Genomic DNA, 72,089 nt, shown 5'->3' with positions numbered 1-72,089 from the left:
GTGTCTCCGCGTGCAGGTAAAGCACCGACGCTACAGTCCACAAGTTTCCCCGTATACATCTTTTTCAGGTCTCACGGAGGGCAGAGGACAGCACCCCAGAAATTATTGGAAACGTGTGTGCCTCCCTTTCTTTGATGCGAGGGGGCGCACTCCTTCGTCGGGCCTTCATGCGCAGTGGAATGCAGACTCGCCAGCAGACCGTGCCTGCCGTGAAGCTCTGTGCTTCAAGTGAATTCTGGTGACAATGAAAGCCCTGCTGGGGTGGGTGCTTTTTAGATGAAGGCCAGAAGCTAAACGCCAGTCACGCATCTGTACTATCGGGAACCGGCCCACTCGTCGCAGCCAACTCGTCCTAGGAAAACTGGTCATAGGGAAACTGGTCAAAGAGGGCATCTCGTTCTAGGTGATTCCGTACTAGGAAAAGTGGTAGCACTGACCTTCTCGTGCTAGGAAAAGTCGTCTCGCGGTTCCATTTTTGGCTGATGTCCAGGAAATGGGGAGAGGAAGTTAGAGGTTTCTAATCTTATAATAACTCCCAGGTTGACCTCTTCAGAGTTTGGGGGGGTCCTCTGCTTTTGTTAGTAGGCAGGTGGTGGTTGAAATGGTTTTTCTATTTTAACACATGTTCCTCTGTCCCCTTATTTCCCTTCTTGTAGCCAAAGAAAATTCACACTTTTTACTGGGTAAGGGCTTTCTTTTCAGGTTTATTTTTTTCTTGTCCTTCCAAAAAATATTCGTCACACTTTCTGTGGAGGGGGGGTGTCGCCTTTTTCTTTCTTTTTGCGTTATCTTTTGTAGCTTTTTGCCTGCTTGTGTATATATCTATAAATAGGGTAAAATGTTGTCCTCTTGTTTGTTTGCAGGTAGTGCTTGAAATAGGCTGTTCTGTTTCAGCACAACTTCGGGTTTCTGCTTTTGCTTTGCTTCTCCATCTAAAGAATATTCGTCACACTTTTTTGTGTGAGTGTGTGTGTGTGTGTGGGGGCGGGGGGGGTGCGGTCAACTTTTAAGTCGAGCCTTGACTTTCGCTCCCATATATAGGTGATATGAAGACTAACAAAACGAAAGTTACCCAGCTTGACAGTCATCGTTTGTCAACCGGAATTAAAACGAAAGATCAAAACACTAAAAAGCGAAAACACAGAACGAAATCGTCAATACCAATACAGCGCGGTCACTTAATTACCAAAAATATAAAAAAACGTATTAGAAAAAACAGAACGGGCAAACTAAATCTAATATAAAAGACTCACGTAATTAGCTGCACACACAAAAAAAAATAAGATACGCTGTCTGGCTGGCGCGTTCCTCGAAGGCGACAAAGGAAACAGTGGTGATAGAAGGAGGAGTGTAAGAATGTTTACGCCTAAGATGAGAATTATACAAGCCTCTGTACTCTTTCATTTGAACATGATAGACGAAAAACGTTGTGACGAGTTGGCCGAGTGTCCAGTTGCCCTAGGTTACGAGTTTCCCTAGTGCGAGATGGCCTATGACGACTTGCCCTATGTTACGAGTTCACCTATGACGAGTTGGCTGCGACGAGTTCACTTTTGACGAGTTCTCCTAGACCTATCACTACCCCCCCCCCCCCCCCCCGGAAGGATCAAACTTGCTCACCACACCCTCCAGTGGCAGCGCGGTAACTCTCCACGCCGCGCACATTAACGGATAATCCCCCACGCATTTTTGAATGCCATAATTCTCCTTGTCTTCCCCCATTATACTGAAAATGGGGGAGAGTTTGAATAGGCAGCGGCAGTTTAGTGGCAGTCGTCTTCCAGTTTTCGACGTCCACTAAAGACACTGGAGAAGAGGCACGAGTGGCACCCCCCCCCCCCCCCCCCCTACCGAGGCGGCTGGTACCCGGGGCCCTAGCGACGCTACTGCCGTGGGCTAAGCTTACTCGAGGGCGCCTTTTCTTTTGGAGCTGGACCCGCGGGTGCTTCGTTTTGTGTAAGCACCAATGTGCTAGGACAGACATTGAGTCGCGAATGTTTTTAATAATGGCACGTCCGAAAGTTATGCGTCTTTGTTCACAGGCGACGTACCAGGCATATCAGGCAGCACAGCGCCGGCCGAAAAAAGTTCGGGGGGGCAGGGGGGGCTCAAGCCCGGTCAGCTCCCCTCCCCCTGGCTACGCCACTGGCCTCGGTCTTCCCAGAGGGTCGTCGTGCTTAGGCATTGTCGCTGAAGCTGGCTGTCTGCCCTTGGACGTTATTAGGCTCCAAGAAACCGCGCTGCGACATCGGATGCACGCCAAAACCCACACAACAACGCGCATGAAATGGCAACGCAAGCTTTGGTCGAACATTGAAGACATTGCATCTTTCCATTCCCTCCCAGGCACCAAATCCAATGCCGTCTTATTTCCCACCCTCGACCCTTTCGCCATTGCAAATTAGATGCACCTTCCCGGGAATTGGCTGTAAAAAGAATATTCCTCAAAGTGGCTTGTTACAGTTGACACCCGGCCACATTATCCGGCGCAAACCAAATTTTTACAGACGGATGTACGCTTGATCGTAGTTCCTCTGGTATCTTTATCTCGTTCGCTGTACAGATGTTCTCCCATCGCCTTGAGCGGGCAACGTCATCAATATCAGCCGAGCTTCACGCCATCAAGGAAGCCATCCGGTATACATTCTCCGCCAACCACCGGGGTAGTGGACCATCTTCACCGATTCCAAGGCAGCCCTCCAAAGTCTAGTGCACGACTGCTTCAGCATTCACGAACACGCCTCTCGTGATATAACTCACTTGCACCACCTAGGCAAAGACATTGGGCACCAAGTGACATTTCAGTGGCTTCCAGGCTACTGTGGTGTTCCAGGGAACGAGAAGGCAGATGAAGCAGCTCGCAGGGGCCTTCAAATGCATAATATGAGGAATGTATTCTTCACCAAGCACGATGTCTCAGCTATGACGAAGGCACTTGTTTTAATGGAGCCGAACCGTCTAGTCTCTTCCAGAGCACCATTATGCCTTCTTGCACTATGTAGACCACGAGCTCAGGATCAAGCTGCCAGAGCGACTTCCGCGCCGACTAGAAACTTTATACCACCGATTACGCCTCAATGCAGCGCTCACGAAAACATACCTTTTTCGACTCGGTGCAACCTTGAATTCGTACTGTGATAACTGCGGATCGCCGGAAACCGTGGAACACCTATAGAGCACCCCGCTTACATAGTCGCAAGGTGCCGCTTGGAGCAGGAGATCGAGCACCTATGCCCAGGACCAATCAGCTTAAAAGTACTCCTCGGTCTATGGCCCTCCCCTTCAGCTCAACGCAAAGCACTAGTTGCGTTATTTGAATACCTGGACGATATCGGTGTCACTGAACTGATTTGACATACTACGGAGACCGTGATGTTCATCGAACTGTTAGCACTAACTCCACGATGTCTGCTTTTTTTTTCTGCTCGTTCTTTCACCCTGCTATAGGGCCTTTTGTAACTTCCCTACCAATTCCCCCTCCGAGTAGCATGTCAGTGTAGAGATTCTGGCAAACCTCTCGGCTTTCTTCTTTATTAAAGAGCTTTCTCTCTCTCTATCTCTCTCTCTCTCTCTCTCTCTCTCTCTCTCTCTCTCTCTCTCTCTCTCTCTCTCTCTCCAGACCACTTCTTTTTCACTTTCTATTTCAATAATTCACTTACCAATTACCAATAGGGAACCTGCGCTGGGTAGGAGGCGCTCCGAACATCGTACACTGAGCGCCGCCTAGGGGAGCGGCGCAGAAACTTTTAGTAGTACGGAAGCAGACGATGCGCCCGTGTCCGTGCGTGTATCGGCCTGCGCGCAGGTTGCGCATGTGCTGCTTTAACATATTTTGTGTCGTGTTTGCCAGGGGAGAATGCCGCCGGTCGTTTCGCGGTATGGATCTGCGAATTATTACCATGACCCTTAGACTTTCTACGGGGACGGGGACACAGTAGCACTGTGCCATATTATGCTGCTTTATTGCCACTTGTCAACGTATTTATTAGTTGCTTTCATAGCTTAAGGGATGGCGCTTGTGTAGAACCGCTCAGTTTGTCCTCGATCAACGCTCCGTGCTGTTGCGCACAGTCGTGGTGCACTGTGCACCGCACCAGTTTTAGGGACAACTCTGGTGCGTGTTTATCAAGGACGCTACAAGTTTCATAGGAATCTGATCAGGTGAGTTGCCTTAAGGTTCTGCATTGCACAGCAAGTGCCCGCCCAAGAGAAAATGGTAGCTGGTCCCAGCCGGGACCAGCTAGTTTCAGCTGGGAATTTAACCATAAACCAGCTGGTACCAGCTATTTTCTGTTGGGCGGCGTGCACTGTCTATGAAACAATGTCGAAGTCTTGAGTACATGTCTGTAACACACTTTCCAAATTTCATTAGGTCTGTCTTCAATGATGTAAAGTCATCACTTCGAGGTGGTGTTAGGGATGCATACTCGTTTCACAATACGGTTTTGGTTTCCCGATTCAAATTTACACAATTTTATAGTTTGCTTTAGTTTGTTTATAGGAGCTTCCTGGGGACATTTAGCATTCTTTTCCCTTTTCTCTTTGAGCCAGTTGCTATTTCATGTGTTACCTTTTGGCTGTGATGGCACCAGATTTTCAACTGAGCTAACCACAAATGCTTTCACATCGATATCTGTATATCAGGGCATTTGCTGTCTCTTTTTTACTTTGGGTGTGCAGTTCTTTTCACTGTACGCTTGACAGCATGACATTGCAAAAGATAAGCAGCCAGTGCAAAGTTATTGTAAGAACATCATCACAGGATGCTGTATACAGCACCAACCCTTTATAAGTGGTGGTTACTGGCGCAAAACATTTGCACTGCAAGAGAGAAAAGGAAGCCCAGTCAAAGCTCTTTGCAGGTCTTGTATATTGTAAAGGTGGCTTTTTTTCTGCTCGAGGACGAAGAGCATGTCTCGTGCATTGACACATTTCGGCCCCAGCCTCAACACTGTGGATATGTACACACTTCGGGCTTCCGGCTTCTTTCGTGGCCTCATGGCCAGCACCATAACGATGTTGACATTGTGCTGCCTCACCTCTTCCTTTTCGGCCCGCTGCAAGTTGGGAGAGTCTTTTTGCAGGTCGTTCTGTTGCATCTTGGTATTTTGTGCGAAACGAAAGTAAAAAAAAAAAAAACTCGTATTAGGCCGTGTTAGGGTAGGTTAGGTTTAGGTTAGTTTTAGGTTGGGTGTAGGTTATTCTTTGTTGGAGCAGCCTTTTAAGCGCTGGCGCAATAGGGAACCTGCGCTGGGTAGGAGGCGCTCCGAACATCGTACACTGAGCGCCGCCTAGGGGAGCGGCGCAGAAACTTTTAGTAGTACGGAAGCAGACGATGCGCCCGTGTCCGTGCGTGTATCGGCCTGCGCGCAGGTTGCGCATGTGCTGCTTTAACATATTTTGTGTCGTGTTTGCCAGGGGAGAATGCCGCCGGTCGTTTCGCGGTATGGATCTGCGAATTGTTACCAAGACTTTCTACAAGAACGTTTGACGGATGAAGGGCGGAAGCTGTGTACAGCACGCTACGTGTACGACGTGGAGCTCCGCTGGGCTTGCGCAGCTCCGAGTTCGTGTTGCCCACTTCTGCATGTAGACAGAAAGAAGCTCCTCCAAATGCAAAAAAAAAAAAAATTACGCCCATCTTCCCGCGAGGGAACCCTGGTGTGATGCGACGCATGGGGGTTTAATTGGTGTTTCCGTTGGGTTGATTCTCTAAATCGGGTAAAACGTGTTGTGAACGCGTATGCTGCATTTTCATCACATGCGAGTGCTCTCATACGCGGGAAGATGGGCGTAAAAGCAAGGTCACGTCAGTGTTAGAGCGAGCGCTTGACTGAACCGCCGCGGCGCGATACCCGCTTTATATTCACAGCGATTGAAGGAGAGGAGACAACGGAGGAGAGTCGCGCATGCGCGCACTTGCGCGCCGGAGCAGTTGTTAACGCAGTGAAGCGCGCCCAAACAAGCGCGCCAGCTGTGGTATGCTAATGAGCCGGAGTGAGAGTGTTGCACACAGCTGTGGGAGAAAAGAACGGAGGAGGGCTGCGGACGGACGGCGCGACGACGCAGGAGGGACAAGCCCGAGAGCAAGAGATGCGTCGCATCTAAAAAAAAAAAAAAACCCAAACGCAACGGACTTGCGGGCGGCGAGTTTTAGAGGGGCTTCCCCCAACAACCCCCAACCAGCCTGCGTTGCTCGGGTCGGCTCGGGTATTGGGAACTTCATGCTTAGCATTGTGGCGGATATTTGATCGCCGCTATCTGTACAATTGCGAATGACAAACCCTAACACAACTTTTTACCACACTATCATCCCCTTTCCCGCATGCGGAGTTTTATTTTCGCAATAACTGCGTTTTGAGGCGATCGGTGACTAAGGCAGCTGCCGAGGCCTGTTTTGATTCTTCCGCGCAGGTAGCGCCATCGTTCGGCCACTCACCACACTTTGTAGTCACGACGGGGCGATCCGGAAAAAAAAGAGGAGGGGGTTTCGCACAGCAGTGGTACACTAAAAAGGGCGTGCAGATTACTAACACAACGACTCCGTTTAGCGCACTAAGGGATGATCTCTCGAAACGCTCCACCGACGATCAAGCATCACAAGGCTTTACACAGTGGTATGCCGATGAGGAAAACAATGGAACGTATGCCGGACGGTGCATGTTTTTGACGGGTAACCACATGCAGCTACGGTGACAAGCGACGTAAAAAATGTATGTAACTCAATGTGTACAACAAACAGATAGCGTGGGCGAAAGTGACAAGCGAAATAAAGTTAATACACTGCCGCCAATGCTCTCCGTCGTCATCGCTCGTCACTGCCGCTCGCTTGTGGGCCGCTGCTGACCGGCAAAAAACGAGCGACAGCGACGGCCCGTCACCTGCTGCTGTCGTCGACCCCGGGGGCCCGTGTATAATTTTTAGGGGCGAAGCTCCTAAAGCCATGGGTCTGTCCATCCCTTGTGTCTCGTGGTACGTGACCGCCGCATGCTTTCGGAGATGTCGCAAAGTGGGCCGCGTTGCACGCGCAAGAACCGGCTGCAACCGGCAGCGCAAACTCGGCACCGGGAGCGCGAGCTTGTCTGTGTTCGCCAACGGAGGCGCGAGCGCACGTGCACTGCGAGGGGGAGATCACGCAAGAGATCACGCCACGAACGCAGGCAGTCGTTCTCGGAGATCGAACGAGACGCAAGGACCTTTGCTCGTTTCCTCTCGTCTTGTTCGGGCACAAGTTCGCCCTAAATAAAAGTTCTTTCTTTACCGTTGTGTCCCATCCTACGTGACAAATTGTGGTGGAGGTGCGGGGTAGTCCTCGATGGCGCGGGGTATTTCACCAGGTCTGGGCCTGGGAGCATTGACTCCGAAAATAAAAGTTGATTTGTACAATGTACGCACACAGTCTTACGTCTTTCTTAATGATGTAATGGGCGAACTTTCACGGGAGAGTTATGGTTACCGATGATCTCCCCCTCTCGAGCTTCGCCCCACTTATCATCATTCATTCCGTGGATATGGCGTGATTTTTTTAGCCTGTCGCACACACTATCTGCTAGCTGTACCCGATGAGTTGGGGTTTTTACGTCGTTCGCCGCCTCATGCAATCACCCCTTCACCCCTCGCGTTGTCCTCCAAAAGCGCGCTGCATATCCTCGTGTTCAATGTGGGCTGCCATGGTGGGCAGTCTGGGCTGAGGATCTAATAAATATTCGTAAACTCGTTGTTCTCCGCGCTCAGCCGCGCAAAAGTTCGCAACGTCAAGATTCGCTGCAACGAGAAGTCCGACTGCTTGCCTCGCCCGTCGGACCACCTGAATCCAGCGCTATCGCCGCTCGACGTCGTGCGGTTTCGACGGAGAGGAGTAGAACGTAATATTCGCATCGAATCCTTCCTGATTGGGGCACTGGTAGACACAGGAATACCTTACTTTACATGACTTTTTGCGGGGAACGTTATGACAACCGCCGCCGCCGCTAGAGTTCGCAGCCACTTTAGTTTTGAGCGTCTGCTGCAGGTACTACCAAAAATAAAATGGCGCTCCCACTAGGGCGGCGCTACCTGTCAGTCAAGATGAAACGTGTGCATGCACGTGTGCAGCAGGATGAAACGTGTGCATGCTGCGGCAGTGATCGGGAAACTATAGACCATATTGTCAGGAGCTGCACAGAGATACGGCCACCGCGGGGTGAGGGGGAAACGACGCTGGCGGAGGCTTTGGGATTTGGGGAGAGGGGGAACCTTAACTTCAAGGTCATAGAGGTGACGAAGAGGCGACTGGAGTGGTGGTGAAAGAAAAGTAGGGAAGGGATGGGTACGCCGGCGGAGTAATCATACGGATGAGAATTTAGAACAGCGAGGGGAGAAAAAAGGGGCGTGGGGGCAATGAGTTTAAAACAGAAAAGAGGGAGAGATGGGAGGGAGGAAGCAAATCTATAGGTTAGCTGGGAGTAGGCCAAGTAAACGTAATAAAACAGGCAGTCGGTTGCTGACAACCGACGCCCCGATTCAAAGGGAAAGCCACTAATAATCATCAGCTCCAGCGCAGGTTCCCTATACATCTAGAATAACTAGGTGGCATTGGCCACAGTCGGGCACGGCCGAGCTAGAGCGGCGGCGTTTAGCGTTTCTGCACAGGGCGCGCCGCCGCTGTAGCCCGGCCGCACATTGATTGGCCAAGCCATCCCACGGCCAGACTGATGATGATGGTTTGATTTTATTGGCGCAAGGCCGACATGGGCAAAGAGCGCCAAACACAAAGTGATTTGATGAGGAGAGAACAAGAAATAAAATCAGTTAAAAGCTATGAGCACGGCTGGTATAAAGGGCCAGGGTGAAGAACAAGAGTGGTTAAAAAATAAATAAGGTGGCTTGTATAGGACCAGGGGTAAAACTATGGGTGGTATGAGATGAGTTGTAAAAAGTGAACTTCTGATAGGAACTGAAAGGTGCGTTGAACAGAAAACATGGCATCGTCTCCTAAGAAGTATGACGGGTGTGGTGGAATATGTCGTGTGTGTAGTTGAGGGAAGTGTTTGCGTCGTGTAGTGTCGAGTGCCTTACATTGTATGAGAATGTGCATCACGGATAGGGCCTCTCCGCACCTGCTGCACAGAGGTCTTGGAGATCCAGTGAGCAGGTGCGAGTGCGTTGCATGAGTGTGCCCTATCCGTAATCTATAGCCAAGGCGACTTCTGTGTATCTATTGCGTGTATCGGAGGTGTACGGTCCCAAGTGTGGTTTTATTACGTGTAACTTGTTGTCTGTTTGTTCGCTCCAATGTGTTTGCCATGTTTTGCGAAGTTGTTGTTTGATGTGTGGTTTCACGTCGGTGTAGGGTAATGTGGTGATGTCTACTGCATTCGAGAGTGTAGCAGCAGCGGCCATTCGATCCGCGGCTTCGTTCCCGGCTATACCACAGTGGCCAGGGACCCAGCAAAGGACGAGTTCAAATTTGTGGACATACACATAATACCTTTGATGATAAGATTTACAACGTGATTTTTTGAAGACTTTGTTGACGACAATGCCCGCACAACACTGAGGGAGTCTGTATAGATAATGGATTGTGGGGTGTGGCTTTGGAGTATATGATTCACAACAAGAAGTACACCATAAGCCTCTGCCGTATAGATACTTGTATTACTGTTAAGAGTTCTAGTGACACTAAGGCCGGGCCCATGCGCAGCGCAGGACACAGAGGTGGAAGTCTTAGAGGCATCCGTATAAAATTCAGAATAATGATACTTCTCCTGCAAATACAAGAAGTGCTGCTGAATTGCACATGTGGGAGCTCGGTTTTTATCTACATGTGTGAAAGATGTGTCGCATGACACAGGGCGGAGATGCCATGGTGATATAAAATCTGTTACAGAACTCTGACGCTTCCTCTCTAACTCTGTAAGAGAAGGGCGCAGAGAACGATGGTCGGTTTAGGAGTAGTGCAGTCATGGAGGTATCGTGAAAAACTGATTTAAAAGGATGGTGAGGCACGGATGAAATTTTAAAAGCATAAAGGAGGTCTGTGTATGCTCGCTGACGTTGTAGGTTTCATTTGTTGCACTCTACATACAGACTTTCGACTGGACTAGTTCGAAAGGCACCGCAGGACAAGCGGAGCCCTAGATGAAGCACAGGGTCCAGCATTCTGAGGGATGTTTTAGTGGCTGACCCATAGACAACGCTACCATAGTCCAGTCGTGAACCTATCAAGCTGGTAAAAACACGTAAAAGAAGTTGTTTGTCAGCACCAAAAGAGATGTGCGACAGAACCTTCAGGATATTCATTGTTTTTAAGCATTTATGCTTTAGTTGTTTTATGTGTGGGATGAATGTGAGCTTTTCGTCAAAGATTATACCTAAAAACTTGTGTTCATTTCTGACTGGAATTGAGACACCATTGAGTTTGATGTCTGGATCCGGCCGAATGCCACGCCTTTTCGAAAACAAAACACAAGTACACTTCACTGGATTAAATTTAAAACCGTTGCTATCTGCCCAGCCAGCTAGCTTGTTAAAGGGACAGACAACCGATTTTTGTCGCAAATATGTTCTGTACCTCATATGAAAGCCAGCGTTTTATATAGCCCGATAACCACAAGCAATTTCTAAACAAACTGGCGGAAATAATTTTAATTTGGCAGCAAACTTCCTGAAATCGGAAGGGTGGCGGTTCGTAGCGTCGAAACTTGACACTACAATATGTGTCCCTGTCACGTGACCTGCAAACCTAGCAGCTACTGTAACTGCTGAAACGCTTATTTACGTATTGAAAACCTTTTGACACAAGTATTTGTACAAGTTTAAATTGCATATGTATTTCTAAACATTATTCTGAAATTTTTAAAGACACGCCGCCCGCCGCCGCTGGGTTGCTCTCAGTGTGGCTAACTGAGCCTCCATGCCCAGAATCAACGGCAGCGTTCAGTAAACAGACACAGTGAAGGAGCTTTGACGATGCTGCCTGAGGCAAAGGCGTTTGTTCTGCCAAAATATTTGGTTTCAGTTTCCAAATACGCCAACGGCAGCTTAAAAAAAAAAAAAAGAAACGTCGCGCCCGGGGAGAATCGAACTTCCCGCGTCCACAACGTGAAGCCAGATTCTACCCATCGTCTATCCCAACAGATGGCGCATTCATGCAAATTAGACTGTTGCATTAAAAAAACACATAAATGAACAGGAAAGCCTGCGATTCAAACTTTTTTAGCTGGGAACAAGTTTTTAAATATTGTTTTTTATTTCGCATACAGACAAAAGTATGTTGCCGAGCTACTCTATGTCATGGTTGCCAGCATAAGTTTTGGGAGGGACACATACGGCTCGTAGATAAAAAAATTCGATTTAAAAAGTTCTAGGGCGTTATCAGCAAAACCGTTTCTCGTCTAGGTGCTTTAAGTGATGCCCTTTCATTTGGGATAGAGAATATATACTCGACAAAAATCGGTTGTCTGTCCCTTTAACACCAAGCTGGACTTGGCGCTCGCAGATAGACAAGTTACACGATCTGAAGGAGAGTTGAACATCGTCTACATAGATTGAACAGGAGATCGATGGTGGCAGTGCCTTCTGAAGAGAATTCATTTTTACAATAAACAAAGTGCAACTCAAAACACCACCTTGCGGCACGCCGTTTTCCTGCACATGAACCCTAGAGAGTGCAGCTCCAACTCGCACACGAAACGTTCTTTCAGAAAGGTAACTAACAAGCGTATTCATCATGTTACCCGACATGCCAAAGGACTTCAAATCGCTGAGGATGCCGTACCGCCAAGCAGTGTCGTACGCCTTTTCAAGGTCAAAGAATACTGTCATACAGTACTGCTTGTGGAGGAAAGCATCTTTAATATATGACTCTAACGCAACGAGTTGATCGTTCGTAGATCGGCCCACCCTAAAGCCCGCCTGGCAGCTCTCGAGAAGACCGTTGTACTCTAAGAAGTACACGAGTCTCCTGTTTACCATCTTCTCGAAGAGCTTACACAGGCAGCTTGTCAGGGCAATGGGGCGATAACTGGTGGGAGAGGAAGGGTCCTTCCCTTCCTTTAGGAAAGCCACTACTATGGCCTCCCTCCAAGAGCGTGGGAAGTGCCCCGAAAGAAATATTTTATTGTAGAGGTGAAGAAGTGTTTCAAGCGTGTCTGCATGTAAGTGTTGTATCATTGTGTATGAAATCCTGTCTGCACCTGCAGCTGAAGGTTTACAAGTACCAAGTGCGACCTTCAACTCATGAAGTGAAAAGGGGGTGTTATAGGATGAGTTCGACTTATTAGTGTCTCGCAAGGACTTCTTCTCACATGATGCTTTGTGTTTAATGAAAGTGTTGGTGTAGTGTGCTGAGCTGGACACGTGTTCGAAGTGTTGTGCAAGCGTGTTAGCCTGGTCTTCAAGTGTGTCCCCTGTTGTGCTAACCAAGGGGCAGGCTGTGTGTCTGTTGTCCTTTGAGCTTGCGTATACGTGTCCAGACTTTGTGTGTGTCCGTGTATGAATTAATGGATGTCAAGAAGGTGTGCCAACTCTCTCGTTTCGCCTCACGGCGCACACGTTTTCCTAACGCCTTGGCCCGTTTGAACAAAATGAGGTTACCCGACGTGGGGTACCGACGAAGGACACCCCACGCCTTGTTCTGGGCCTCTCGCGCCCGCCTACAGTCCTCATTCCACCACGGCATCCGCTGGTTGCGCGGGGCACCAGAGGCGTGGGGAATGGACTTTTCGGCGGCGTCGAGGATGTGCGCCGTGAGGAGTTGGGTAGCTTCTTCAACGTGTAGGTGTCGTATGGATGTGTGGTGTAGTTTGGATGTCTCTGTAAATGTGTTCCAGTTAGCTCGTGCTTCATTGAACCTATTATGGGAAGATGGACTGCTCGGGCCTTTACCTATATACGTTAATGAAGTGGGGAAATGGTCACTGCCATATGGGTCAGGTCCCACACCCCACTCGAGAAGAGGAAAGAGAACTGCGGAGCCAATAGCCAAGTCAAGACATGAGCATGTGTTGTGTCCTATGTTATGATATGTAGGCTGTTTATTGTTGAAAAGGCATGCTCCAGAGGATGTAAGAAACCTCTCTATCAGGCGACCTCGGGCATCCGTACGAGAAGAGCCCCAAAGAGAATTGTGAGCATTAAGGTCGACTGTTAGAATGTATGGTTCAGGCAGCTGGTCAACCAGCGCCTCGAAGTCAGAGCTCAAAAGTGTAACATCAGGAGGAATGTATATGGAGCATACCGTTATCAACCTATTAAATATTATTAAGCGTATTGCTACAGCCTCAAGGATAGTGTTTAAAGTGACAGGGTGGCATGCTAAGGATTTCCGGACGATTATGGCCACACCGCCAGAGGAGTGTGTGCAGCCATCCCTGTCTTTCCTGTATACCAGGTAACTATTCAAGAAATTTGCGTGTTTAGAATTCAAATGTGTTTCCTGAACACACATTACACTTGGCTGATTGGTATGCAGAATCTCATACACGTCGTCAAGATTATTCAGAAGGCCTCTGCAGTTCCATTGTACTAAGTTCTCTCTTCCCATTATGAAGTGTTCGGAGCTACTGGACTGTGTTGTTTATGTGTCGTCTTTCGGGGCTGTGACTCTCGTCTTTTTTGGCTTGTCGGGAGGCTTTGGCATCGGGACGCGTTCCTTGCGGTGCACCGCAGACAAGAACGGACCGACGTCCATTTCATCCTCGGATGTCCTCAGAGCGCCTGACGGATCAGGCTCCTTGGACCGCGAACCCTTTGGGGCGCGCTTTTCCTTGCCCGCAACCACCGAGGGATTCAGGAACACCTCGGATGGCGCAGGCGGTGCGGTGGGGGTGGGAGCTGCCGCTAGTTCCTCCGTCTCCATCTCGTCTGCGCCCTCGCTTGTGATTTGGGACGCTGGAGTGGAAGTGGACGATGCAGCATCGCTTCCACCAGACGTGGTTGCCCCCACAGCCGCTGCTGGCTCAGCGAGCGGTGCGGAGGCGGGTTGGGCTGCCTGAGGCAACCCAGGGGGGGGCGGGGGCGGGACCAAGTCTGACTCGCGGTACTGGGTCCCCGCAGAAACCAGACGCCGCTCCGCCCCCCGGCGAGCTGCGTCGGCGTACCTCCCCAGAGGGAAAGAGGCGAACCTCTTCCGCGCCTCTGGGAAGGTGATGTTTTCAGTGACTTTGATGTTAATGATTTTCTTTTCTAATTGGAACTTTTCGCATTTTCTGGAGTAGGCCGCATGTGGGCCCTGGCAGTTTACGCAAAGAAGTTGTTGAACGTTACAATTGTCGGACGGGTGGTCGTGCTGGGCGCATTTTGCGCAGGTAAGTCGGCCGCGACAGGAGTTTGTGCCGTGCCCGAACCGTTGGCACTTGAAACAGCGCCGCGGGTTCGGGATGTACGGCCGGACTGAACATCGGATGTAACCTGCGTTGATGAATTCTGGAAGGATGGACTTGTCAAAGGTTAGGATGAGGTGCTTTGTCGGTATTTGTTTATCGTCTCTGCGGATGGTTATGCGCCTGACCGCTGTTACGCCCTGACTACGAAGGCCCTCCAGCAGGTCAGCTTCAGATTCATTTAGTAGGTCATACTCGGAAATCACGCCCTGGGAGCTTTTAGGCTGCGGTGGGGCGTGACTCGGATTGGCAGATCGGCGATGCTGGTTTGAGCAAGAAGTTTATTGGCCTGATCCTGGCTACTGACCTCGACAAGAATTTCACCGGTTCGATGTTTTTTGGCCTTATACGACCCTCCAACAATACCGTCAAGAAACTTTGAAATGAGAAATACAGACTGTGAAGCAAGAGGTTTTGATTGGTCTACAGATTCCATCACGATGAAGCGAGGATAGTTGTTCGGTTTCGGAGGACTCAAGTTAGGAAGTGGTGGAAAAGAAACTTCGGTGCGGCCCCTTTTCGGGGGCCGATCACGTTTGGGGGGGGGGTTTGAAAATGCCATATAGCATAGTATAAAAGCAGGGAGACGGGGGTACTTTCTTCTTTGACCTTACCCTGGTAGCCAAAGAGGTCCCGGAGCTCCCTGCCTGGTAGACAGACAGGGAGCCCATCCGCCGGAGCTTGACCTGGGCTCCGACGGCCGTTCGTGGTTTCTAACCCTCCACCTATAAACACATCGCCACGGTTGGATCCAGCTTATGTTTGGGGGCTCGGGGTCCGCGGTATCGCCAGTACCGTCACCAAGATTGCTCAAGGAGCCCCGTGCGGGGCACGGCCGGACTGGAGGAGCGGCGCGCGCGAACATGAAAGTGCGCGCCCCCCTCCAGTCTGGCCGTGGCCAACCACGCTGCTCAGTCCTGATGGGCCACCAGCGAACCAAACGTTCACCCTCTGCGCGAGGAGGATCTTGTGGGTGGTCGCAGGTCCCGTTTCACCGTGCTAGGGATATGGGGAATGGCAGTGCCCCACAGGCGGGGCTGTCAGGGGCCGAAATTCCTTACCTAGTAGTAGGCACTATAGCCGAACACATTTCTTGTAGTGGTCTGCCGTTAGCGATTTTCGGTGCAGCAGCGAATACGAAGCGAATAATATTTTGTTCGGATAGTTGCGAATCGAAGCGAATATTTAGCGATTTCCAATAAGAAAACTGAAGCGTGCTTCAGTGTATAGCCTGAAGAAAAATAAAAGGCTCGTTTAAAATGGTTTTCAATTTTTTCAATGGCATAAAACAAACATATGTAAGCTATCCTGCAGTTTTTACTCTTTATGATACAGTAAAAAGTTATTCATTGAAACTTCACTAACTTCGATTTATGAATAATTCGAACTGCACAATGTGGTCCGTCCAATTCAAATGCAGCTAGCTTCCGCTACAGATAATTCGAACTACCAGCAACAGCGCCGGCGGCTTACCACCTTGCACACGGCCAGCGAAACGCACTTGCTCACTATACACAAGATTGAATCACCTCCTGAACAGAGAGAACAATGGCGACAGGAGGTAAAATCAGGCAAAGCCAATTTTCCGAATTAAGTCCCGGGTAAAGTCAGGTCCAACCCTAGTCTTCTTTGCGGACTACGTCGATGTGTACACGCTAGCGCAGTGATGTGTGCGGCGCTGACAGATGACATCTCAGGTCAGAAGTGCAGAACCTGTCGCTGCCAGTGACGAAGAGGTGGAGCAGGACGAACCCCCGTGCTACCCTCCGCGGCGGAAAGTCATGGCTGGATGTAATGCTGCCGTCTCTTCAGTTTTGAAGAAGGTCAAGGCCTTCCACCGCATTCGCTCGTTGGAGCAAAAATTCATGGAAGCTCGCACTCACGCGCAAGACTTGAATGGCAAAGCTGTTGTAGGTGAGCATTGCCGAACACATAGTTAAGTTTCAGTATCATTGTTTATTTCCATAGTTGCGGTGCTAATATAGGAATCGAAGAGGTCGTCTTCTCCTTCGCGGCGAGTGATGGATGCAAAGTCCTCCTCAGCATATTGTAGAGTTCATCGATTTGAGGAAGCTGTGGCGGGATCTGCAAGTCGTCTCGGGAAGGACTGTCACACTCGTAGCCATGTCTCCAATTATTCATAACGGATTCTAGAGAATGCGGCGGCCTCTCCCAAGCAGGGTGTCTTTTAATCTTCTGCATTAGCGATTTTTTGTTTTACATGCGCGGTAGCGCTTAATGACAGCGCTGAAGGATTGTTTCTTTCTTTTTTTTTTTTTTTTTAGCCATTGCGCGATTCGGCGGTCGCCGCCAGGCACGCGCTCCCAAGCGCTCGCCAGTTTCTCGCTCCTCGGTTTTTTTTTTTTTTTCATAAGAACAGCCACGCCGGCCTCTGGCGCTGCTCTCCGCGCCAGCTGCGCTCCGTATGCAGCCGAACCCAGCAACCATGAGCCCCGCTGCCGAAGAAACAATGGAATTCGACCCACTCAGCGGCCGAACTCTCCCAAAATATGACCCTTGGCGACAAATCCTACGAGAGCGCCAGTCGCAGAAGCAGCCGCCACCACCTGCAGTACAAGCGGGACTTACAAGTAAGCAAATACCACTACTTCGTATTCCGCCTGCGCCCAAACTCCCTGAAAGCGACTATAAGATCGTTTTTCGCCCGCGCTCGGGACTCCGAATCGCGGCATGGCCTGACAGACAACTCATGCACAGCATCCAACAAGCTAGCGGAATCCCAGAACGCCGATTCTACGCTCAAGTCATCACGCAACCACAAGCTCAGCAAAATCTCGTCACTGTGAGCACACCAGACGAAGACTGCGTAGAAGCTCTACGGCGTATCACGACCCTGCAGCTTGGAACCGCCACCTTCGAGGTCACCGCATATCTGAAACCACCGCCCGGTACCGTTCGAGGGATTATACATGGCATTGACCCCGGCACCACACCGGACCAATTGCGCGAAGCCGTCGTCACAACTGGACCAACCATCCTAGAAGCAAGAATGCTCGGCGCCTCGACCACAGCAGTCATCACATTTGAAGGCCCACACGTGCCCTTCTACGTAAGGGCGTACGGCATACTCACACGCTGCAAACCTTATAGGCGAACGTACCAGTGCTGCTCCCTGTGTGGTGCTCTCGGGCACCGACAGGACGTGTGCCCCAATCCACAAGTGGACATTTGCAAACAGTGTCATGCAAAGAACCCTGCGCCGGACCACACGTGTAAGCCAAAGTGTCAGCTTTGTGGACTAGAGCATTTAACAGCCAGCAAGGACTGCAAACGCAAACTTAGACCTCCACCACCACCCCTCCGAGTGCGTGAACGTGAACTGAAACTTCAGGACAACCTATATCATCGATACCAACCTGTGCAGCACCACCTGCATCCTCCTGCCCTGGAAACCCGCCACCAACAACCACAGGTGAGCTGGTCGGCAGTTGCCGCTTCTCCACCCACTGCTCAAACGCATTTTCCCCCTCTCCCACTACGCGAAACACCCCAACTCCCCACCCTGTCCAATCACGATGCACAAAACGAAGCACTAAGGCAAGAAAACGCTCAGCTCAAAGCCTTACTGGAAGAAAAGTCAAACCAGTTCAACATTCTGGAGCAACAAATAGCTGAACTCCGAGCCCAAATGCAACGTCAGGTCACATCACCGGAAATAACCAGGACTATTGATAATACCAACACAGTAATTACTACAGCTCCGACCTCTGAAAACACGAACACCTCAACCACGTCACAACCGCAATACCCTCCCACAAGCACGACTCTGCTGTCATCATTCGAAGATCTTAAACGCTTCATTCACGACGCGGTTCAGAAGTTCCAGACCCAATACCAACAACTTGACGAGCGGCTCACGGTCATAGAGGCAAACAAGCGCAAGCGGCCCAAGACACCTAAACACAGCCCTCTACCACAGAGCCCGAAAGACCCGGCCGAATCTAACTGGGACGATGGCGAGTCTTCAATGCTCTCTACATAACACGGGTTCTGCCCCCTCCCGAAACAACATGGTTATTTGGCAATGGAATTGTCGTTCATTCCGAAATAAGAAGAGTTCATTGCTACAGTTTTCACAACAACGTTTTCCGGACATCATAGCCCTGCAGGAAGTAGACGTCAATCGGGTTGCCCTTCGAGACTACAATGCTTTTTGTACAACCCCACAGGCCCGTACGGCAATACTGGTGCGAAACACATGGACTGCCCAGCTACACGCACTCTCAACAACCATAGATTACGCATTCGTGGAGCTCCTTCCGTCCACCAAGAAACAGCCAAGCCTGTACCTTCTTAATATCTACAGTCCACCCTCTGGGCATCTACCGGGAATTAACTCCATGATAAGAGAAGCCACCATACGGGCCAAAGGAAATCAGCTGGTAATAGTAGGGGATTTTAATGCGCCTCATACGGCTTGGGGCTACGCCCGTAACACCCGCAAAGGTACCCTGTTACAGGAAGCAATCCAACAAAGTTGCTTAACCCTCTGCAACCAACCTCATACACCCACGAGAATTGGCAATAGTGTCTCCCGAGACACCTCACCAGACTTAACGCTCACGCGCAATATAACAGATTTTTCATGGCGCTGTCTCGCAGAAACTCTTGGCAGCGACCATTATATAATAGAACTCCAGATTCCAAATCGGTCACGTGGGAACCAAAGACTGGGTACATCTCGCATAACAGACTGGAAGAAATTCCGAGAAGAAACACCGGATAATCCAATCCGAAATCTAGAAGAGTGGACTAAGGAGCTGCTAGACCTCCTCAAAAAGCACACCAGAGAGCTTCCGCTGACGCAAGATTACCCCGCTGTTGACACCCACCTCCAGCACCTTTGGGATGCCCGTCAAGGACTGATGAAACGCTGGAAAAATAGAAAAACAAACCGCAAGCTTAAACTCCGCATCGCAAAACTGACTAAAGAAGCAGAAGAATACGCGAACCACTTAAGCCGACAAAACTGGACACAATTTTGCGACAAACTACAGGGGACACTTGGTACACGCAAAACATGGAATCTCCTGAGGACTCTCATGGGTACTCACGAAACCAAAACTGCCATCAGCCACCAAATTCGGAGACTTATCCATAACTACCCCGGTACTGAACAGGACTTACTTAATGAAATCATGGCACCCCTAAAGGCTACGACGACGCACAACACATCCGTGCAACCTACCTATACTGGTAACCCTAACCAAGATCTGGATGCCCCCTTCACGATACAGGAAATAGAAGCGGTAACAAGAAACCTCACTCGGAACACCGCCCCTGGTCGTGATCAAGTACCCAACAAATTACTACGCAACCTCGACCCTCTAACACTAGATCAACTATTGGACTACATCAATAGCCAATGGACAACAGGAATTTTACCACCGCAGTGGAAACATGCCGACGTCACTCTAATTCCCAAGGCAGGCAAACCTTTAGTCCCAAAGAATCTCCGGCCCATTTCGCTGACATCATGCGTAGGTAAAGTGCTGGAGCACTTAGTACACAACCGCCTTTCGACGTACATAGAGGACAACGATTACTTCCCCCACACAATGTACGGATTCCGACCACATCTGTCCACACAGGACGTACTGTTGCGGCTGAAAGAAGATGTAATTCAACGGCTTTCAAATCAGCACAAATACTCTATATTGGCAATTGACATTAAAGGAGCATTTGATCACGTCTCGCATTCGGCCATACTGCGAGGCTTGAACTCCATACATTGCGGGGAAAGACTATACGAATACGTCAAAGCCTTCCTCACCGACCGCACCGCCACTATAGGCATTGGACACCTACGATCTGATACATTCCCAGTATGCCCAAAAGGAACACCGCAAGGCTCGGTAATCTCGCCATTGCTTTTTAATCTGGCCATGAAAGACCTGCCTCCACAGCTCCTAAACATCCCGAACTTACGGCACGCCATTTATGCCGACGACCTCACACTGTGGACACCGACCGGCTCCATTGGAGAACAACAAGAAGCCCTACAAGACGCAATAAATACAACGCAGGAGTATTTACGCGCCCGAGGCCTCCAGTGTGCCCCTGAAAAATCAGCCTTGCTAACACTCCGCAAACGGCTATCCAAAAAGAACGCGGACACAATACCAGACCCTACAGTTACCATCGATGGACAAACCATCCCCAACGTACCGCACCTGCGTATTCTTGGCTTGACGATTCCTAGAGACGGATCAGGATCGCAAACCATCTTACCACTTCAACGCACTGTTACCCAAATAATGCACCTTATACACAGGATTTCCCAAAGACGCTCAGGGCTGAAAGAAAAGGATACTATCCGCATAATACAGGCTATTCTCATCAGTCGAATTGCTTACGGAACACCCTATCTAAGTCTGAAACCCGCCGAAATTGCCAAGCTTAATGTTATGATACGACAAGCATTCAAAACAGCACTCGGTCTCCCCCCGAAAACCTCGACAAAGAAGCTCCTGCAACTAGGAATATCCAACACCTGGGAAGAAATATGTGAGGCACATCAGACTTCCCAATTCCGCCGACTACGCCTCACCACTGCCGGCCGCTTCACTTTATCTCAACTTGGCTACCCCGTTCCTTCTCAGCAGGACCAGAAAACGCGCATCCCACCTATCATCCGACAGAACATACGGATAGCACCGATCCCCCGTAATATGCACCCCGAATACAACAAAGCAAGACGGCAGGCTCGAATCGGATACATCCGCAAACGGTTTCAATATGTGCCGACCACCAGGTACACAGACGCATCGCCCTACCAGGACCAGCCGGCTCACGCAATCAGCGTAATCGACGCAGCAGGAAAAGAGCTATCGGCAGCGACCGTCCTAACAAAGTCAACGGAGATAGCAGAAGAAGCCGCAATTGCCCTCGCAGCCACCACTGGACAAGAGTACATCACCATCATCACCGACTCACAGACGGCGTGCCGCAACTACTTAAATGGAAGAATTTCAAAACCCGCTCTGCACATACTGCAACGACACCCCCGATTGCCAAGCATAGAAATCGTATGGTCGCCCGGACACACCGCCCTCGAAGGAAACGAAGCGGCTCACGCCGCAGCCCGAGAACATTCACACCGGGCCGTCTCCGAGAGGGAACCACACGAACAGAGAGATTCATATCCCAAGTCTATGCCTCTTCACACATACGCAGAAATATTATCACACTACAGACAGGCTCGTCGCAAATATCCAGCGCCGGACCACCGACTAGCCAAAGAAGACGCCACCACGCTACGGAGACTCCAAACAAACACTTATCCTCACAACAGCATACTTCACGCCATGTACCCGACACAATACACTGCCAGCTGCAAATACTGCCCGCAGACAGGCACCCTATACCACATCGTTTGGGAGTGCTCCCACACGCCACAGCTCAAACCAAACCCCAATCCCTCCTTTCAGCAGTGGGTGGAGATGCTGACCAGTTCTGACCTCTCCGACCAGCAAACGTTGGTCGAGAGAGCGAAGAAGGCCGGTAGCCTCCAAGGGGTCCTGGACTGAGGACTCCTCTCACCGGGCGGGTGCCCCTGACACCAGCACCTTGCTGTTTAATAAAAGTTTATTCCTCCTCCTCCTTTTCATATGTTAAATGCCACAGGCACGCGCTCACGAGCGCTCGGCATTTTCTTTGTATTTTTTTCTGCAACGGCGAACTTACGCCTTTTGTATAATTTCCTCGATAATTAAGTCTTTCTGGGTCCCTTTCAAAGTGCCGGCTGGCGCCTGCAAGGGCAAAAGACAGGCCGCAGTCACGGTCTTCATCAATGATGAACTTGTTAATTGGCATGCCTTGCTGCTGAGCACGAGGACGCGGGTTCGATTCCCGGCCGCGGCGGCCGCTTTTCTGATGGAGGCGAAAAGCAAAAACGCCCGTGTGTACGATATTTCGGCGCACGTTAAAGATCCCCAGGTGGACAAAATTGATCCGAAGCCCTCCACTACGGCGCGCCTCATCGCCTGCATGCGTTGCGTCTGCGCGTTAAACCCAATCAATCAATCTGTTGGCATGCCGTACCGCAATCCAATTGCAGTTTCCTGATGTTGTTCTTCACTTCTGTTAGTTCGAACTTTCATTAATTCGAAGTGGGATATGACTTCCCCTTGCGATTCGAATTACCCAGTTTTACTGTACTACACTTTATGCGGGGCCAACTTCAACTTTCATCTCACGTGGTGACCTCAATTACAAAGGTTGATTGATTGTACGGTTTAACGCGCCGACGCAGCGCAGGCGATGAGGCGCGCCGTAGTGGAGGGCTCCGGATTAATTTTGACCACCTGGGGATCTTTAACGTGCGCCGAAATCTCAACCACAAGTGTTTCAGTATTAGTGAGATCAACAAATTTCTCGTTAAAAAAACGCAAACAGCAGTTTTTTGTGTGCTCATATCAGCTTTAGGAAGAAAGCTTAATGTAGGGGACAACGCAAGGCATGAAAAATTGACCTGATTTGTAAGCCCTCATCTGCATGCCTCAATGGAGTCGTGGTATTATCCCCGCATTGCACTCGATTGTGGGCCCCATTACCAGTAGTAGCAACTAAAGTAAGCCGATGAAGGGGTTTTAGTAGCAACTCCTGAACTTTACTTCTAAAATGCACTTGCGTCGCAGATGCCCCCGCCCAGGCGCACATGGAAGAATCTTAAATATGTGTTCCGCTAAGGGTATAGTTTCGATGGAAGGGCATGTAGAGGTTAATATATATGAACACATAAGTGCTGAGACCAAAATTAAAGCAAGTGCCTGATAACAAACCAGAGTGGGCGATGACACGTGTGCAGTGATGGGTGGGCATGCATCTTCCAGAGTGCTGCAGCATAATATCGGTGTCTAGGAGCGAGAAACTACACAAGTTCTTCGGTTTTCTCATGCCCTACAATTAAAAAAAGAAACATAACAGGTATAAAATAGATCAACTGCAACAAACCAGGGACACGGGGAGTACATAGCTGGGCTTTACCGAAATGGTGTTGACAGGGGCAGCTTGAGCGCGACCAACTTATCGAGATGCCAAAAAAGGTAAGCGTAGAGTAAAAAAAGACTGCTTTTCGTATCCCGATGACGTGGTCGCGCTCAAGCTGCCATAGCCGACACTCTCTAGATAAGATGTCCCCGCTCCGTAAGCATTGCCTCCGAGTTCCCGGCTTGCTGAAGGGTCTCATTGTGGAGCATGATTTTTTTTTTTTTTTTTTTCTGTGAGAGAAGCACGGGGGTGGGGTGCACCCAGTGCCAAGGAGGTAAGTGACGCTCCCGACTTCCGTCTTACCGTTTGGCCGCACGTCACCGGTGCAGTGCGGGATAGCCCGTCGCCTCGAGCGGCGAACGACGGTGCATGTTTTCGAACTTAAAATTTTTTTTTCGAAATGTTCTAACAATGCCGCGATTCCGTTTTAGCCTCTTACATTTCAACCATCATCGCGTCGAAGCCTGTTGAGTTTATTCCGCCATCTTTGTCAACGGAGCCAGAACCCCACAACCGCTCCCTTTTTCGTCGGAGCTAGCCTTTACCGAACTGACTGAAAAGTGTACTTGTCCACAGGGCCGGTCTTAGGGGTGGGCGACCAGTGCGGTCGCACATAGAGCCACTAAATAAATAGTGACGCTAGTCACACAGAGTGCCAGCGAGATAGGGGCGCCGACCTGCACTGAACGCCCCTTACCAACACCACCTAGTCTACGTGGTGTTGCCCCTCCCCCCACCCCTTCCCACTCCTCCTCCTCTCCACCCATCCCCTCCTCACCTTCCGTCCATCAAAACAAGAGACTTCGGCGCAGCACTTTCCAGTGAGGGAAAATGCAGATGTCCAAAAAATCCCAAAAACTAGGGTGCGAAGGGGAAATTGGCCTTCCCAGAAACCGCAGGCATAGGAACGTGGCTTCCATGTTCACTAACTTCACCCAAGTATACATTTTGCCTTCCGACACTTTTCGATTTCAAGAACAAAACTTATGGCGAAAGTGCGCCATTTCGCAAAACTTTAGGCCAATAAGTAAGCTCTACTTAAGGTAAAAAAAAAAATGGCCCAGGTTGCCCTAGTGGTGCATGAACCACAGAGCTGGCGGCCCCTCTCCTCCCTTCAGGCTGCCACATGATTTCCGAACTTACCGCTGAAAGCTATCCATGACCGGCAGGCAAGGGTCGTTTTGTCCCCACGCTTTTACATCCTTCCCAAAGTGGACCGCGTTAGCATGCGCTAGAACCGGGGGCAACCGGCTTCGTGAACTCAGCGGCTGTAGCGCGAGCTGTTTTGTGCTCCCCACTTCAGGCGTGAACGCACGTGAACTGGCGAGCAGAACAGCACGCGAGAGATCACGCCACGAGCACTGGGCAGTGTTCTCGAAGGTCGAGCTGAACAACACCGGGCGCTCACCATGCGCACGGTTACATGCGTGCTGTGTTTTTTGTATATATTTTTTTGCGAACGCCACTGGACCAAGCTCAAGCTTAAACAGCTCTGCTGTTAAAAGAAGTGACGCACAAAAATGAATTGATCTTATTCTTATGTAAAGAGCGGTTTTATTGCTGGTATTGTATACTCCGTGCATGGGTGGGGACAAAATTTTGTACAATGGTCTGGACTCTGGCTACTTCATAACGAGGTTTCATTTCCAGGGTCTGGCATTATTTTAAAGCCCGCAGGTTGGTTTTATTTTGAAAGAGAGAGAGAGAGAGAGAGAGAGAGAGAGAGAGAGAGAGAGAGATTTAGTTTTTATTTACCGAGCAGAGGCTGATGTTATGGGCCTCGCCCGAGGAAGGCATCCCCAGACCGAGATTCCTTGGCTCGATGGAAATCTCCTCCTCCTCTAATCAATAACAAATTGTTTCAACAACAAATGATGGCTGGTTATAGCCCAGGATTCATGAACTATCCATTTATTTAAAAGGTGTATTTGCACAAGCCTGTGATGTGGCATCTGATAGTGTATTTCAATGATCAGATGTCATGCAATTGATTACCTAATTTCATTATGTCCCATTTCGTACATATAGGGTACGGATGCAAGGTATCCAAAACTCAAACAATGCATAGTGTGTACTGTTTGATGGATCCTGAAATGTCGAACGAAAAATGCAGCGAGGATAAAATTGCACATTAAATTTAATTCATATCAGGAGAGGGTGATTTGACCAGAGACAATTTCTTTTCTGATGTTCCATTTTTTGCAGTGCATTTATTTACTAAAGAAAACTTGCGAAACAATATCCCAAGCCAGTTCAGCAACTTGTGCTCATCAAGAAAATCTGAACAAAAGAAAAGAAAGTGAGGCGTTTAGCAGGCCAGCTAAAAAAAGGTTCGAAAGGTTTAAAAGGAAGGTAATGTCGGCCAGAAATTTCTAAACATTATGTGTAAAACATCGCTTGTCCAGAAAAATTATAAATATAAACAAAACAAAAAAAGATAGACTGCTGTGCTTTTTCTAAAACTGTATACATTTAAAAAAAAAAGAAACAAAAAGCACGGTCTCGATTTTCTTTGAAATTGGGGAATCCAGCTCCTTAAGAAAGACAACAACACTGCTGAAAAACATGCAGTATTTTGTTCGTACTGAAGTTATATAAGCAGCTGAACTCGCGCATTTGAGACGTTTCACTGTGCCATGTGTTCTGGTACTGCCACTGCTTTTGTGGCTTCACATGTTTATAAAGTGTCCTTATTCTGCAGCCACACCAGGGAAAGTTCAACCATTTGAGTCATTCTGAAAGTTAAATCTGCATCTTAATTTTTATTTGTGATGTTTCACTGAATACGTGTTCGCACAGTTTATTTATTTATATACCCTAAGGACCCAACAGGGCATTGCATAAGGGGGGTGACATACAGTAATAATAACCACGAATATTGTTTACATGCAGGGTATAACAAAAATAATCAGTCAGGCATCAAAAATATACATAAAAAAATATACATCAGGCATCAAAAAGAATCGCAGAGTAAGCACATTGGAAAAGCAGTAGTACATTATTGTTTATACACAAGCAAAAGATTACAATGGCTAAGATTGTTTATTGGTTTCAAGGAAAGCAAGTAATGCGATTTTGAAAGCTGCGAGTCTGCGACAATGCTAGCAGGCAGTGAATTCCACTCATTTGTCGACAAAGCAAGAGGAGAAAATTGGTGTTTCCTTGTGCGAGAAAAGATAGGTTCTATCGTATTATCATGGTCAACACATGTGGAAAAGTACGAAGCAGAGTGAACGAAGGTTCGCTGAAACAGCGAACTGTGGTACAACTTGTGGATGAAAGATAGGTGGAAAAATTTTCTGTGCATGGCAAATGGGGAGAGATTTAAATTTTGCTTAATGGATGACACACTTTCATAACAGAAATAGCATGACGAAATAAACCGTGCAGCTTTGTTTTCGATAGATTCAAGCATTTCAGTAAGGACTGCTGTGTGCGGGTGCCATACTATTGAAGCACATTCTAGAGTTGATCTGATTACAACATTATATGCGTGAACTTTGGTGTCTTTGTTTGCAAGTTTCAAGAAGCGTTTAACTCTTTAGTTACCGCACCTGTTCAAAATCGTTCAATTTGAACGATACTTTGGGAGCGCCTTTTCATAGCGTTCCAGGCGTTGCTCAAACAAGTAAAGCTTTGTGGAGTAAAATCAGAAAATTCCCTTTCCAAATCAGTTTTGTTTTCGTTTTTGCAACAAAAACCTGATTTTTGACACGTGTTTGCATCACCTGGGTGTGGAAAAGAGACGTGGTCATCGTGCGTCACTGCTACCAACGAAGAATGCGTGCCACTTGTAATTACTCTGCATCAGCGTTTGGTTTTTGTTATCAGGGCATGAAGGGTGAACCAGAAAATTATTTTCAATCGTCAGATTTGCACTTTGACAGTAATAATCGCTGAAATCGACTGAAAATGTCAAGCAGTGCCTGTTTGCGAAGCTACGTTATAATTTTAGGCAGTTTGCCTTTGCGCGCGACTTTGACAGTAATAATCGCTGAAATCGACTGAAAATGTCAAGCAGTGCATGCCTGTTTGCGAAGCTACGTTATAATTTTAGGCAGTTTGCCTTTGCGCGCATTGTTGTGTTGTAGTTCTACTTACCACAGAATCATTCATGAATGGTTTAAACAGTTTCGGTTTTGTTTGTGCATCATGAAATTCATATCTGGCACTGCTACGCAGTTACCCAACTTCAAGCCTACCTGCCAGGGCACCTTGAGCGTCCGTGGCTCATTATCGAAAAAAGCATGCTGCTCCTTATTTCACCCAACCCTAATTCGATTTCTGCGATAAGAACTTCCGATGCAAGTCAAAAGTTAACAAACAGTCACCAGATATCTGTTCCGACGAGGAGAGTGCTTCAAACCGGCCATACACACCGCCAGATGTTCGCCTGCTCGCTTCGTTTCCATACGAAGGCATGGAAACGAGTGTTGCTGCTAAGTTGAAGTGTCTATTCGGACGGAGTCTCCGGTAAGTTTTTGTACTGTTCCATTTCAAAAATGTTAGATGGCACTACAATGGAGGAGGCTCGTTGCGCTGATCTTTTTTATCGCACAACACCTACTCGGCCAAAGTTTGCAGGGCATGATTCTAGCGCATTGTACCTCATTTTTGCAAGCAAGGCTACAATTGCGAGTAAGAAAATGATAATGAAGCTCAACTTTATGTTTTGAGAGATAACTGACCGTGAACGTCAACAAGCATAAGCCACGGCGTTCCGTTTTCAACTGCATGCATGTTTTTTTCCACATCGCGTGCTTGTCCCAAATATTGTGCTGGCTGTAAATGCAAAGTCAGTCATTGACAAGATGTTTTTATGTTACGTGGGGGCAAATTGTTGCCTCTGATAATGTGAAACCGCAGATTTCTTCCAGGGAACCACTTGAAATTGCACATTTTAAATTGGAGGTTGGGCTTCACCGCATGACACAAGCACCGCGCGCATGCCAACATTTTTTTTATATCTGGAAAACTGTTCCGCGCAAGTCGAAATTTTTTCTAGGGCGTGTTTTTGAAATGTTTCCCTACAAAATTTATATTCTAATTTTTTTCTACTGTCGGTGGTTTGTTATACGGCAGCGTCTGCCCCGCGCGGGGCACGAGATTTAGCCCCCTCGCAACGGCTCCTGCCCCGCGTGACGTCATATATACGTCATAGTGACGTCATATTAACAGCAATTGTTATTAGTTTGCGTAGTAGAATACAAAAAGCACATTTTTTTACATTTTATTAAAAAATAGAAAGCCACTCATTTGCTAGAAGTTTTATAAAAGAATTTTTTTGTTCGTTCTTGCGGAAGCCGCCGATGCTGCCGCTGCTGGCGGTATGGCGTATCCGAAAGTGCCGAAAGCCCTGAATGCCTGAATTTCTTGGGTCGACAAGTCGACAACGTAGATGAAGCAGAGTTGATAGAGTTAGAAGCACTATCAGAATGTGCGAGAACGTTGCCGTTTGCGGGCACCAAGCCAGCCTTTCCACACGGTAGCGAAATCCTTTCGAGTAATGCTGACCTGTGACCGCCTGTTGTATGCCGATGGTACCTGCGTTAGATCTACGACATCGCGCAGCCGAGTGGCCCCGTTCGAACAACCCACGTCCCACGCAAGAAAAGACACCGTCCGAGCGTGATTATGTGAGCCTGCTGCGGCATGTCCGCGCGGCGGCATCTGCTATCAACAGTTTGCACCACGGCAAGTTCAGAATGCTTAAATGGGTGGGCTGAAATCGCGGTGTGTTTTCAAAATGACAGCAGCGCGGAACTTACAGTGCTCAGGACGTAGGCTGGACGCGGCCACTGATATTTTACTGGTCGCATGTGCGCATTACAAGTGCAAACCACGGATAGCTAGAAAAGGTAATCATCGGTGTTCCCACACATGTACCGCGTACAACCCAGCACAGTAGTTTCCCCTTTAAGGAGATTAGCAAAGAAGACCCGAAAATCTGCAGTTTGTCGCGTTTTTTGTATGTATTTTCGAGTGGACTGAATTGTGGCTTAGAATTGTTTACCCGAAATAAGTCTTGTGCGCGGAAAAGTCTGGTGATCATGGGCTTCTTGCATCATAAATGCATGGTATTCACCGCTTGAAAAGATTTTTCAGAAGAAATTATTGCAGCTGTAGTGGTGAGCCATTTCACTACAGTAAAATGTGGCAGAAGTACATCTGCGATACAAAGTATGTGAAAGAGTGAGAACATTGGCAGTCTCGTATCCCGTGGCCCAGATTGTGGCTGGGTAGTTTCCATCATGCATTCAGCTCCTCACATTGGCACACACATGATGCTACGACAAATTAGGAACTGGGTCCTCCAAAAGGTACACTAGCTAGGCGCTTCATGCCATAGCTGCTGCATTGGCATAACCTTCACGTCTCTGTATATGTGTCAGTATATGCTATGTTGGCCATATTTTACCGAGTCCCCTCATGCAAAGGACTTAATTGCCATATTTTACCGAGTCCCCTCATGCAAAGGACTTAATTCAGGACACCCAGCCGATAGGGTCAGAGAAGAAGCTGTACAGACGGTAACAGGAAGGGTATACACTTGTCCAACCATCATGTCTCCATCATATGAAAACCCATGGGTTCTATGCAAGCTCAATAGTCTACGTCAAAGAGAATCTTAAGATGTGCCTGGAACGTGAAAGCCTCAGCGGATTGTTTGTGTCCATGGGTATATGCAGCGAACACACTGCAAATGTAATTGATAGGCAAAGGTCAAGGCTGTAAAGGTGGGAGTTTAACCAAAAGAAATGGTGAAAAACATCCCAATTTCAAACTGCATTGGTGTAATATGGGCACGAGTGACGTCATATGGACGTGCACTGTAAATGCAGTTATCTGTGTTAACTGTACGTTACCACTCAAGTGATACGATCAAACGGAATGGAGGCCCCACTGCAATTGCCCAGTTATGCTTTTTTTACGGTGGGTTCAGTTGGTGGCTGTCAATTGCACAAACAAGATTCTGTGATGTCATAGAGAAATAGCTGGAAAATGTGTGTGGAACTTCCACTACTCTACACATTTTGTGTACTATCTTATTTGTTTGAAGTTTACAATAAAATTGATGTCATTTGTTTTTTGGGCAAAGAAGTCTTTTTAATGAACGAACCTTGTATTTTTTCTTCGTAGCCTCTGCAACAGCCTGCCTACTGTGCCCCTAAGCAGTGGTCACTAAACAAATGCCCACTTGCCAGCCAGATACTGGCCAGCTAGACTGGTGTCAACAAAAAAGGAATCTTTCTTGGCTTCTCTGCAGAGCTTTGCACTCAAGCAAAAAGATCACTTGGTTGTTTGGCTTTCCTGCAGGACTGTAGTGTAGTGCTAGAAGGCATCACTTGCTTATTTGGCACCTTTTTCTGTGTATTGTGCCAAGAAACCCTTGCGTTTTATTTGGAAAAGGAACTTCACACCACAGACCGTGCAGAGAAAGTAGAGCTACTGACTCTTTTCACAGCCACGGAAGTTTGGTAGAATCACTTGTCATTGACAAACACCATGTTTGCTTTCTGTCTGAAGGTGTGAATCTGGGAGAGTTGATTTATATTTTGGGGAAAAATACAGCGACAACAACAGTACTGAAGTACAAGGAAAGGTGCTGTGATGAACAGTGTCCATGTGTTCGCAGCTTTTTTGTCCAGTTTCTTTCCCGTGTTTTTTCATGGACTTGCTACAGTGCCTGATCAAGCCTGTTTTTGTGTAACAAAAATGTCAACAGCGAAGCACTTATCAATGCTCACATGCTGCCCGTTGACACCAAAGAAGAAGTACGTTCATTGGAGTCATTTTATTGTTGAAGCCTTCCAGGATACTTACAGCTTTCAGCTGTACTGCAATATTCACAAACAACAATAAAGACATTCACGTCCACATAGGTGTCCTAGGCTCCAGTTCCTGCACAAGGTATTAAGTACTCTCGGGAGAGGGTAATGTCAAGCTGTACAAGAGCCATTCCCTCGTAGATGTGTTCCATAAATTGTTTTTTAGGCTTGTTAGCTTAAAAAATAGTTTCAGTGCCCCTTTTTTTTTCAAGCTAATTACCACCACCAGAGAATGTGCTTTCTAGCAGTTGGGCTCTGCTGGGTATGCATCGTTGCAAACAAAATATGGGACACTGTATTATGGCCCTTACGACTAAGCATAGTCACTTAAGCAATTAGCCGAAACAGTTTTTTACACAGCACAGAGTCAAAAAGCAAAAGAACATGAAATATCTCGTTGCAATTAGAAACTTTTACTGTTCAACCCCTCCCCAAAACACAGAGCAGACAATTACCAGCTGTGAACACAAGTATTTACGTCAAGTTGAATTCCACAGGGTGCTCCGGATGGGTACATTGATGTCACAGTCAATCAGAATTCGTGAATCCACTGTAAGCCTTCGAGAGAAGCTCTCACCATTACTGGCCATCGAACTGAGTGGGCATGAAAGTATTTTTGTTGGTTATGTTGACTTCCAAGCCAAACACGAGTAAACAAAAAACTAGCGTACCAAAATACATAATCAGCACAGACGCAGGATGACGTTTTGTTGGCTAACCGGGTTGAAGAAGGCAGAAGGCACTGGGGCAAAGGTTAGGGAAATAAAATCCATGCGGTAATTGTGAACGAAGTTATGAGACGCGGCCAGACGATCAGCTGGTAAGGAGGGAGGGCTATCCTATCTATCCCTTGCTACCTCTTTACTATAATTGAGCAGATAAAAACCTTTCATTAAACTTGCTAGCTGGCAGTTCCACATACCCTATGTAGAAAATTTCAAGGTAGACAAAACATTGTTTCCTGTGCATTCAATAATAGCTGCCTAGAGATTGCTTAGAATTCGCAGCTCATTTGAAGTCTTGCATATCATGAAAGCACAATAGTATTATTCGAAGGAACAAATTCGAAAAACATAGATGAACAACAAGTCACCTGTTTACCTTGAGCACACCAAACTTGAAAGCACTATTTAACACAAGTGTCAAGCTTGGCACAAACGGCGATCTTATCGGCTTGACTTCTCCCGAACTTGCACATTTGGAGCTTGAGCCTCCTTGCACAAGAAGCCAGCCAGTGGGCGGTTGGTTTCAGCGATAGCTGAGTACCTATGCTGCCCATGGACGGGCGGCTGCTGGGCTCTCCCATTCACCAGGCCACCCACGAAAGTGGAGCTGCGCTCCCTGCATGCAGCGTGCACGGATCGTTTCCGCGGGGTAGTAAGGTTTCTCGCAGTACCCCGCGAGAAAAATTGCAGAACAGGCTACATGCCAGGACGGATTGCGTTCGACGATGCCCTGCTTTACCTGACGATACTTGATTCGTGCACACTGACGCCGCTGACACTGCGTCGCTCGCGCTATCACGTCATCAAAGTCAGCTACCTCGTTAGCCACGGCGCAAAGCGCTGGAAAACTGATCCGCACGTTTTACGCCAGAATCAAAATACAAGGCTTGGAATGCAAGTAGCGATCGGAACAAGTAGACAACGAATGCAGGAGCATAAAGCCGATGGCACGCGAACTCCAAGATATGCAACATATTTAACGGCAACAAAAGGAGCACGGAAAAAGCAGGGCGAAGCAGCTTGCCAAAATAGGATGCGTTAGGCTTACCAAGACTAGCAGCAGCAAGTTCACGAAAAATACTCAATAAATCATTTCAAACAACCCTCCGAACAAGAAAAAAGCGCCGCGAGGCAGCCGCTGTGCAAGGCGATAACACAGAACAGGGAGGATAAGGACGTAACGTTGCGCAGGCTTGCGGTTGGAGCCAAGGCCGGAATCCCACATGGCGCACACACGCCGTCAATAACGTCTTCAAATGTGCAAAAAAAAAAAAAAAAAAAAAAAATAGCGACGTCACAGGAAGTCACGTGACTAGTTTAGTTTGACGTCACTTCTGCGGGGCAGGAGCCACCGCGAGGGGGCTAGATCTCGTACCCCGCGCGGGGCACGAGACTTACCCTTGTTATACACAACTCCTTTTTTATCATTTTTTTTCAACACTGACAAAAATTTTGATTTTGATATTTTTTTCTGCAACTATGATACATGAAAACATTCTAAAAACTGGTGTTATTGGAAAGGTCGTTAAATAATCTGCATTTTGTGCTCCTGTAATTTGTGCCTAACCAATTTTTTTAGCAGAAAAAAAATGTTTTCTTTGACCCCTAAAAATCGGTCAATTTTTGAGCGGTCACGAAAGAGTTAAGAAAATGTATTCCACATAGCCAGTCCAACATAAATCGAAATGGAAAGAAATGCCTAGATACTTCATGGATGGAACCATTTGAATTACTGTTTGTGGCATTCATGTTAGGCGAAGGATCTGCAACAGATCATAAACATACGTGCTTGGTTTCGTTAACATTAATTTCCATTTGCCATAAACGGTAACCTTCCGATAATTTTGTCAGGTCCGACTGCAAGATGGTTATGTCATTTGGTTTAGTGGCGTCCTTGTAGATGACGCAGTCGGCAAACAGGCGCACGGAAGAGGTAACGTTGGATCCGATATCGCTAACGTAGACTAGGAGCAATAAAGGGCCACGCATGAAGCCCCGAGGTACTCCAGACTTGACAGGACTGGGACTAGAGAAAACATTGTTTAATTTGACTAACTGAACCCTGTTACTGAAAAAACCGTTGATGCACTGGGTTATTTTATCGCCTAGCTGAAGATTACATTTTAGCCATTAACCGTTTGTGTTCAACGTGGTCAAATCTTAGAAAAGTCTATAAAAATCGCATCGGTGTAGCGAAAGTTATTCAGAGAATAGTGAAGGTCGGTTAGCAATTGAAACAGCTGGCTGCAACAAAAATGGTTGGTTGGTTGTCAATTAGCAAATTGTTTTTATTCAGGTGGGAAATTATGTGCGTAAACTATATGCTCAAGTATTCTGCATGGGATAGAAGTAAGCGAGAAGGTCGGTAATTATTAGCCGAAGATTTTAGACCAGATTTAAATATAGATACAGTCTAATCCCGCTACAACAATATTGACGAGACGTGCGGAAAATTTCACTGAAGCAGAAATTCGTTGAGGCAAAATCTGCTCCAAGACGCCATAGAAGGGCAAGAAAAACAGCCCCGTATATTATCCAGAACATTGACCGCATAATACAATCTTTAAATAAGAGTGACACGCAGTTATATTGTGTTCGGATAACAAATGTACCAGTGGTTATCTGTTTTTTACCCCCACGTAAAGAGTGCCTTATAGGAAAGGGGGGGATGGGGAGTGGAAGGAATGCAGTTGCAAAACATAATGGTGTACAACATATATCTGTTGAGCTGATTACTTGCAGATAGCTGCTAGGAGGTGGGATGGCTTGAGGCTGGAGTGGGGCTTGATATCTTATCCTTTGACTGGGCATGACAACATCTGGCCTTCAGCAGGCAAGGCACGCTTGAATTTATCTGCTTGAATTTATCGCGAGTGTGTGCTCGCAGTTAAGATAGAATGAGGTAGGGTCAAGACTCAACACGCAAACAAGATTTTTGCCCTTGACTATAAAGAATGGTACAAGGAAAACTGCTATGATAGCTGCTCCCAACACACACACACGACGACGCAGCGTCAGCATGCCACATTCGCATGATTTCAACTGGGTACGGATTGGCTGTAGCTCCGGCTTGGCGAACCAGGCCTGCGCCTTGTGTAAAGACGGTCAGCCAAATCGTAATCATCAGCAAGCAATGGAGTCCATCTATGCATTTGTTTTTGTTCATCGGTAGTGGTGTAGGAGCACGGCACTCGTTTTCAGTGAAACTAAGTGCCCTGAATAAGCTTGAGATGGCTGGTGTTATGCTTATTTTATCAGGAAATATCGTATAAACCGGTATACAGGTCGAGTTTTTTTCTGAAATATTCCACACAAAAGACACCCGTCTTATATAGCGGTCATTGGAGAATGTAAATTGCCGTCTGGCAACAAAGTGCAAGCTGCCGTGCAAGCGTTGGCGTTGCGAGTGTAGTCTGTCGCCATCGCCCTTTGTTGTCGACTGCTCTCTTGCTCTATCAGGCCTTTATTTGCTTTTCACTCTTCTCTAGTTTTTCGTCTTTTACTCGTCTTGTGTGTGTGCGCGCATGCGTGTGTTTCTGTATGTGTCTGCTCCACGATGAGTGGTGGAAGTCGACGACTGTTCACTGCTGCGTTTAAGCTGAAGGCGATCGAGTTTGCCAAGCAGAATGGGAATATGGCGATGCAACGCGAGTTTGACGTTTTGGAGAAACGTGTGCGGGACTAGCGCAGCCAGAAAGCTAAGCTGTATGCGTGCAACCCCCAGAACAGATCATTCCGTGGACGTCAAGCGGTGCACCCCGAGTTGTGAACAAAGTGGCGGACTTCGGGAACTTCACTCACGATCGCTGCCGGTCACGACGGAGGCCATCCGCAGACCGGCTCCGCGAACTGTAGAAGGAGTGGATAGCTGGCAACAATGAAAAGACATCGACGGGCCGGCTACGAAGATCATCTTTCGCGACAGTGTCAAGCTGGGTGCCCTCCTCTTGGCAGTCGCTGCCCGACGACATAGTTGCACGAGCATTTAGGAAGTGCTCCATCAGCAATGCGCTCGACGGCACTGAAGATGACACTCTGTGGGACGCTGACAGTGAGAAGCAGTCATCCTCAGATGACTCTCATAGCTTGGACGAGTGACTTCAGCAGGCATAGTGAGTGGCAGTGATAGACGGGCATCGAAAATAAATGTAGACATTGTGTGTGTGCTTCTCTGCCGAATTATTCTTCTTTGTCAACTTTTCCCACCTCAAGGTAGGGAGTTGACCTATATACAGGGTCGAGCTATATTTTGGTTTATACGGCAAATGTTTAAACCCCGTTCCATAGAGCGAATATTTTGCTGAAGTGAAAATAAGCCAGACAAATGGTTCGTTGTGGTGAGGATTTTGTTGCATTGGCTTCTACGGCTAGCTGACAGGGAAGCACTAGGAAAGAATCTAGTGCCTTCGGGCCCTTAAGGAACTAATAAATGCAATTGAAAATATTCATTGAAGTGAAAATTTCATTAAAGCGGAGTTCGTTGTAGCAGGATTTGACGGTATTACAAATGCCGAATTCCAATCTTCTGAGACGCAACCTGGGTCAAGTGACTGCTGGAAACTTAGCTTAAGTAAATACGCTAATTTCTAAGAGGTTAATTTTGCTAGTTTGGCACTTTGGCATCAAGCCCCGGACTAGTCTCGTATTCAAGTCGCCCAATCACTTGCGCTACACCATTTTCAGTAATCACAACTGGAAGAAAGGGATCATGGATGAAAGTCTGTGGTAACGCACACAAATCTAGTGGAAGCTCATCTGAAAATACAGAGGCAAACTGATTGCTGAATATTACAGCTTCCTGTGGTGACAGAGAATAGCCAAGTTTGCCTACCAGCAGAGTTGGGGAATTATAGTGCCTTTTGGGTTCACTACGCGCCAGAATTTTTAGGATCAGTTTTCAGGAGGTTACGTAGTGTGGTTAAAAAATTCCTGTTTGGCATCTTTGACGATGGCTCCACTTTGCCTAGATAGGTTGTTATAATTATGCCAATCCTCTGTCAAGTTCGTACGTGATGCCTTTTTACCCTCCACTACGGCACGCCTCATCGCATGCACTGCGTTGGTGCGTTAAACCCTACAATCAATCAATGTTCTATTGCTTTAACATGTAGCAAAATTCAATCCAGTTTTCATTTGCAGTACGATTTTCAAGATAGGCTTTGAAGCAGGGTGTAAAGTCTGCCAGCATACGATTCATTTTCTCAACATTTGCACACGTGTAATTCAGTAAGGGTTTGGTTGATATGATTTTATCGCAGTGTGGTAGAGATAGGCAGCAACGTCTGATGCAGTGGTTGCTGGTTTCTTTCAGAACATGAGTAACCGCATTATTAGGATGATTAGTGAGTATTAGGTCTAATAAGTTGTTTCCGCATGTTCGTTGTAACAACCTGCAACGTGCGATGCTTGTGTGTTAGGTGTACAAAATTCAGGCTTTCTTGGCGAGGCTCGTACAGCTAACACTGGAAGCAGACCAGTCTATGCCAGGGCAATTAAAGTCCCCATTGAGAAAAACAACAGCGTTCGGGTACTTGTTTAGAATGTTCTGAAGGGAATCGTTTAGAAGTTCAACGAACTCCGGGCTGCTACCAGGCAGTTGGTAGCACACACCAATGACACAAGTTACATGTGCCAAGTGCGCAGTAACCCTCACCATTTCAAAGGGCGAAACACAGACTAGAGCTGCAGGACAGAATCGCTTCTCAATGCCAATAATTACCCCTACACCTCAAGAGGCAGCTCTGTCTTGACGAAATATCGCGAGCTCAGCAGGAAGGTTAAGTTTGCTGTTTTCTGTGTCCGGTGACAGCCACTTCTCAGTGCCCAGAACAATATCAGCATTATACGTGTACATAAGCACTTTCAGGTTGTCCGGTTTGTCAAATATACTGTGGAAGTTTGCAAGCATTACGGACAGCTTACTTTTAGGTGTTGACTTATGAATGACTGATGGATTGATTGAGACGTTGTGTCATGTCGTTAGGGGTTGGTGATTTGCAGCTACGTCAGCGGCACTCTGTTTCATTGTGGTTTTGTACGAAAAAGTTTCGTACCTGGCTGGTACTTCGACAATAATATCTGTGGTAGACTTATACCTGAAGGTTCAATCAAGCATGTAAAGGAAGTTAAAGCGAAGTGAACAACTCATTTTCAATGCGGGTGGATTTCGCAAAGAAAAATAACACTGAAAAATTGCAACTACCTAGCTGGTTTAGATTTCGAGAAAAAAAGCCCCACATTTAGGCAATTTCCAAATTTTTCCTAATTTGGAAATTTTTATGAAAATGAATTCGCTCTGCAAGCCAAAGAAGAATACATTAAATCATTTGAGAGCATGCAAAGTCTTTCCATAAAAAGAACTAGGGCAATATCTGCAGTAGTTTTTGTTTTACAGCAGTAAGTTTCCAATTTCTGCGAGCCGCTCAATGCGCCAGTGAGCTCAGCCAGCTTTGGGAATTTTTCTGACAGGGAAAATTTTTTTCCACCAAAAAAACTTCCCACATGTTCTTCCTCTGCACAAGGAGCCTTATATAAATTTTTCGTCAAAATTAAAGATGTCAACCGGACACGCCTGTCCGATCTCTCATAAAAGCACCCAACCTTTTGAACGAATCAAACTTGAATTTTATCTTCATGGCCCCTTTAAGCGTGACAGGTTTAACACAAAAGATAGGTCGCTTAGAAACAAGAAAATACGGTACTGTTCAGTAGGTTCCCAGAGGCAGGCTTGTAAAATGGTGCTACAATACTCGGCTTTCACGGTGCACTCTTTCAGCAATTAAAAAGAAGCTCATTGCTGCTTCTCACATTTGTTTTTCATTACATGTTTTACAGAGAGCCAGAGATGCTTATAAATTTGAAATTCAGTATCAGGAACCTTTTTCCATTGATGCTTTCTGAGACATCTTTGTCCAGTTGGCACAGGCAATCAGCAAAAACCAATAAAAACAGCCGCCCATGTTGCTGTCCTGCTTGGAGATCATGTTCCTCACCTGCAGTGCATCACAGCCGCTGACATCGCAAGGAAAGAATTTCAGTTGTTTTCTGGAACCATGCACCTGCAGACAGAATGGTCGCTCTTGAGGCAGTGAACACAAAATACAGCTGCGAACTCTGCAAGCGATTCAATTCAAATTGAAGGCTTAACGCAGAATAGCTACACCTAGCCCGTAAGGCTTGTACTATAATCCTCCGTCTGAAAAAATGTTACCCGGCCAATAAGCGGCACCTTCAAGTGAGTACCTATGCAGCCACTGTGAAAGTAGCAAAACATGGCGCAATATATTACTCCAGGGCTTAGCCTTCACATCATCCGAAAAATTGCTTGGATCACTAGGGGAACCAGAAAATGTCACTTTGAAATACAAAAAGATGTTATCAGCAACTGTAAATGCACGCAAGTACAAAAAGTTCGAATACTTTCAATATCCCAGTACCTGCCATCAGCCTCATATAAGGAAATGCTACAGTATTGAGCAGCGATCAAGAATGTTTTCTGACGATTTTCAGTCACCAAATGAGTACATTAAGAAGTAATTTTAGAAGCCACATAGTTGCTAACAGCAAAGGATGTCAGGGGAAACAATACTTAATAAACATAATATTATTCCTAGAAGTATATCTGCCAGCCTATCATAATACGAGAAGCATGTAACGGTGAAATGACATGTGCATACTACCGTACCAAGTAATTCACACTATCTGAAACACTCATTTTAAATAATGTGCCAATTTACAGCTGGCATACAAAACTTTAAAAGGACACAATATGTTTTGCTATTAATAATAGCATAATACTTGTCAAATATCCATAACAGGGCATGTGCACCGAATGTGTCATGTCAAAGCAACTTCGTTTTATAAGATTGACAGCACCCTATTTCTATAGCCATCTGCACACGTTTATTACCTACTGATTCATCTCAAGCCTATGGAAGCTCATGGGAAGTATCCTCTTTATGCCCCGGTTGAATCACGTGCAGACTGCAGGGAAATGATAGCCTACAGCGTCATTGGAAGGCACATCCTTTTAAAGGGTAGCTTTCTAAGCTTCACTGAAGGCATCTGCTTCACACCGAAATGCACTACAGGAAAGCCAAATTTACCCAAACACTTCAAGAAAAAAAAAAAAAAAACATTTCCCAAGGTCGAATCGAACCTGGGTTCATTACATTATGAAGCCGACATCTATCCGGATGACTGTGCCATTTCGACATGGCCGAAGCAGTTTGGATTTTAAAGCGAAGTTTTCTTTGACTCACTGATGGTGACCATCCACATCAAAATGCACTGCAGGAAAGCCAGCTTTCTCTGACGATGATCATTGCCTGAAATGAAAGGTGGTTGAAAAGCGTAGCTTTCTCTGGTCAAAAGCCAATGCCTTCAAAAGCCCAAAGTCAAAATCCAAACTGTTAAGCCGAAAATGCGCCGCAGGAAAGCGAACTTACACAATGGGTTTCCACAGGGGCATATCAAGTGTAGGTGTGCAGTCAACACTTTATCTCTGGCCCATCCCCTGGGTACGTGCCAAACACTTCAAGGCCATCATCATCATCATCTTCAATAGAGCATGTGGAAAAGTTTACTTGGGCACAGGGCGGTGACACAGGTGCACGTAGTCATTGCATCACGCCGTGAAATACGGTTTGCGTATTTTCAATGCACAGCTTCATCAATACACGCATCATCACCACAGAGAAGAATTTGGCCGCAAGATTAAATTTAGAATCTCTAATAATACAGATAACGCCTAACACCCTGAATCAAAACAGCGGAATTCTTGCACCAAATGTATGCATGCTGCCTACGTCACGTTTTAAAGCCAACTTGAGGCCGTTTTTCGTCTGCAATAAATTCATTGTGAACAAGGCTCCTGTGCGGGAGCCAAAACATCTTTTAACTCTTTCGGGACCGCTCCTATAGGCCATCGGTCACATATGATCGATGGTTTCGCGAGCCTGCAGAATAAACATTTTCGCTCGATGGAACACCTAGCGACATCTAGGAGATAGTTTGAAAACTAGAGTTTTCTTTTTTGTGAAGTTTCTTTTTTTATCGCCAGGCGGCAACGCATCAGATATTTTATTCTGACGGGCGGTGGTTCCAAATGTAAACATACTCACGCGCGAGCGCGATAAGAGATCCGCGTCGTCTCGTCTCGCATATCTTCGCCTTCTACTGTGGATTTTGACGATGAGAGTGGCAGTGAAGAGTCGAAACGCGACTTTAGAGATCGCATTTCAGCTCAAGTGAGGATTCGGGTGTCGATCAGCCTGGAACATGAATCGCGCTCAAAGGTGGGTGTTGGTTTCGGTTTCAATTGGCTCTGGAGTAGGTATGTGCGCTCGAAATATGTTCTGGCTAGTTTATATCTGTTCGCTAGGGTGTTAACTACCTATTGTGGTGATCTCCTGCCACCAGCGCAGAAACGGATCAAGTTTTCGCCGAGCCGAGAGCCCGGCGTGTACCTGGGCGACGACGTAGCCATGGCCGTAGTGCCAAAGAAATCACACACAAAACAAAAAACCAGTTACACCTAGCCGCATCAAACTTTCGTGATGAATAAACAAAGCATTGTGTTAGAGTTTGTATATCCTGAAATAATTTTATTCTTTTTAATTATTCTTAGATTTACGCTTTTTTCTATCTTTTTCAGTAGTTTTTTTGCGAAGTTCTTACTTTCTGATTTTTTCATGGTGCTATCGTCAGTGTTGAAGTAAAACACGGTATTGTATGTCAAAGAACATATAATTAGCTGCATTTTGGTATATGGTAAAGCAGGATGGTATCTTTGCTTCATGTAATAAAAAATTTTTACCGAGACCTCCCTTTTTCATCACTTTTTCCGGCGGTCCCGAAAGAGTTAAGTTTTTCATTTTCACTACTTGGTCGGTGCCCTATTTCTCTCTCAAATGCACAGCTGGGAGTATCAAACAGGTGTGACATACTGTTACGTCCTGATAGAAGCATGTATGAACAGCAGGTTGATGATACACCTATTTATTAAGTGTGGCACTCACAGGAGAGGCCAGGCAATGTGGGTCTCCGCAAAGGCGGCAGGTCTGGGCAAAGATGGCTGGCCAACTTGGAACGACAAGCGCGAGGGCACCCACTTTTAGACCCTACACCATTATTTCTGAGCTATCGGCCATTTGCAACACACTGTACGTATCCATCACAGGGAGACTGTACAATGCAGAAGGAGCAGTTGTGATATTCTAACTCAAAGAGGGGATTGCACGGTTCAGCCGGTAACCACGCAACGATACGTACCTTGACATTAGCCAAATAAAGCGCATAACAGAAACTCCTTTATTATCAAACTTTAGCCAAAGTAATTGCCAAAACATAAGAAGTGTTAGTAGATGGGGGGGGCGGGGGTTGTTTTGTTTTGAAGAGAACAACTAAACTCCTTAATAACCTGTGATTATTAGTCTGTTCAACGTTTTAACAGTAAGTGCCAGTTTTGCCTGGCAGTTGAATGCAAAGGCTTTAACGACCTAATGTAACAGAAACAACTGAAAGCACATTCAACAAGTCATCCACCATCAAGACATTTTCTGTCACAGCCTATTTTGTTCGATTTTGCATTGCCCTTCTTACGTGAACATATGCCACTTGACACCACATTTAACAATAACAATACTTTATTTCAACCCAGGAGGGCTGGGGTGTGCTGGAAAGGCCAAGGCCCATACCGAAAGGCCCAGCACACCGACTTTTACAGTGCAAGGAAAGGAGGGAGGGGGATGAAAAGGATGTAGAGAGAGAGAGGAGTGGACTCAGTCGTTCAATGGACCGTTCTCAGGTGGCGCACTGCTTGGCGGCAGAGCACGTGGAAAAGTTTACTTGGGCACAAGGCGTTTGGCACAGGTGCACATAGGCATTGCATCACGCCGTAAAATACGGTTTGCATATTTTCAATGCACAGCTTCATCAATACACGCATCATCCCTACAGAGAAGAATTTGGCCGCAAGATTAAATTTAGAATCTCTAATAATACAGACACTTCACTTCATCCGCGTCAGTGGCAGGTTGGCTCTTGAGCGCACTGGGGAGGGAGCGCCACAAGTTCACCACGCGCGGAACGAAGGAGTTCTGGTGGCGCACTGTGCGGGCAAGGATGGGGGCCAAGTCGTTGGTCCTGGTGCGATGAATATACCCTGCCAGTGGGTGGGGGGCACTGAGAGGGCCAACGACTGCCAGAAGCAGCCGGAGGGATGCAGCGTCGTACCTCTGCGCAAGGGATTACCGCGTGCAGCACAGCTAAACAAACCTGTTACTTTTTCCCAGAGTCTGCTTGTACACAATTTTGTTTCATTTTACGTGCTGCCAGGTAAGGTAAAATGTTCATGCTCCCCGTATGCAGTACTAGCAGGTAAAACTCTGTCTCAGTGTGTTCTAATATTAATTCATATTAGAACACACGGAGAAGTGAAACTTAAGTTTCACTTCTCCTAACAGACTAAACAGACGTGTTATAACATCACTACCATTACCAAGGACAACAGCACACAAAAAACAGCGCTCAAGACGGGACAGAAGGAAGGAGGCTACACACACAGCGCTGACTACCAACAAAGTGTTTATTTGCCGCTCAGCAATATAAACGAAAAGGTTACAGCAAGATAAGTGCGGAAAGAATCCAGAAACAAGAAAGAATACATAAAACTTTAAAAGTATAGACAAGTAAGAGCATCTTTGCGCAGTCATATCACCAGTTCGATCATTTCGCTTCGTCTTCAATAAAACTCGGCCCCCAACAAACTCAGCAAGATGTGTGCGCGAGTTAATGATGGTTCGCCCTCCTGTAGAGATTGTGACATAAATCACGTGCGACCCTTCACCAAGTGCAGGGCCGGCGTGGTTTACTCCTTTCCTCTGGACTGTGACCGCCAGTATGTAGGCCAAACTGGGCGGTGCCTGAACGTACGGCTTATGGAGCACGCGTGCAATGTCAAAGCCAAATCCGGTGGTTGGCTCCAATCGCACGTGTCGTCCTGCAAGTGCACTCCTAAATTTGATCAGTGTAAAGTGATTAAGCACTACACAAATCAGCGCACGCGTGAGCTGCTGGAAGCATACACGATTTATAAGGGAGGCGATGATTGCGTAAGCACCCCTTCTGTTGCTTTGTCTGCAAAGGAGATACCGTTTATTGAAGACGAAGCGAAATGATCGAACTGGTGATATGACTGCGCAAAGATGCTCTTACTTGTCTATACTTTTAAAGTTTTATGTATTCTTTCTTGTTTCTGGATTCTTTCCGCACTTATCTTGCTGTAACCTTTTCGTTTATATTGCTGAGCGGCAAATAAACACTTTGTTGGTAGTCAGCGCTGTGTGTGTAGCCTCCTTCCTTCTTGTTTTTTGTGTGAAGTATGAAGCGCTGTTTTTTGTGTGAAGTATGAACCAACAGGCCCAAACACTTCCATTGCTCAAGAACAACAGCACAGTAGAAACCTGCACTTGAAATAATTCTGCCCTGTTAATGAAGTACATAAACATTTGAAGCATTGTGCACACTGTGCTGTAATTCACATTTATAAAGGAGTTATTTACCAAATTTTCGGCGCGTTCGAAGAATGCCTTTAAATAATTTAGAAAGGGATACTGCTGGCATGCTTGGAAGTGCGTTTCCCGTCGCATACATTTCCGCTGTGCCGAATGAAACCATTAACCGCTGTACGAAACGATGTTTCTTTTTTTTTTTTTTCAATGTGGGTTTTAATTAGTGCCCGCCGTTAATTAACAGTCGATGATTAAGTCGGGTAGGCCCGGTGCTCCAATTAACCGGTTTAGATCCCTTGTTCGACGATGCTCAAAGGTTTAGAATCACCGGCTATTTTTTTGCGCAGTTTACGTACCACAACTTGCCTAATTTGTGTTCCGTGGCACCGAAAAGGATGCAAATCGAGACGTTTTTGACAGCTCTTCTCACGAAAAGATAAAAACTTAACCATCAAATGGTGCTGGTTGCATACCTTCACAACAGTTCTTGCATTCCTTGCGCACACATTTCAGCATGCGGTAGGCAGCAGCCCTCAACGTCGTCCACCACGATGGGTTCCCGAGCCACGACCAACATGACGCGAGCACACCTGCCTCGGATCAGGCGGGCTAGGGAAAATCCCTGTTATACAGGGACTGCAGCAGAACAAGAATGGGGACAAGGAATAACCACGGACCACCGCCTCCTGCCACGGACGGACAGGTCCAGCGGCTCCACAACACCGGCTTCGCCTTCGCAAGCCGCCGGCACGCCTCAGAGGCTGAAGCAAGGCGCACACAGTGGGCAGAGACTTTCGCGAGGTGCTTTTTCCAAATTATGTCCTGAACAACACTCAATGAGATTGAAAAGGGCAAGCAAAACTTTAGTGTCCTAAAGCATCCTTTATCCTTTAGTAGCAGCCCGATTTCTATCGAACCTGATTTCAATGGTGGTTTACATTTAAATTATGTAACAGGGCGTTGCATACCCGACTCATACCAGGGACTCGGTCCTCCAACCCACGGTCCAGCCCTGGAGCTTTCGTACCGCACAGGTGGGTACCACGCGCACCCGTCAGCATCACTCCCATTCTTGCTGTCAAACACATGTGCGCACACACGTGATCGAGACAAACCGTGACCATGACCGTGACAAACACAGCTGTTTTGTAAAATTATGTTGCCAGGTTTTTGAGCGCAGCAATGTGGCCAAACTTTCGTGACAAAACATGCAAAATAATTTGTAGTAAGTTCAACTTTTAGTTACTTTTCAAAGTATAATTTTTACTTCATTAACGTTTTATATATTCATAACTTAATGAAGTGTCTAATTTTATTTTTAATTACCTGGTTGCCAGTATTTAGATGTTGTAAAACATGGTGGCCATACTTTGATCACCAGATGTAAAAACACAACAGTGCCTTGATTTATTTTTTGATTTATTACGTTTTGTAATTTTATTTTTTATTCTAAGTTATTAGTGTTTTGTATTGGGATTTTGAATTTTTCAACTTATAGGTTTGTTGCCAGATGTTCGCGTCGTTCCGTATTCGACGCCCATGTTCATAGTATTAACTCTATGATGTTCATTTCGTTCGTAATTTTGCGTAGAATAATCTTTTCATTTATATTAGAAGGACCGTATGCTTGATAAAGACTTTGCCATAGAAACGTCAGGGTGGTTTAAATTTCCCAGCAAAGTCAAATCGCATTGGTGACAGGTGGTTCTTATCTTGTTAACATCTCTATGGTTAACATCGCTCTTAATCAACGGAAGGATGAGGTTTGAGGGTGAAGATTTACTTAGGGGCCCCTTAACGTAGCAAACAATTGCTAGTACAGATTTAAGTTGATCGATGATATAGACTTTGAAAGGTGCGCGCCAAATTCATTTTCGCTCATGTTTTTAGCTCCCAGACCTGACTCAAACTAGCGTGAGAGAGAATAAATTTTTATTTGTCGAGCAGAGGCTGATGTTATGGGCCTCGCCACCTGAAAGGCATCCCTAGTCAGGGCTTTCTTGGCTTCGTCTGGCTGTCCTCGCTGGGTTCACCAGGTTGAGTATTTGGATCTGGGCTGGCCAGGGAAGCCCTCCTCTGCTCGAAAGTGGTGTTTGGAAGTGGGGACAAATCTGGGGTGCGTTGACATGCCCGTACCATGTGGTAAAGCGAGCCAGGCTGAGGACAGTAAGCGCAGAGGGGACGTTGTTGGGTGGGGAAGGTAAGGTGGAGGCGGGTGGGATGGGCGCAGTTGTTCTTCTGGAGTCGCCGTTGCAAGTTGTGACTTCTTCTAAGGAGAGGCGCCAGGGTGGTGGTGGGAGGTGGCAGCGATCGAGCTAGTATGTCGGTAATGGGCGAACATCTCCCCGCAGCCAGACATTGGATTGGTTGGTCAATCAGTGAAAAGCTCATTTTCGCCGCCATTATCACATAGTTCGGATAAGTTCATAGACTTGTACTTTTTTTTAAAGAAGCCGCCGCGGTAACTCAGTAGATGCTGTGTAGCCGAACCCGTGAGTACGTACAATTCTAGTTAACTGTACCGGTTCGATCCAGTGGAGGCCATTTTTCTTATGGAGGCGAAAAACGAAAACGCCAGTGTGTCGAGATTTCCATCCGAGCCATGGTCTAGTGGCCATAGCACAGGCGTAGTAGCTTCGGTGCGTAAAACCGAAAACTCCCTAAATTTTACTGGTGAATATTTTCGAAATTTAGAACAAACTAATAAACGTTAGGGAAGTTAGCAGTTTGCTTACTTGTTTGACAACCCTGCTACACTGGCTTCCGAATGTCATTTGACTGAAATGAGTGGCTTCGAATGCCATCATAATGCGCCGTGCTCGAATACAATTTTGATGGCATTTGAAAGCTTTAACAATCGCTCGCCGTGCTGCGTGGCGCTGCTCCTGTCGAGTTCTGTTTTTGCACAAGAATGCAAAAATCAAATTTAGCAGCAGTCTTTGGCAATATATAGTATCATGTAAATAACGCCAGCTTTGACATAGTTATTGCGTAATTCTGAATCGCAATCGAGGTTTTTTGTTGTGTTTTGTGCTGTCTGGCCACACTGTTTGTGGCTTGATGGCACTCGTGTTTATTACTTTACCTTCCGTACTTTCGAGTACGGGATTATTACTTCTTCATATCATGATTTAAGTGAATGAGAAGTAAAGTCCCACAATTACGCCTGTAATGTATTTGCTTATCCTGACTGTGAACTCAGTGCGCGAAAGTGCTAGAAATGGCATTCGAGAGCCCCAAATGTCTTTCTGGGGGCTCATTTGGCTTGAATGTCATTTGAGCCGAATGGCATTTCAAAACCCAGTGGAGCAGCACAACTACGCATTCAAGTCAAATGACATTCGGACGCTAGTGCAGCAGGGGTATGGTATGTCATATGTCCATGCACATGTATGGTCTGTTTTATCTACATTTTGGACTGCAGCTCCGTACTTTTTTTCGCAAATAGGATTTCTGTTGTGACATCAGTTCCGGACTGCTTACAAACTGCTCAGGAGTCAAATCGAAAAACGTAATCATGAGATGTGCGGCTTACCAGGAGCCAAGGTCAACACAAAATCTATGTCAGCAAAATCATCAAAAAAGGAGCATGAATTGTCATCCACCCCGCACTACTGAGAAGTAGAGAGAGCGAGAGGAAATGTAGCTGGGCAGCTCCGTCGTAATGTGGTATATGCCGTGCAGAACACCATACGTTACACAGTGATTTATGATGACCAAACTATTTCTGCAAATGCGTAATTAGCAAAAAATTGCGGAAATCCCCCAAAATGCGGTAGTTTCGGATTAAGCCGCATTGAAGCTTCCAAAATAAGAACGTGTCCCAATTATAGCAATGACAATTAGTTAAATATGAATTACTGGAACTAGAAAACTCAACGTTACGCGTCTATTTCCAGTTTGTTCTGAGCCTTGGGCACTATACTATAGGGAACGGGCCGATGGACGGGCGGCGCCGCCTCTTGCGCTCCGCGCGCTACTGGAGTGGGTAGCGCATTGGAATGCGCAGCCTTTCGTTGGTTTTTGTCACGTTTGCCTCGTTGCCTTTAACATTTAGGCCTTGTTCTGAGTGAACATATCCCGGTAAACGAAGTCTAGTCAAAAGTTTTGCGCTGTTGGCGACGCCACCCACTTTTTCCTTGACACAATGTTCGGTTTTCGTTCCCACCTGGCCACACAGGATGTGCTCCTCCAACTCAAGCACGACATCCTGGATCATCCCAACAGAGCTCAAGCACGCGCCGTCCTGACACTCGACCTAAAAGGTGCGTTTGATAACGTCGCACACGACCTCATTCTTGACAATCTGGCATCATCAAATTGTGGAAAACGCACATACAATTACGTCAGAGTCTTTCTGGCTGATAGGACAGCCACCATATGGTTAGCTGAGCACCGCTCACCACCCTTTCAACTGACTGGAAGAGGAACGCCCCAGGGCTGAGTTCTATCCCCGATGCTCTTCATTGTGACTATGGCTAAGCTGCCTCCTCTACTCAACGCAATTCCGGAGCTTCGCCACGCGCTCTACGCAGACGATGTGGCTAGTAACGTTGGATGTGGCCATAGCCCCGTTTACATTGACCCGACGAGGGCGCCTAGAGTTGAAATAAACAAGTTTTTTTAGGGGCGAAGCTCCTTAAGTCATGGGTCTGTCCATCCCTTGTGTCTCGTGGTACGTGACCGCCGCATGCTTTCGGAGATGTCGCAAAGTGGGCCGCGTTGCACGCGCAAGAACCGGCTGCAACCGGCAGCGCAAACTCGGCACCGGGAGCGCGAGCTTGTCTGTGTTCGCCAACGGAGGCGCGAGCGCACGTGCACTGCGAGGGGGAGATCACGCAAGAGATCACGCCACGAACGCAGTCAGTCGTTCTCGGAGATCGAACGAGACGCAAGGACCTTTGCTCGTTTCCTCTCGTCTTGTTCGGGCACAAGTTCGCCCTAAATTAGAGTTCTTTCTTTACCGTTGTGTCCCATCCTACGCGACAAATTGTGGTGGAGGTGCGGGGTAGTCCTCGATGGCGCGGGGTCTTTCACCAGGTCTGGGCCTGGGAGCATTGACTCCGAAAATAAAAGTTGATTTGTACAATGTACGCACACAGTCTTACGTCTTTCTTAATGATGTAATGGGCGAACTTTCACGGGAGAGTTACGGTTACCGATGATCTCCCCCTCTCGAGCTTCGCCCCACTTATCATCATTCATTCCGTGGATATGGCGTGATTTTTTTGGACTCGACGCACTCATGTATAAGCGGACGCGGTGAGTCGAAAAGCCGTCGGGGTGAGTCCATTCAACTCGCAGGCAGGGGGTGGGTTGACGCGCTCGTCAGGCTGAGTCGGCGGGCTGTGGGGAGCTGAATACCGTATTTTCACGATTATAACGCGCCAACGATTGTACCACGCGGGTAGGTTCGCGCAGGAAAACCCGAAAAAATAATTGGACGTCGGCTTTACCGCGCAGATGTAAAATACATGACACTACTTAACTAGAACGAGATTTTATTTTGCGCGAGCAACTGTGGCAGCCAAAAATAAATTGTGCGTCGTAAACTTACTTGTCCAGCTCCTGCAGGGAATAAAACTATAGTGGGATACATTGAAGCTGTTTGCGACTTCAAGTGTCTTGACCTACATAATTCTAAGTGTGACGGGGTAATTGCAATAGTAGAAAAATGTGTAACAGCTGACCAAGGTATGTCATTTAGGAATGAGTGCGCCGAAATTCACTCGCGTGATATTGACGGATTTTTTAATTGGATTGAGTTAGAGTTCGGGAGGACCTCGTGCCTATGGCAATGTTGCTGGCCGACTTAAAACCTGTTTCGGTTTTGAGCACGATTGTAACGCGCACACAAATTTTCAGGCTATACTACTCGGTTACAACTCAAGAACAGCACCACCTCATGTAGTGTATCACTCCGCCAAAGCGCCGGACCCATGACGTCAGTGCGCGCGCGTTTTGAAAGGAGTTTGCTATGAATGCCTGATATCGTCTGCCTTGTCTCACGCAGCTTGTTTGTCACGGGAACGGCTCACGCCACGTTGAAAATATTTCCAGTAACGCCCTACTTGCGCCGCGCGGAGAAACATTCGGCTACGGTGATAAGGCACAGCGGCAACTTCCGGTCGATAACCCGGGTACCAGTAAAGAGCGGCACGTGGCAGATGATAGCGTGGTAATCATGTGGGCGACTCTAACATGAATAGGAGCAGCGCTGCCATAGGGGAAAGGGTAAAGGGGGATAAGCGTGTGAAGGTGGGGTGTTTCCCAGGTCAAACGATGCAGACGGTGATGACTGCAGCGAAGGGGCAGCTGGCCTTGTCTAGTAAAGCTAGAAACCTTGTGGTGATTGCCACGGGGCTTAACGATGTTCTAAAGGGAGAGGAGGGAAAACTTGGCCAGGAGATAGCGAAGGGGTAAAGGACCTGCGGGCGACGGCCCCAGATGTGCTCATTGCAGTCTGCACCGTGCCGGAGGTGATGAAGCAGGGCGTGCACACCGAACGGGCAGTACTCGCTGTTAATAGCGAGATCGTGAGGTGCGGCAGGGAACTTGGGCTTGAAGTGATAGACGTGAACAGGGTATTGGGCAGCATCGGACATAGGCAAGCTTTTCAGTGGGACGGGATTCACTTCAGCCCCAGGCTAGGAAACAAGGTGGGGTGGCGCTTAGGTGGAAGAGCAGTAGCTTTTTTAGGGGGCCCCGCGCAGCTAAGGAAGGCAAACTAGGAGACAAAGGGGAAGCAAGGGACACATGCACACTCAACGCTGGGAGGCAGCCAGGCCTAGAGCTAAACGGAGACCCTACAGACGTAACTGAGAGCGTTGACGGAAGCCATTTAAGTGGAAACAATGGAGCAAACAATTTTGTAAAAGACAAAAACAGACCCCGTAAGCGGAAAGGGAAAAACAAATGCAATAAATATTTAATAAGCTACATAAATATGCAGGGAGGCAGAAAGCCAGATAAATAGGTGGAAATTCAGAAGCAACTTGAACGGGAAGGAATAGACGTGTACGCTTTAGCCGAGACTCACCTCCGGGACCTAGAAGCCCCACCTATCATAGACAATTATGTCTGGGAAGGTTGCAACAGGACCACAGGAATGAAGAAAGGGGGAGATGTTGGCATGCTCATTAAACAAGGGACCGACTGGCAGAGAGTGTATAGATTCGTAATGCAGGCGATAAAATCAGAAATTCAAGCATGGATGGAAGAAAATGAAATACTTGGGGAACTGTAGAATGGATTTAGACAAGACAGGCGACTGGATGACAATTTGTTCGTGATAACGCAATGCATTGAAATTGCGAAAGCACAGAATAAACCACTATGGATTACGTTCTTGGACATTAAAGGGGCATATGACAACGTAAACAGAGAACGGCTGTGGAGAACGCTGAAACTCCAGTGATTAGATGACGAGTTAGTACAGTTTCTTATAGCAATCTATAAAGACAATAGAGTGCACCTTACTTGGGAAGGACAAAATGCGCCCAGCAGGTCAACATCCATCGGCGACTGAAACAGGGATGCCCTTTGAGCCCAATACTGTTCATGTTTTACATGGCAGGGTTAGAAAAGAAACTGGAAGAAAGTCAAGTATGGTTTAGCCTAACCCATATGCTGCAAGGCGAAGTGGTACAACAGCATATTCCGGGAATGTTATACGCAGACGACATTGTTCTTTTAGCTGATAACCAAACCGATATGCAGCGGCTAATAAATATTAGCGGCCAGGAAGCCACCGACCTCGGGTTAGATTTCAGTGCAGAAAAATCAGAAATAATGGTTTTCAATGGCGCTACCACTGATGTAGTGTCTATCCAGCAAGGCGAATTACCTAGAGTGGAGGAATATAAATATTTGGGAGTGTGGATAAACGAAGGGGATAACTACTTAAGAACTCACGAGGAGCAACTTAAGGTAAAGGGAAAGCGAAACGCAGCTATAATGAAGCATAGAGCTCTGTGGGGGTATAACAAATATGAAGTAGTAAGAGGAATGTGGAAAGGAGTAATGGTTCCGGGTCTCACGTTTGCGAATGCTGTACTCTGCTTAAAATCAGACGTTCTATAAGGCCTTGAAGTAAACCAGAGAACGGTAGGACGTTTGGCCATAGGCGCGCATGGAAAAACAACTAACGAAGCAGTTCAGGGATATATGGGCTGGGCGTCGTTCGAAGTTAGAGAAGCTCAGTGTAAAATATGCTTTGAGATGAGGTTGAGGGCAATAGATCAATGAAGGTGGGCAGCTAAGGTTTTCAGGTACCTATACTTGAAAAGCGTGGACACGCAGTGGTTAAGAAAGACTAGAAGGCTAACGATGAAATACGGAAAGAACAGTGGAGAATCCAAAACAACCAAGGTAACCAAAAAAGAGGCAAGGCAGATTGAAACGAATAAATGGAGGGAAAAAATGGAAGCTAAAACGTCGTTAGAGATGTACAGGGCTGAGAAATTGAACATCAGAAAGGAAAATTTCTACGATAATTCCCAGGGCAGTGCTTTGCTTTTTGAGGCTAGAGCAGGTTGCCTGCGAACTAAGAGTTTTGTGGGGAAGTATTCACAAAATGATGGGGTATGCGTGGTCTGCGGAAAAGAAACAAACTATGCGGCACATAGTGTTAGAATGTGAGGGTATCCATCCAAATCTACATGAAGGGAATATTGGGCTTCCAGAAGCCCTAGGATTTAAGGGTATCACAGAGGAAGTTAACTTCGAGGCTGTCGAGGGGACGAAAAGAAGATTAGAATGCTGGTGGACGAAAAGCAGAGAGGGGAATATTGCCTAGGACAGTTACCACCTGTAACAGGGAAAAAAAGTATTTCGGGCCTAATAAGCTTTAGTGCCTGCCCTAAGCAGCGGTAGTATTAAACCAAGAGTGTAAAACATGATTATATTAGTCCTTTTTGGTAAGATGGCATGTCATCACCCCGCTTCAAAGGGGAGACCAATAGCAATCATCATAATCATCATCATCATCATCATCGGTGCCGTTCTTAAAATGTCACCGAGTATAGCTTTTAGCAAAAGAGGGTGCGCGCTAGAATCGTAAAAATACGGTAGCTCCTTCTCCGGCAATCCCCCGGCCCCCTCGCCTCGACTCTTTGAATGGAGCTCATATATACGCGTGAGGGGTCGAGGTAGCAGAACCCGCCAGTCGACTCGACCCTCCCTCGTCGGGTCCATGTATCCGGGCCTCATGTGGGCAACACGCGGATCGGGCGGTCAAATACAGGACGCCCTGCAAGATGCAGCAGATGTAGTTTTGAACCATGCCTCTCTGGGGGGCCTGTCTTGTGCAGCGGAGAAGTCCGGGCTTCTTCTGTTGCCTCCCCGCATGCGACCAGTAACGAAGCCAGAAATCTCCGTTTACCTTACCAGTAATTTGATCCCGTGCGTCACCCGAGTCCGAGTCCTAGGCCTCCATCTACAGTCTAACGACCGCGCTACGCGCACAGTTCACCTCTTCAAAACCCAAATCACGCAAATCACGCACATGATCCGTCGCATCTCCAACAGACGCGCCGGCCTCAAGGAAACAGACACCCTCCGCATAGTTCAGTCCCTACTCATCAGCCGCCTTGCCTATACACGACCCCTTCCACAATTTGCTGCGCTACGAACTCCAGCGCCTCAACACTACCTTACGGACGGGAATCAAAGCTGCCCTGGGACTTCCCCCCTACACTTCTACACAACGTCTCCTTCAACTGGGTGTCCACAACACGATAGAGGAAATTATTGAGGCGCAACTAGCTGGTCAGCTTATCCGCCTTACACCACCCGCACCGGTCGTCACGTGCTCGCCCGCCTAGGATACTCCGCGCCGTCGTCACCACTCCCACCAAACCCTGTGGCTCTCGCCCCTGTCCTTCGTGCACGTTTACAAGTTGCCCCGCTCCTCAAGAACATGCACGCGGAAACCAACCAGGGCCGACGCCGCGCCCGAGCCGAAGCGCTAGCCCGCCAGTACGGCCATGACCCACATGTGATTTACACAGACGCAGCCAGTTACCCAGCCAACCCCAACGCTAAAGTGGTAGTGGCCTCTACAGTTGCTGGCAACGCGCAAACAACTTGCTCTGTACGCACCGATTCCATCAGGGTGGCCGAGGAGACAGCCATAGCATTGGCTGTGTCCCACATCACCACCGCCCGACCCGCTGAAGCTGACGACGACGATACCTGGGCAATTATAACAGACTCGCAATCCACCTGCCGGGCATATTCTTCTGGAATCCTCTCCATCCAAGCAAATAACATTCTTCGACACTCCGATCCATCCAAGCTTCCCTTCATTCATATCGTCTGGACCCCTGACCTTGCCTCTCTTCCCGGAAATGAGCACGCACACGCGCTCGCCCGAGAAATGACCGACCGGGCGTCAGAGGAAGCGGACTGACAGATCCAGGGTGACTCCAAGACATCAGCTTCGATCATCCCATCCCACGAACCTCTCAACTATACACTCACACTAGCCTACTACCGCACACAAAGAAAAACACTACCTCCACCCCACCACTCCCTATCCCGCGCCGACGTCATGTCATGGCGGCAGCTCCAGACACACACGTTCCCGAACTTACACCACAAACACCTCTTCTTCCCCACCCAATACGCTAGCAACTGCCCGGCTTGCCAGAGCCCCACTCCCACCCTCTACCACTCTGTATGTGAGTGTCCGCGTCCACCAGACAGGCTCACCCCTGTACGCATCCCCACCCTCTCCTCTTGGGAGGCTGCTCTGTCCAGCTCTGCCCCGCAAGACCAGCAACGGCTGATCGAGCGGGCCCGCCGAATAGCGTCCGCCATTGGAGTCCTGGACTGAGGACCCCACTCATAGAGGCTGCTCTTCGGCTAACAAAAGTTCAATAAATGTGTTCACCACCACCACCTGCACTAACAGCAACGAAAACTTGCCAAACGCTTCAAAGCCGATCCATTTCTATCGGTTTTTATAACAACAGTTTCCGCACCTACATCAATGACGCCACACCTCGATGAGTTCGGTTCGAAAGGAGAGGGAGGTACGCACGCGTTTGATTACTGTGTGATCATAAACACAGTGGAAGTTTACAATTTTCTTTCTGCAACTGGAAACTTTGTGCCTTCTGTTTCAAAGTAGTGACCGCACGGGAGCCTGGGAACAGACGCCGCACTCCCGCGTCTCTCGCATTTTATCGGTGATCAAAGGAATCCAAGAGCCTATGGTACAACCGAACTTCTCCCACTTTGAACAATTTACAAAAATCTGCCACCGATAAACTGCCAAGCAGGTTAAAAAATGTAACAGCAGTGCGGAAATGAGCGTCAACTTATTTTTCTTAATGCATAAAATCCTTCGCGGAGTACCTCAACGCGAACTGTGCACCCCTGTTCAGCCATTTAATCGTTATAACAATGTGGACGACGCCGTTTTCCCTTTATCAACGATGAACGCCAGCGCCTCAGCCTGCTTGAATCGGCCGTCCGTGCTGACTTTGCTGGTTGCCCACGGAGCAAGAATTATTGAGGAGGCGAAACAGGGCTTGCTTCGGGGCGCGATAAAGTCACGGCGCCGGGAACGGCAGCGACGCGCCCTCTCTCGCGAAGCGCCAAAGGGAAAAGGCTCGCCGGTTCAAGGTCAGTCAGTGCGTAGCCGGCTGCCGCCGTGGGGAGACGACGCCGACGAGTCCCTCGCCCGACTGAACTTTCATTGGAGTCGGTTTGCGGCGGAAGAAATCATCGTTTCAAACATTTTTGGTGGGACGAAGGGGCTTTGATTTTTGTAGAACGCGAAACCTACGATAAAAAAAGATGTGGTTGAGAAGCTGGGTATGATTAGTTCCCGTGAATGATGGTTCTTATCTTCTATGCCATTAGTTCATATTTAGACTGTCCTAACCTCCCCGCCCTGCCTGTGCAACATGAAAAGCGCGCGCAAATCACAGAAGCCGCCTGCGAGAGGCGAGAGCGGCGTGAGTAAACCACTCGTGGCGGGAAGGCGGCGTCGGCAGACGTCGTCTGCTCCTGGATTCCTTCTAGTGCTTCGTTTCAAGCGCAGTACGGCTTTTAACTAGGGGAGTATTTATTAATAACTTCTGCTAAAATTTCCAGCACTTCTATTTATTTATTTTACAGAAATAAATCAGGCAATTTTCGTAATATATTCGATGATATTACGATTTTTGTGCGTCGCGTCAAGTAGAAGAACATGTAAACTATGGCAACGCGCTTGACGCGCCATCTGTTGTGGTGCTCCGCAAGCTGCATTTCCTCCTCGCCAAGCAGTGACATTAACGCGCAGCCCTCCCGCGCTGTCCCAGCCAGTAGCGGTCCCAGAGATCGGTTTTGGGGGGGCGATTCTTTTTTTTTTTTTGGGGGGGGGGCGGGGCGAATAAAGAATCGCTCCCCTCCTTGCGCCAATTCGGCTGAAGTGGTGATAACCATGGAGTCGTGTGCGCGTATGCTGTGCAACCCGCTGGGATTTAACTTCGCGCAAGTGGAATGCTTAAAAAAACTAAAAATAAGAAACTGAGGACCTCTTTGGGGGGGGGGGGCGACCGCCCCCTTCGCCCCCCCCTTGGGACCGCCACTGGTCCCAGCCCAGCAGATTACCCTCCTGAAATACTTCTTTCTCGGTGATTTAGCCTCAGTGATATTCTTTGACTTTCTCAACTGCAGGCAGACATTAATACGGCATGTAAATAAACTTTGCTTTGTTACACGGGTTACAACGGTTACAGATGTATGTATGTATGTATGTATGTATGTATGTACCTATGTATGTATAGGTACAAGGGCGTCCGCAGAAATTTTTGCAAGGGGGGGAATCCAATAGCGGGGGGGGGGGGGAGTACGGTTGGATAGCACCAAAAAGGCGCTATTTGTGGTTACAAAAAATACAAACAGCGAATTAGAACCTGACGTGGAGAATATGCATTTAATTTTATTACCGAGCAAAGAAATAAAGATAATAAAGAAAATTCAAAAAGTTACTGTCACTTTGTAAAGAAGAGTGGTCAGTCTCGCTGCGTGAGGGTTCTCGACTCACACCAACTGATCACCAGCACACAGCACAATACGTTCACATGCATACAACTGCACTCCGTCAGTTTTCCATGAATAGCAGCTGCAGACGCCTCGGGTTTTTCTGCGCAAATTTCGAGATGACATCTGTGATGAAGTCTGTTGAAATGGCTTACACAATAAAGATACTACTGGCCTCCCTGACTTTCAATGCAGTGCAGGCGTAGAAGCGTTTTGAGAGGCTGATTTATAGGTTTTGTTTCGGGGCTTGGGTGGTGCCGACATTTCGCAATTTCGAAGGAAAGGGTGTACAAGGTGATGGGACGGCACGGGAGAGGGCGAGCGAGAGAATAACTTAAATGAAGACCAGCGATGTTAGCCGAACCGTCGGGCTGGCTTGCTGCGCTAGATGAGAGAAGGAAAAAAAAAAAGGGAAAACGAAAAGATGTCATTTGATGCGCCCAAAATTTTCAATCACAAAACTCTGTCCAGTTCTGTGCTCCGAAGAAACTCCAAAAGAGCTTTGATTGCACGTGCAGCCTGGCTGGGACCCGACCAAGGACCCAAAACAGCCCTCAGCTACGCGCGTGGACGCCGCAAGCGGCCAGCAAAAAGCGTAGATTTTGAAACCGAAACCGAAGAGAGCGCGACCATTGCAGTGATGTTGCAGCCGTCCAGGGAGCGGCCGGACGGTCACCAGCTCGGGAGAAAGTCTGCGCGCCAGCTCTACGCGCGCACGGGGCAGCAGATAGGTGAAGCGTTCGCAGCAGAGCTTGACCGGTTCTCCAGCTGCGTGGCGGGCCAGAGGAAGAAGCCCCCGTCGGCTGGAGCCGTCACACGCGCGTCATGGCTGTTCACGCGATTAGCCGGCAGGTGCAGCGGGGTCTGCGGCGGAGCTTTTTTAAACGCTTCTGACTGATTAACGAGGTGTTTCACGGGGCTACGACTTGTGTCCAAGCTGATTTGGGGGTACTTACTACGCATTAAAAATAAATTTGGTCGAGGTGAAATTTGAGTGCAGTTGGCCTTTAAAGCAGAACACTACACATATATACATATAAAGAAAACGTGACTGTACGACATACATGTAAAAGGGACACACACTTATGCACACACACACACACACACACACACACAGAGAAAAGCTGCATATGCAGCAGCACTCCACTACAAGCTACACGGTTAGATGGTGTTGTAGCGGAGTGCGCTGTGGAGCCCCGAGGCACCCAGGTAGGCACCCACGGCCTCGAACACTTGATCGCACTCCCAAGCACTGCCTGGGGGCCAAAGGAGTTTTTCGAGTGGCCGCGCTCCTCGAAGCACGGCCAGCAGCTGGCCAGCAGCTCTGCCCGCCCTGCCGCAAACTTGGGGCACTCGAACAATACGTGCGCCAGGGACTGCACGGGCGCTCGGCAGTGAGTGCAGGCGGGGCTCGCCACCTGCCCAGTCGGTGTTTCCCGTTCTGCCACCCACGCGTCCCCACGCGGAGGCGCAGGACGGCCGAGCGTAGTCGACGAGGCAGGCGGGATGCCCGCACAGGCGGCGGGCCCCCTCCGACACGCAGCCACGGGTCTGGATGCCTGGTCCGGAGGGGTCGCTGGATGAGCAGGCGGGCGTCGTCCGCTGCCGCCTGGGCCGCCATGTCTGAGGGAGGCAGCGCGTGTGCCCCGGCGGCCAGCTCGTCCGCCCGCTCGTTGCCATCCAGCCCGGTGTGGGCGGGGACTCACGGCAGGTAGAGCCGAGTGCCCTGGTCCGCCAGCTGCGCCGCTTTCTACCGGATGCACCGCACCAACAGGGAGTGCGAGTCACCGTCCCGGAGACGCACCAGGGCCACCCGGGAGTCGCACAGCAGGGCACAGCGCTCGGGCAAGGGCTCCATCTCCAGAAGCAGGTTGTTGCGACCGGGCGGGGGCACCCGATCCGATCTCCGTGGCCTCCGACATACGAGGGGTAGCGTGTATGATGCGAGCGGCCAGCCGCTGTTGCAGCCGTGAAGAAGTCCAAAAGCCGTAGGCTAACGTAACTGTTTACTTCATAGCGAGAGGTGAGCCGAAGCCAAAAAAAAAAAAAAAAAAAACAATGCCCTGACGGGCGTGGTTACAGTACAGGACTCGAGCAGAGCGACAACATGGATTCGCTGCTCAAACAGGAATGAATTTCAGCGCTTGGGCGGCTTCTATTTTATACCCAAAAGCCGCAACGGTCAAAACGCCAACAAGTAGCAACACGCCACGAACGTCACAGACACACACAACGCTCTTTCCACAGTTCGTGAGTCGTCGGTAGCCTCGGCGCATGTACAAGTTCCCACTTGTACGACGATGGCCGTGTTGCTCCCTGCGCCGGCTTCTCCGTTGGCGTCTCCGCTGGAGTCAGCGCTTCCTGGTATCCCCGACTCTGATCGGTGCTCCGGCCTTCCGAGTTGGATCGCACGAACCGTCAGGTGACCCTGGTTGCGGCGAGATCGGGAACGGCTACCGGGGAGCTTCAACTGCCACGCTTGGCGGCCCCCTAGGAAGCTCCAGGAAGCCACACCATCCGCTGCCACGATCATCGCTCCTGAGGCATGGGGTCGCAGTTCGCGATCGTGATGTGTGCACACGACGAGTGGTCACGTGTGAGCAGGTACCATCCCTGCCGCCCGGCACTGGCTACGTGCGTGCCTGCCGCGGGCACAGGACTGGGTTCGTCAGTCTGAGGCTACAGCCCGAGCAGGGTGAGTTCCCCTACGATCCTGGCGGCTACGGTGAACCGGGAGAACAGGACGGTTACGAACGCATCGGGGCCAGCAATGACCTGCTTGCTCACCAGCTCTTCCTCACCATCAGCCACGCCACAATGTTCAATGAGTATGGCGAAGAGGAGCTTGCAGCCGTAAAGGAAGCTTGCAGGGGCAAGCTAGACCAAGTGTTCAAAACTACTATGCACCCTTACCGACAAAAAGGGCGTCTGAATCACGAGGGATCCCAATCAATCCGGCATTGCAAAGAACCTCGACCCAAGATCGCCCGCTATCTAACTCCTACCTAGGAACCGAGGGTTGTTGGACTTTCCTTGTCAGGGCTGAACAAAACCGGTACAAGGAAGCTACATCACTCCTCAAAGCACCGGTGGAAAAAGAAGCAACTCACGACCGGAGACCGATGGCTCAACGAATCACAACGATGAGGCTGAACTGGCTGTTATTTATTTTTGTGCTATTCCTGCGCGTGTTCCGTGCATGTGTGTGTGTGTGAGTATGAGTCATTGTCGCGGGCGGGAGGATGTTGAGGAAAGATGAAGACGAGCTTGTATAGGACATTATCACCATCATCGGTTAGAGAGGAAGAAGTGGAATAAATAGCGTTCTGAGCGGTGCCATGGCCCGGGGCCCAGTTCCTCAACGGCATGACGGCGCCGCGCATCTTCGTGGCTCGCGAGGCCTGGGAAACTCCTGGTTGGGATAGTTCGTGATTCCCTCATCTCGGAGGCCTTGCCCTTGGGCGGCGCCCGCCATGGCCGGCTGCTCGACGCTCTACAACACCCACACTGAACCCGGAGACGACGCAGAGGACGGGGGCCAACTGTTACGGCTCAGAGACACCCTCCGAGTACAGATTTCCGACCTCGTCAAAGTGGCAGACCGCGCATTAGAGCAGCGCCCTGTGAAACCAGGTACGCTGAAAACTCTCTATGAATCCGCCCAGAAAAAACAGATCACCCTCGTACAGCTCGACAATCAGGTCAGAAACCTATTGGATATTGATGATTACACAAAGGAATATGAAGAATCTGATTTATACCTCGGAATGATTTTTCGAATTATTTCCCTGCTTCGAGACACGTTATCAAAAATGGCTACGTTTGCACAACACCGCAAGACAGTAAAGGCAAGACTTCGTTGATACCCCCTGAAACCATCATCAAAGGTGGATCCCTTCAAACGACACGCAGCGTTCCACTCGCCTCTCCAGTTGCCTTTGGAGAACCTTTTGTCCCTGCCAACGAATCGCTGACAGGAGCAACCCTGGAGGCAGCCACTAAGTCTTCGGTATGCGTCACAAGCTCAGCATCTTGTGTCGCTCTGCAGCCGCAGAGCGAGCTCGTACCACAGGGAAATGAAGAGGCCGACGAACTAGGAACAGCACCCGTCAAGTGTGTGAAGGAGCATTCAGTTCTGGCTGCTCTGGATTCAGATAGTGCCGTTGTAAACACCAAATCGAATTGTCGCAGGAAACGGAAGGTTAGATACAGAGACAGAGGACAACATAAGAGCGCTCGAGCTGAGGTCCCTGCGCTAACGGCAGCTGACTTTCAACAACGAAGAGGGCAACCATTCTCTCGAAGGAGGGCGATGCGGACTACTGTTCACTCTTACCGACGGAAATGGCGACCGAATTACGAGGAACCAAAGTCAATCCGGCGTTGCCAAGAACCCCGACCCAACATAGTCCACTATTTATCCAAAGCCCCTTATCCAAGTTTTGACGGGCTTTCGTTACCTGCGTTCAACAGAGCCGTGACTAGGAAGCGACACCACGCCTCAAAGCACCGTTGGAGAAGAAAGTGGCTGAGGGAATGAGACCAACCGGATAATGATCACAACTAGAATTCTGAACTGGCCGTCATTTATTTTTCTAGTGTTTCCTCCGCAGGTTCTCTGCATGTCTTCTCAATAACCATTGTTGCGGGCGGGAGTATGTTGAGGAATGAAAAAAACGACGAGCTTGTACGGTACTATCACCATCGGTGGTTAGATAAGAAGAAGTGGAATAAAAGGCGTTCTGAGCGGTGCCATGGCCCGGGGCCCAGTTCCTCAACAGGGCGCACGTCCGTGAAGCATGCCTGGGCGTGCCGCTGGCAACCGTCGGAGGCGCGTTGCGAAGCGAGGCGTCTGGCCCGGCATGGCGAGACACGAAAGTATGATTCACCGACACGCTGGCGCCTGACGGCAGAAAGACGCACGTGGTGGCTTCGCCGCCCAGCCGTGGAGTGATGCGCGAAAATACGGCGGCGTTGGCCGGTTCGTAACAGCTTCTCCGCCGGGGGTCCGAGATCCCGATGGATAAGGGTCTTCAACCGTTGTCCGGAGGGATGCTTTCGAAGTGAAGTGCTCGGGAGTCGGCAGACGCTCGACTCCAGGCCTGGGCTGTACGACTCCGTGCTGGAGCTTCACAGGGCCGATCACTGGACGAGTAGTGGCTCCCAAAGAACATCTCTGGCTTGGTCAGGCAAGCAACAGAACAACACAGGAAGACACAACCGCATCGCCGGCAAGTGCGAAGACAAATCCACACTGAAGATCTACCAGGCTTTTAGTAGCGATAAAATACGCTAATAACTAACTACTGTAGTTATATTTTAGCCCAGCAGTACTTTAGACAAGTGCACAAACTTGAAAGGTGACATTTCGCGTGATTGGAAATGTCCCACACAAAAAGAAATCTAATCGTAAAGGGCGAAACCTGTTTCAGGAAAAACAATGCAATGGAGAAAGTCAGGCGTCTACAGGCCACTTCTCGCGCAGAGAGCTGAGATTTGAGCTCTCGTCAATGCCCTGAGCTTTTCCCCTTCTGTACCGCACTTTAGGTGCATCCGTTCTCTGAACGCTGCTGCGACCGCGTGAAATGACACCGGTCGTCTTGTTCGACAAAGGTCGAGCGCGCGGAGGAGCGAGCGGGATTTTCCACCGTTCATACGTTAAGCCCGTACTACATGGAGCGATTTCGCCTGCGAATTCGCTGATGCGGCGCCGCTCGTGCGGCAAAACCACCTTTTTTCGTTGCTGCGGCAAAGTGCCAAACATTTGAAGCGTAGAGGGGTCGGACCTACGGCCAATAGGAGCACAGCTCGGCACCACTTGCACGCTTGGAAACCAGATGGCGTTGCTTGTATGAGCGCGACAAAAGCGCGGGCACACCAAAACGTTTGTCTTTTCTGCTGTGTGTGCGTATATTGATAAATAATTGGCGATTCTTATATAAAACCGCAAATAAACTTATATTTACCGCAAACCAGGCAGAAACAACTTGCCAAGAAAGTAAAATAAAACCACCCTTGTTTAAATCACAACAACCTTTGCTGGCGGCCACCTTAATTCAGTCTGCAAACAAGGCGCATATGAAATGCGAAAATCGCGGCGTTCGCAGGCCCCATGTCGACGACAATTCTAGGCATTGCGAACTTCGCAAGTGCGAATGTTCGTTCCAGCGGATTCGCAGGCGAAATTCGCTCCATGTAGAACGGGCTTTAGGCGCGCACTGCTTCTAGGCGGCGTTCTCTTGGCGCGATGCGAGCTCACGGCTTTACCCCTTGGCGTGCCCGCACTGAAACACGTGCCGCAAGTACGCGCAGAAGTTTTCCCTCTTTCCTCGTTGCTCACCTTTTCGCGAACGCGTTCGGCAAGCGAACATCGGAACGCGTTTACGTTCACTTCTCTAGGCTGGACGGTTTCCGACTTCGGCTCAGCCACAGGCGACACCGGAACCTCCACTAGCTCAGCCGATGTTGGCCTATCGTCGGGAGCATCAGCTGGGAGTGAAACGGGCACGACGAGCTCTTTAGACACCTTGTAGTTCCCAACAGTCACTACCTCGTCGTCCCTCGCGCTTTCAGCGACAGCCACGGCACGCGAAGACCGAAGCGTGTTCCCGTTCTCCTTCCTCACTGCCAGAACTACACTACAACCAGGCTGCCCTGTCTCAAAAGACGGCTCAGCCGCCACAGACACCTGAATCTCTACGAGCTCGGCTGGCCGTTGCTCGAGGTCAGCTACCTGAGCTGGTGGCAGGACGGAATCGGCTTGCTCAGTGGAGAGATCGTCCTGACTCCCAACTGAACCCTGCAAACCGTTTGCTGCCTCGACTGCGGGCTTTCCCACCACGTCGCTCGTTTCTGCACTACCGTCCGAAGGAACAACCTCCGTTTCAGCGGACTCGTGTTGCCTTTCGGTAGCCTCATGGTTTCCGCACTGCCGCGGAATGCTGTTAGCCCGCGAACTGCGCGCGTTCGGGTCGACAGCCGTTTTCAAGGCCTCCCGTGATCTAGCGCACTTCGAACATGGCGACGAAACATCTCTACTCACAGTAGGGACCTTACACACAGTTAAGGAAAATTTCAGGGACCTTAACACACAGTGTACTTACGCTGCCCTCTGTCGTGAGCCTCCGGAAACGCCAAATCATCGCTTTCTGTCTGAGTCTCGCCATTCCTCACAGAGGTGGTGATACTATCGTTACTCGAGCTCTTCGCAGCGAGCCCAGCTGGTTCTTTCCTCGGCAGTTACTCAAAATTGTACCCCTTTTCCCTTAACAGCTGATCCGACCTGTTCGAGAATAGGTACCTGTACTCCGGAAGAAGTTGTGGGGATACTGCTGCCTGCGTCACAATTTCACCAAACGGACCTCCGATGCTGACCTTAACAATCGGCAGGCGCACGTTTCGTGCTCCTACGGCTGGCTTCACCCAAACACACTGCCCCGTTAGCTGATCCGGTTCAACGTACGAAGGGTGGACCATGTCTACCGTCGCCGCGGAGTCGCGAAGAACTCGGCACGGTTTACCATTGACGACTAGCTCACGTACGTACGGCTCTAGAAACTGCCTGCTGTCCTCACTCTGATCTAGTACGTGAAAGACGAGTTTTCCTTTCTTACAACTGGCAGCGAAATGTCCCGTCTCGCCGCAGTTGTAACACGCAGCCTGTCTGCGCGCTTCAAAAGCTTTCTTTCTGCGCTGCTCCTCAGCGTCTGCTGCTCTCTTTTCGTTATCGTGGCCAGTTTCTCTATCCACGACAACGACTTCCATTGCTCCACCGTCTTCCTGGGGAGCTCTGCCTTTCGGCCCTGACTTATCAGGCCTCGGCCTGAACTCTTTTTGGCCGTCTTTCGGCCCTTGCGCACCTCGACGTGCGACGAAATCGTCGGCTAGCTGAGCTGCCTGATCCACAGTATTTACCCCTGGCCTATCTTGCACCCAGAGTCTCAGGTTCTCCGGTAGTCGGCGGTAAAACTGCTCAAGACCGAAGCACTCAACTACCTTGTCGTGCTCTCCGAAAGCCTTTGTCTCTTTGAGCCACTCTTCCATGTTTGCCCTCAGCTTGTAGGCGAACTCCGAGTACGACTCGCCCCTAGCTTTCTCGGCTTCACGGAACTTCTGGCGAAACGCCTCTGCTGACAGCCTGTACTTACGCAGGAGGCTCGACTTGACTTTCTGGTAGTCCTCCGCCTCCTCCCTTGGCAAGCGGGCCATCACGTCGGATGCCTCACCTGGCAAAAGCGTAAGCAGCTTTTGCGGCCATGAGTCTCGGCTAAACTGGGCCCTCTCACACGCACACTCGAAGTTGACCAAAAAAAGACCGATGTCTTCTCCTACCTTGTAGGGTCGCATTAGGTCACACATTCGTAGCGTAGGTCGCTCAGTCGCCGCAGACTGCACGCTTGGCGCTTTGCTGTCACACTCACGCCTAGATCGAGATGCCTCGATGTCTAGACGTTTCATTTCCAGCTCATGCTGTCGCTCCCGTTCTCGTTCCTGTTTCTTCTCCTCGCGCTCCTCACGCTGGCGCACAGCCTCTGCCTCTGCAGCCTGACGTTTAGCGGTCTCCCTGCCATTGATCGTCTCAATGCACTCAGACAGCTCGTCATCGTCAGCCCCAAGAGCGAGTATAGCCTGTATCAGCTCTGGCTTTCTCAGCGCCTCCGTAACACCCAAGCGCAACTCTTTTGCAAGCTCCAACAACTGCGGTTTTTTCAACGCCTTCAAATTCAGGTCCGGTCTAGAGTACTGCTTTCCCACTGCTCCAAAATTGTTTTGCGCGAATAACCCACGCGACAAAAACACACGCCCTACCAGCTATCCTCAGAAGCCTGGTAAAACTCAGTGAAGACAAGTCCCGCACTCACCATTGACCGCCGTGAATTCTGCGAAGTCCGAAGCTGCCTTGACGTCCGTGGTGTTGGGTATCGCACCGCTGGCTCCAGGTGTTACGAAGTTGTCATCCCACCGCTGCCACCAGTTGTTGCGACCGGGCGGGTCACCCGATCCGATCTCCGTGGCCTCCGACATACGAGGGGTAGCGTGTATGATGCGAGCGGCCAGCCGCTGTTGCAGCCGTGAAGAAGTCCAAAAGCCGTAGGCTAACGTAACTGTTTACTTCATAGCGAGAGGTGAGCCGAAGCCAAAAAAGCAATGCCCTGACGGGCGTGGTTACAATACAGGACTCGAGCAGAGCGACAACATGGATTCGCTGCTCAAACAGGAATGAATTTCAGCGCTTGGGCGGCTTCTATTTTATACGCAAAAGCCGCAACGGTCAAAACGCCAACAAGTAGCAACACGCCACGAACGTCACAGACACACACAACGCTCTTTCCACAGTTCGTGAGTCGTCGGTAGCCTCGGCGCACGTTGAGTCCGAGAGAGGGGAGAGAGTTCCTTGAAACATGCTAAGACATGCCTCGCCGGGCCGGCAACCGTCGAAGTTTGAAGCGCGTTGAAAGCGAGGCGACTGGGCCGGGCATGTCGAGGCGTGAATGTATGACTCACCGACGTGCTGGCACCTGACGGCTGTGGGGCGCACGTCCGTGAAGCATGCCTGGGCGTGCCGCAAGCAACCACCGGAGGCGCGTTGCAAAGCGAGGCGTCTGGCCCGGCATGTCGAGACACGAAAGTATGATTCACCGACACGCTGGCGCGTGACGGCAGAAAGGCACACGTGGTGGCTTCGCCGCCCAGCCGTGGAGTGATGCGGGAAAATACGGCGGCGTTGGCCGATTCGTAACAAGGTCCAGGCCCAGTCTGACACCCACCAGCACAGCTATGGCCGAAGATGAGGCATAGGGCAGCCGCGCCTGCCGGGTGGCCTCTCCCAGCACGGCGGCCGCTGCGGCCTACCCCTGCTGCTGCCGCAACGAGCCGTCCGTGTAAACTAGGGCGTGGGTGTCTTGGTTTCCCCAGACGACGCCCCGAGCCAGCTGCAGTTGCCCGCAGTGGGGCGTCCGCCGCTTGCTGCGCAGGCCCGGGATGTCCAGCCGCACGTCAGCTGCCAGAGCAGGAGCCGGGCCACCGGGTCCCGCATCCACGGGGGCCACCCCATCCTCGTAGAGCGCCAGCATGCGCCCCATGCGCGAGTGGTGGTGGCCCCGCAGCCGCTGCAACAGCGGGCTGCCTCCCTCGGCGCGCCGCAGCCGGTCAATCTGGCCAAGCGCCCGCTGGTCAGCCGTCATCTCGAGGGTCCACGCCCCCACCCCGGCCAGCGCCTTCTCGCACGGCGAGCTCTGAGGCCGGCCGAGGCAAGCGCGGACCCCCTTGTGGTGGTCTCTTTCCAGCTGCCGCCAGGTGGGTTTGCGCAGGCTCACCAGCGGCAACGCGTGCATAAGGAGACCCACCGCCGAGGCGCTGTACAGCCCGAGGGCCGTCCGCTGTGAGCAGCCAATGTCCGGGGCCACCATCTTGTGCACTGCCGTGGTGGCCAGCTGTGCCCTGGCTCGGAGCTCCTTGGCTGCCTGACGGAAGTTCAGACGGTGGTCCAGGGTGAGCCCCAGGTAGCGCACCCTGGTCCTCCACTGGAGGACCAGGGTGCGCACATTTAGAAGAGAGCACGCGTTGGCGCAAATTCATCGCGTGATTAGTAAGAAGTTTAGGGCAATAGTGGTAGGGAAGCCTGCACCGATAATATCAGCGCCACAGAAGACTGCGGAAAGGGAAATAAGTTTGAGCAACCTTGATTGAAAAAAAGCAGAGCAAAAGGTTTCCCCCCAGACAGCAGTTGGCCCGGACGGAATAGCAATGCAACTGATAACCTGCTTGGACCTAAAAGTAAGGAATCGTTTATGAGGGCAATAGATAAGGTGATACAAACCAAACAAGTACCAGAGGGCTGGGTAGAAAGTACGATGGATTTAATATATAAAGCTTACTAAGGCTTGACGTTGGGCTAGTTGGGTACACATTATTCACACTAAAAACAGCGCAGGGACGAGGACGGAAGAAGTGACAAACTATGGCGCTCTAGTTTGTCACTTCTTCCGTCCTCGTCCCTGCGCTGTTTTTAGTGTGATTAATATATAAAGGCAGAGGCAACAAAGCCAGTATTGATTCATACAGACCACTCACAGTAACGTCAGTAGTGTATAGATTCGTAATGCAGGCGATAAAATCAGAAATTCAAGCATGCATGGAAGAAAACAAAATACTTGGGGAACTACCGAATGGATTTAGACAAGACAGGCCATTGGATGATAATTTATTCATGATAACGCAATGCCTTGAAATTGCGAAAGCGCAGAATAGACCATTATGGATTACGTTCTTGGACATTAAAGGGGCATATGACAACGTAAACAGAGAACTGCTGCGGAGAATGCTGAAACTCCAGGAATTAGATGACGAGTAATCCAGTTCCTTATAGCAATCTATCAAGACAATAGAGTGCACCTTACATGGGAAGGACAGAAATGCGCCCAGCAGGTCATCACCCATCGGGGACTGAAACAGGGATGCCCTTTGAGCCCAATACTGTTCATGCTTTACATGGCAGGGTTAGAAAAGAAACTGGAAGAAAGTCAAGTAGGGTTCAGCCTAACCCATGTGCTGCTAGGCGAAGTGGTACAACAGCGTATACCGGGAATGTTATACGCAGACGACACTGTTCTTTTAGCTGATAACCAGACCGATATGCAACAGCAGGAAGCCACCGACCTCGGGTTAATATTTAGCGCAGAAAAGTCGGGAATAATGGTTTCTACCACTGACGCAGTGTCTATCCAGCAAGGCGAATTACCGAGAGTGAAGGAATATAAATATTTGGGAGTGTGGATAAACGAATGGGATAATTAGTTAAGAACTCACGAGGAGCAACTTAAGGGTAAGGGAAAGCGAAACGCAGCTATAATGAAGCATAGAGCTCTGGGAGGGTATAACAAATATGAAGTAGTGAGAGGAATGTGGAAAGGAGTAATGGTTCCGGATCTCACATTTGCGAATGCTGTACTCTGCTTAAAATCAGACGTTCTATCAGGCCTTGACGTGAACCAGAGAACGGTAGGCCGTTTGGCCTTAGGCGCGCATGGAAAAACAACTAACGAAGCAATACAGGGAGATATAGGCTGGGCGTCGTTTGAAGTTAGAGAAGCTTAGAGTAAAATATGCTTTGAGATGAGGTTGAGGGCAATGGATCAACGAAGGTGGGCAGCTAAGGTTTTTAGGCACCTATACTTGAAAAGCGTGGACACGCAGTGGTTAAGAAAGACTAGAAGGCTAACGATGAAATACGGAAAGAACAGTGGGGAATCCAAAACAGCAAAGGTAACCAAAAAACAGGCAAGGCAGATTGAAACGAATAAATGGATGGAAAAAATGGAAGCTAAAACGTCGTTAGAGATGTACAGGGCTGAACATCAGAAAGGAAAATTTCTACGATAATTCCCAAGGCAGTGCTTTGCTTTTTGAGGCTAGAGCAGGTTGCCTGCGAACTAAGAGTTTTGTGGGGAAGTATTCACAAAATGATGGGGTATGCGTGGTCTGCGGAAAAGAAACAGAAACTGTGCGGCACATAGTGTTAGAATGTGAGGGTATCCATTCAAATCTACACGAGGGAAATATTCGGCTTCCAGAAGCCCTAGGATTCAAGGGTAGCACAGAGAAGTTAACTTCGAGGCTGTCTGGGATACGAAAAGAAGATTAGAATGCTGGTGGAGGAAAAGCAGACAGGGGAATATTGCCTAGGACAGTTAACACATGTAACAGAAAAAGAAGTATTTTGTGCCTAATAAGTTTTTTTGTGCCTGCCCTAAGCAGCTCTAGTATTAAACCAAGAGTATAAAACATAGGTATATTAGTCCTTTTTGGTAAGATGACATGTCATCAACCCGCTACAAAGGAGAAATTAATAGCAATCATAATCATCATCTTCATCAACAGCAACTGGTGCTCCTCGCCATCGATGCTCAGGCGCCGGGTCTATCCACGGGCGTCGGCGTCCGGATGGACCAGCATGGCGGCAGTCTTGGTCACCGACAGCTGTAGGCCTAGGCCCACCAGCTTGGCCTGCACTGCATCCATGGCCGCCTGCAGTTGCCGCACAATGGATATGCCCTGACCCTTGGGCCCCAGCACCCACAAGGCGATGTATTCGGCGTACACCGAAATGTACACTCGGTGGTCCCCTCCTCTGGGCAGGCAGCCTGGCAGAGCTGCCATCACCGGGTTGAAGAGGAAGGGGCTGATGACGGACCCCTGTGGAGTGGCCTCGTACACCAGCCAGGACGTCCCCCACGTGGCTGACAGGACGTCCCCCACCTGCACCTGCGCCGTGCGGCCCATCAGGAACGCCTCGACGAAGCCCCGCACCTTGCCCGCAATGCCCGCCTCCTCCATGGCCAGGGAGGTGGCTCGAAGCTACAAGTTGTCAAATGCGCCCTTCACTTCCAGCACCACCAGGGCCGCCACCTACTTGGAGGCCCTGCTGCTCGGTGCCTCCGGAAGCCCGTTAGCTGCTCGGGGATGGCCTCTTCCTCCGCTGCGATGGCCTCCATCCTCCGGAGTGCCACCCGTTGGAGCAACTTGCAGCCGCAGGATGTGGGGGCCACGGGCCGGTATGCCGTGACTGTCACGAGGCCCTTGCCTGGCTTAGGGATGGGCCGCAAGATGGCTAGCAGCCACTCAGGTGGCAGCCGGCCCGTGTCCCATATGGCGTTGTAGGTGGCCAGGAGCCGGCCGAACCCTACTTCATCCAGATTGCGCATCATCTGGTAGGTGAGGTCGTCTGCTCCTGGCGCCGACTTGCGCTTGCAGTTGGGGAGGGCACTGCCGAATGAATTTGAATTTCCGGCTTTACATCGTAGCTTGGCGCGTTGGGCGTCGTCGGCACGTTGTATGCCCTGTGGTTTGCTCGGGCTGAATATCTGGGCATGTTGCCTTGGCACTCGCGCAAATCGTACACGAGACGTGCCTCGTAATGGCTGTCCCTTTTCCCATCATTTTCCGATCTGAAAAATCCCTCGTGATTATTTAGGCACTGCAAGCCGCACCGTAGAAAAAGGGGCACGGACCCGCCGGCCGCTACCGGCTGTGCCGCTCCGCATTCTACTGACGAGCGTTTTGCCACAGACTGCGCTGTTCATCGATCCGACGGTGGACCGCGGTTCCCTAAAACGGGCGCCCGGTCCCTAATTCTGCACAGGTCCATAACACCTTTTAAAAATACAGATTGAAAGCTTGGTCGGTCCTCGATCATCGGCAGTGGTTAGGTTGCCGGTTTCCCGGTGTAAAGGCACCGGGTTCGATTTCCGGGGTCCTCCCGTATAACCACATTTTTTGTTGAGGCTTCGGGGTTTTCTGTCAACGACGGACGGATTTGTGTCGGCCTGAACAGCTGTGCTGTGCAGAATAAATTATGGTTACCGGTTCAGGACGAAACGCGACCGGCTATAGATAAGTGACTTGCCCACGCCAATCCGCGTGCCGAATTTGTTATTGCTTGTTTTTTGTTTTTTTATTCTTTCCGATGCCACTGCACCGGCTGGCGCTGCATTTAAACCCCATTTCTCAGCTGTATACGCGTTTGCTCGGCCTGCTATCAGTGTCAGCCTGAGGGGTGGGCGACCAGGGCGGTCGCCTAGGGCACCGGTGAAAAGGGGGCGCCGACCTGCA

At 49.0% G+C, this 72,089-nt stretch overlaps 1 long non-coding RNA gene across 1 annotated transcript; it reads right to left on the bottom strand.

The window, feature by feature from the left end:
- Positions 1 to 41,797: 41,797 nt before the first annotated feature.
- Positions 41,798 to 45,572, bottom strand: LOC144169364 (uncharacterized). Its single transcript, XR_013322433.1, has 3 exons — positions 45,410 to 45,572; positions 44,915 to 45,077; positions 41,798 to 43,166 (listed from the first exon to the last, which is right to left on the bottom strand). It is a non-coding gene; the product is annotated as an uncharacterized LOC144169364 (long non-coding RNA).
- Between the last annotated feature and the right edge of the window lie 26,517 nt (positions 45,573 to 72,089).

Source organism: Haemaphysalis longicornis, unplaced genomic scaffold (genome assembly GCF_048455015.1).
Source record: "Haemaphysalis longicornis isolate Haplotype H1 unplaced genomic scaffold, Haemaphysalis longicornis Haplotype H1 scaffold_1, whole genome shotgun sequence".
NCBI classification, from domain to species: Eukaryota; Metazoa; Arthropoda; class Arachnida; order Ixodida; family Ixodidae; genus Haemaphysalis; species Haemaphysalis longicornis.
Note: the sequence above shows the minus strand (reverse complement) of the source record. Positions and strands in the feature narration are given on the sequence as shown.